Source organism: Carex rostrata, chromosome 23, assembly GCF_964058835.1.
Source record: "Carex rostrata chromosome 23, lpCarRost1.2, whole genome shotgun sequence".
In the NCBI taxonomy this organism is placed as follows: Eukaryota; Viridiplantae; Streptophyta; class Magnoliopsida; order Poales; family Cyperaceae; genus Carex; species Carex rostrata.
The window spans coordinates 7,443,100-7,504,047 of NC_135940.1; the positions used below are offsets into that span (position 1 = coordinate 7,443,100).

General features: G+C 37.4%; 3 protein-coding genes and 2 long non-coding RNA genes across 6 annotated transcripts; 3 read left to right on the plus strand and 2 right to left on the minus strand.

The window, feature by feature from the left end:
• Positions 1–656: 656 nt before the first annotated feature.
• On the minus strand, positions 657–1,255 carry LOC144574491 (uncharacterized). Its single transcript, XR_013518237.1, has 3 exons — positions 1,024–1,255; positions 848–935; positions 657–758 (listed from the first exon to the last, which is right to left on the minus strand). It is a non-coding gene; the product is annotated as an uncharacterized LOC144574491 (long non-coding RNA).
• A 10,653-nt stretch (positions 1,256–11,908) lies between these two features.
• On the plus strand, positions 11,909–20,733 carry LOC144574595 (DDT domain superfamily). 2 transcript variants are annotated; one of them, XM_078324588.1, is made up of 12 exons: positions 11,909–12,414; positions 12,753–12,863; positions 15,054–15,140; positions 15,422–15,459; positions 15,554–15,635; positions 15,953–16,059; positions 16,921–17,110; positions 17,790–17,882; positions 17,964–18,108; positions 18,438–18,480; positions 18,567–18,767; positions 19,480–20,733. In XM_078324588.1, the coding sequence occupies exons 1-12, from the start codon at positions 12,001–12,003 to the stop codon at positions 20,297–20,299; spliced, it is 2,331 nt and encodes a 776-aa protein (XP_078180714.1). In that variant the 5' UTR covers positions 11,909–12,000; the 3' UTR covers positions 20,300–20,733. The 2 variants fall into 2 exon arrangements, with proteins under 2 accessions (XP_078180714.1, XP_078180715.1); XM_078324589.1 differs by lacking the exons at positions 11,909–12,414; positions 12,753–12,863 and adding an exon at positions 14,379–14,397.
• Positions 20,734–22,014: 1,281 nt separating this feature from the next.
• Positions 22,015–27,777, minus strand: LOC144574510 (DEAD-box ATP-dependent RNA helicase 27-like). Its single transcript, XM_078324470.1, has 13 exons — positions 27,317–27,777; positions 26,956–27,141; positions 26,352–26,537; positions 25,900–25,983; positions 25,487–25,528; positions 25,291–25,380; positions 24,332–24,486; positions 23,558–23,702; positions 23,320–23,358; positions 23,118–23,222; positions 22,842–22,910; positions 22,633–22,758; positions 22,015–22,373 (listed from the first exon to the last, which is right to left on the minus strand). Exons 1-13 carry the CDS (start codon positions 27,656–27,658, stop codon positions 22,200–22,202), a joined length of 1,743 nt encoding a protein of 580 aa, XP_078180596.1. The 5' UTR covers positions 27,659–27,777; the 3' UTR covers positions 22,015–22,199.
• Positions 27,778–47,066: 19,289 nt separating this feature from the next.
• On the plus strand, positions 47,067–49,904 carry LOC144575063 (HIPL1 protein-like). Its single transcript, XM_078325186.1, has 3 exons — positions 47,067–47,255; positions 48,038–48,635; positions 49,023–49,904. Exons 1-2 carry the CDS (start codon positions 47,084–47,086, stop codon positions 48,307–48,309), a joined length of 444 nt encoding a protein of 147 aa, XP_078181312.1. The 5' UTR covers positions 47,067–47,083; the 3' UTR covers positions 48,310–48,635; positions 49,023–49,904.
• A 6,179-nt stretch (positions 49,905–56,083) lies between these two features.
• LOC144574951 (uncharacterized) lies at positions 56,084–60,222 on the plus strand. Its single transcript, XR_013518319.1, has 2 exons — positions 56,084–56,575; positions 58,488–60,222. It is a non-coding gene; the product is annotated as an uncharacterized LOC144574951 (long non-coding RNA).
• Positions 60,223–60,948: the final 726 nt, after the last annotated feature.

Below are 60,948 nucleotides of genomic sequence, written 5' to 3' on the forward strand. Positions count from 1 at the left end.
CTGTTTCGTGTCGAAACGGATCGGTATTTTCTCTCTTTCTCGGTTTCTCTCCCAAATAGTGTTTCGGTTGAGAAAAGAAAGTTATACGTACTTGACGTATAATCTTGCGGGTTGTTGTGGAATATATTTACGGGATCGATGAATAGTGTTTTACCGAATTTAGCGGTATGTCAGTTTTGCATATTGATGAAACTAGGGCTGTAAACGAGCTGGCTCGGGCCGAGCTGGGCCTTGGCTCAGCTCATTAATTCTGGCCCGAGCCTGGACCGAGCGAGCTGGACCTAGAGGTCCCGAGCCAAAAGTCTTGGCTCAGCTTGTGACGAGCCAGCCCGAGCTAGCTCGCGAGCTGACGAGCTGGCTCACTGGGCTTTATTGGGCTCCTTTGCTGCTTTATTGGGCTGCTTTGCTATTATACAAAGGCTATTTCTAATGATTTATACGTGTACCCAATACATCATATGTACTCTCTAAATTAAATCAGCTTTAAAACAGCCTTAAAAGCAATGTAATAACAAAATAAAGAAAAAATATATTGAAATGAGCATAAATTCATAGAAAATAACATAAATTTATATGAATCCACATCAAATAACATAAATTCACACAACTAATTAATTTAGAAGATAGAACAAAAAGGCAACATGCCAACATCCAAGCCAAAATACCACAAAATTAAATTACTAATCAAGTAGTCAACAACCAAGCCAAGAAGAACACCAACAGCCATGCAAGTATCAGCCCCGCACATTTAAAACTTGCTGAAAATACACAAACAATTAATTAACATAGGAATAAGAGACATTTTTGTATAATTTCATACAAGCATAATTGAAAGTATTCAACTCACTCGTAAATTGTAAGGATTGAGATCAATTAATACTAAGATTTGACATTGGAAACTGAATTTCCAAACTCTCCTCCACACTTGCAGCTTGCTGAAATTTAAAAATTCAATATGTTATACATTAAATATATTAATACAAGCTAAAACATCAACTTAAATTAAAAGAATGAAGAACTCACTTGAAAAGTTTGCAATTCGGCCTTTGTGCCTGCTCTAATCCAATCACCCCCACAAACTAACATCTCAACTGTATCCTTCGTAAGAGAACTTCTATAATCATCTAAAACACGACCACCAGCACTAAAGGCCGACTCGGATGCGACCGTTGAGATTGGAATGGTAAGAGTATCTCTTGCTAGTTTGCTTAAAATGGGGTATCTCCCTGCATGTACCTGCCACCATTTCAATATATCGAAGTGTGTATGAAGCCTATGCTGAAAAACATCATCTTTTAGATAGTTTTCCAGATCTGAAGTAGATTGGCTTTCATTCCATGTGGATTGTACAAAACGCCACATATCAGTATCCTCATTACCACTGGCAACACTACTTGATGCAGCTGAAGCACCAGCAGTAGGAATCAGTATCACACCTAGCTAAAACATATGTTAACAAATGACAAAGAAAGTAAAAAGATAAAATATATGTTGACAAATGACAAAAACAGTCCCTAGCACGAGCTAGAGAGACAAAAACAACAACAATCAAGGAAAAATCTCATAGAGACAGTCAAGGCATCTAAGCCGGGAAATGCAACAACCCGCGCAAGGATGCGAAATTAATCTACACACATCCTACTTATCAATCACAAAATCAGCAAATAGAAAAGAGAAGGATTGCTCATAACTAACCGAGAACAGAAAAGAGGCGGAATAGAGGCCGGTACCAAGGAAGCACCTCGCTTCACGCCATTAACTAGCAAGTTGGGAGACAACAGCTTATGCCCTAATAAAGTTGGATAAAAAAAAAAGTTAGACATTACATAGAAGGCTTACAAATTTCATTAATCCCCGTTTGACATTAAGCAAACAATTTGTGCAAATGATAAATTATATTCTAAGATAATTATTATCAAACAAAATACAAATTAAGTGTAATAAAGCCTGATTCCTTCTTCACAAGCCAAGTGTAATAGATGCATGAATCAATGTTACCATTCTCAGTTTTATATAAAATATGAGACATCTTTGTATAAATTTTCATGAAATTCAACAAATATGACTCAAATTAATCAACAATTCTGAAATCTATGTAAGAACAGACGGGTAATCCTAAAAACTAGTTCTAACAAAGCACAAAAATTGCTTCCTGGAATTAACTATCAGAAGATATTTTGTAAGCTGACAACAGAGGGAGCCGTACCAGAGAATTAGAAAAAAGAAAAAAAATAGAAAAAAGAGAAAAAGATGGTTACCAAATAGGTAGAGACAGAATCAACAAAGGTGCTAAATTTCATGATGGTTACCAGAAATCGAATATCTGTGCAAAAATTAACAAAGATGGTTAGAAAATTAGAAAAAAACACAGAATCAACAAAGGTGCAAAACAGATCTGTTATATGCTGTTACTTGTTAAATTCAGGGTCTCTTGTCGTCTGGAACTGGGAGGTCGGAGGTCAGAGCTGGCTCAGAACTGGGAGGTCGGACGTCGGAGGTCAGAACTGGGAGGTCAGAGGTCGGAGGCTCAGAGCCTCGGAGGTCAGAACTGGGAGATCGGAGGCCAGAAGCGAACAACGAAGTCACGGAGGTCGGAGGTCAGAGCGGCGAAGTCACGAAGCGAGCCTAGAGGAGAGGAGGTCGGGAAGTTGGGAGCCAGATGTGCGCCGCTAGAGGAGAGAAAAGAGGAGTTTGAACTGCTAAACCTAAATCTAAATGGGTCGTATCTGTAATGGGCTGAGAAAATGAGAGTTGAATAGCCTACAGTGTATAGCTCGTTTAGAGCAGAGCTGGCTCGGTCTGAGCTGGGCCTTGGCTCAGCTTGTTTATTTTGGTTCGAGCCTGAGCCGAGCTGGCTCGTTAACAGCTCGGTCCACTATCGAGCGAGCTGTTAACGAGCGAGCTAGAGACGAGTCACGAGCGAGCGGCGAGCCACGAGCTTTTTTGACAGCCCTAGATGAAACTGAGCAACCGAAAATTCGTGTTTACGGGTTTTCGTCTTTTTCCCGTGAATAGTGTTTTTGCAAAATTCCGCGGTTTACGGTATTTCTGGCAGAAGAAATAAACCGCTCTCCGATTAGTCCTGGTGGATAACCGATAGAGGTATCACACGTGTGATACTCCGAGTCGATTCCTTCCCTGGTGAGGCTCTACTCGCTCGGTCTGCATTCCAACTGTGATTTGGAAACAAGGTATAAATATGTTATATTAATCTATTTAATTTGTAAGTAGATTAAAGTTTTAGAAATCAATCATGGAGTAGATCTGTAAAAGGATTAAATTGGGTTTTGATGCCAAAGGAATACTGAAGGTGGACCGCCTTGGAAAGTTTCCTGACATACCCCGTTTAATCCTGAGCTTAAGTTGGCTGTAGAAATTTTTGTTCTACGGTCATTCCGCACCTTAAGCCTAAAAGGGGTTTTGGTTAGCACCGCGAAACCCCAACAGTATGGTGTCTCTATTTCTTTTGCTTGAAGATAAAGTGGCAATCCACTTTTATATGCTTTGTTCTCTCATAAAACACGGGATTTGAAGCTATATGTCGTTCGGAATTGTTGTCGCAATACATTTTCATTGGACCTTAAGTTTTAAATCCCATGTCTAATAAATGTTGTTTGATCCATGTTAGTTCGCTTACGGTTGATGCCATGGCACGATATTCGACTTTGGCGCTTGATCGTGCTACAACATTTTATTTCTTACTTTTCCATGTGACTAGATTTTCGCCTACAAATGTGCAAAAACCGGTTGTTGATTTTCTATCGAAGCTTCCGGCTCAATCTGCATCGGAATAGCCACATATATCATTAGAATTATTATTTTTCATCCAAATATCTTTGCTGGGATTATTTTTTAAAAATCTCAAAATTCTATTTACGGCTTCTAAATGTGGTGTTTTCGGTGAGTGCATGAATGTACTAATTTGGCTTACGGAAAAAGTAATATCTGGATGTGTAACCGTTAGATATTAATTTTTCTACAAGTCTTTAGAATTTATTTATGCCTTGTAAAAGTTCACCTTCTTCACTATTTAATTTGCATTTGTTGTCAATTGGGATAGAGGCCGGTTTACATCCTAACTTACTGGTATCTTTTAACAAATAAAGTGTATATTTTATTTGAGAAATAAAAAGCCCTTTATCCGAAGTGACTACCTCTATTCCTAAAAATATTTAAGATATCCTAAATCTTTTATGTCAAAATTTTCTTTTATTTGTTTCTTAATTTTTTGAATTTGCTCGAAATTATTTCCGATAATTACATATATTAAAATGAGAGTTGTATTGATACCGTCACATTTAGTAAATAAAGAATGATCGGAATTACTAATTTTAAATTTTTTAATAAATTAAATAAGAGCTAAGTTTGTCATACCATCCCCGTAGAGATTGCTTCAATCCATAAATTGATATAAGCCTACAAGCCAAGTTAAAATTGGTTTCCAATTTATGACCGGTGGTAATGTCATATGCACCTCTTCTTCAAGTGTTTCTTGAAGAAAGACATTTTTGATATCCATTTGATAGAGGTTCCAACCATTGTTTACAGTAATAGAAAATAAAATTCTTACGGTTTTCATTTTTGCAACCGGTGCAAAGGTTTCATTATAGTCTATGCCATAGGTTTGGGTAAATCTTTTAGCTACAAGTCTTGTTTTATATCTTTCTATGGTACCATTACTATTATATTTGGTTTTATACACTCATTTACAACCAATCGATTTTTTATTTTTTGGTAGGGAAACAATTTTTCAAGTTTCATTTTGTTCTAAGGCTTTTAATTCCCCGTTCATAGTCTTACACTAAATTGGACTTCTAATTGCTTCTTGGTAATTTTTTGGTTCTAATTCTTTTTCAATACTAGTAATAAATGTATGGTATTTAGGGGTGCAAACGGGTCGGATATTACCCGTCCGAATCTGGATCCGTATCCGAATTTTTGTGGATTCGGATATGCGAATACGGATAGTTGCAGATTCAGATATGGATACAGATATTTTTTATGCATATTCGGATATGGATACGGGTTGAGTTTTGGAATCGGATATGGATACGGGTTGAGTTTCGGAATCGGATATGGATACGGATACGAATAATTATCCGTATCCGCATAAATTACTTTTTCGGATATCTGCATAATATACTCCTGTGTTAGTGTGTTGGATAATAGTTTTACATGTTTTGATTCTGACAACTAAGTTTAAAATAATACTTTTTATACATTGAATCTGAGTCATCTGACATATAATATAAACCAATTTCACTTAAAGACAAAATGTTTGGCATATTATATATGCATAATTCTGACAACTGAATTTATTGTTAGGATAAATTATTTAAAAGTTTGGATCATTCAAAATATAGACTAACCTTAGTTTCTTTGAACAACTCAATCCTAGCTTTGACATTTTAAATTGTTTATTTCATAAATTTGATTAATCTTGTTTTAAAGATGCTGATAGTGATTAATGTGTTAAGACTTGAGAGAATATCTTTAGAGATTATCTTTTGTGTTGGTATTTTTAATTAAAGGCATAGTTATGTTGGTGAATTTTAGTTAATAAGATATATATTTTGTAATGGCGTAACAAGTTAATTAGATATATATTTTGAATTAGAAATCCAAATTATATCTGTATCTGTATTTGCATCCAAAAATATCCGATCCATATCTGTATCCATTTAATATCTGATCCCTATTAGTATCCAATTACTATCCGATCCCTATTCGTATCTGAAAAAAAATACGGCTACGGATATGGGTTGAGCACTATCCGATCCGTATCCGATCCGTTTGCACCTCTAATGGTATTTGGTTGAGATGTTGTCATATGAAACAAAATCATCTATGTATTTGGTTCTAATTCTTTTTTTGGGTATTGTACCGAATAGGTCACATAATCTCTAAGTCTAGTTGATGGTTGTCGTTCCCTAGATGATCTTCTTATAACCGTTAAATTTTCTTCTATTTTATTTTCATTTATGTCGCTATTAGTTTCATTTTCTTGATTATTAATTTCAACTTGATGGTTATTTCTAGAAATAAAATTCAAATCATCTAAGTAAGACAAAACTATGTTGTCATTTTCATTATTTGAATATGTTTGATGAAATTTTTTTTCTCTCTAAAATATGATTCATTTTCAGAAAATGAAATGTTTCTAAAAAGGTACATTTTTTTATTAATTGGATCATAGCATTTATAACATTTTTTATAAATGAGTATCCTAAGAAAATAGTTTTTTGTGATACAAAATCAAATTTATCATTTTTTTGATATGTACGAAACTTGTGCAACCAAATACTCTCATATGTTCATGAGTGATTTTTTGTTGATAAATAATTTCTAATGGACTTTTGTTTTTTAAAATAAGTAATCTATTTATTAAATGAGTGGCACAAAGTACTACATCCGACCAAAAAAATTTAGAAACATTATTTTGAAATAGTATAGATCGTGTCATCTCTAATAAATGTCTATTTTTCATTTCCGATACACAATTTGTTCGGAAGTATTTATACAAGTTGTTTGGTGTATAATATATTTTTCTCTAAATAGACTTGAAAATTTTCTATTTATAAATTTGGTTCCATTATCCGATCTAAAGGTTTTTCATTTTGCATTAAATTTTGTTTCTATAAGTCATAAAAATTCATAAAAACAATCAAACATTTATTTAAGTAAAAATAACCCTTTTCAAAAATCATCATTAAATAAAACAAAATATTTGAATCCATTATATGAATCAATTGGAGCCGGTCCCCATATATCAGAATGTACTAAATGAAAGACAACTTTACTTTTGCTAGTAAAAAGAGAAAAATGAAGGTTTGTTTGTTTTGCTAACTTGTAAATTTCACAATTAGTACATTTCAAAATTTTAAAATCTAAGATACTATTTAAAATCTTGTCGAAAGGATGCCCAAGTCTCTTATGCCAAAGGTCAGAGTTAACAGCTTTTGCGGAAGTACAAAAATTTATTTTGGAGTTTAAAAGATAGCATCCATTTTTAAGAAATCCTTCACCAATCTTGATGCCGGTTTTTCGGTCTTGAAATACAATTTTATTGCATTGCAATTTAATTCTTGTGTTAATTTATTTACAGAAATTAAGTTTACAGGAAATGTTTCTAAATATAAAATATTTTTAATTTGTTTATTGCATAAGTTAATTTCTCCTATACCATTTAATTTTGCTTTCATACCATTTGCAACTGATGCATATTGATTACCATTGGTCAGTTTAAGGTTTGACAATAATTGTTTGTTACCAAACACATGGTCTGTTGTATCACTATCTATAATAATTTGATTGAAAAAAAAATCTTTTGAGTTAGAAGCAATACCACATAAACTCTTATTTTGAATTTGGTTAACAAGCATTCCGAGAATTTGTTGGAGAAGATGTCGTGGCACCGGAATTGAATTGTTTGTGGCATGGATTTGTTTAGCAAACATTTCAAGAATTTGTTGGAAAAGATGTTGTGGCATCGGGTTTGAATTGTTTGTGGCACATGAGTGAGAAGCAAATGCATCTCTCCTAGTCCGATCCAATTCATCTCTCCCTTTTTTCTCTACTACTTTTCACCCTTTCGGCCCGAGATTAGGATACAAGAACCAATATCGATCTTGGGTGTGACCTTTTTTTTTTTTTTTTTTTTTTTTGCAATTTGTGCATCTATTGGGATAACTTTGGTAATTTGGATCTAAATTTATATTGTTGATTGAACTTTGTATCATGGCTGTTCAATTTTTTTTTTTTAATTATATAGGTACGTAATTATATAGGTATGTAATTAAAAGCTTACAGAAGTAAAGTCATGACAAATGAGCAAAGATCCAAAGCTTACAGAAGTACGTAATTTATTTTTTTGAAATTATATAGGTATGTAATTAAACGAGCAAAGATCAAGGGATGACAAATGCAAAAAACGATTAATTGCTAGAAAGATCTGTTTTTTCTTTAAGAAATATTTTTTGAAAGAAAGATTTTTCAAGAATATTGTAAAAACAAATACTAGAATATTGTTATCGGTTTTCTAGTATAAGCAGAGAGATGACTATTTTGACTCTTTAGCTCTTGTCCTTCTTTCTCTTGATCACTTGTTTAGTTATTAGCTCTTTGGATCGTAACTCTACTTTCTTGATACTGATTGAGTTCTTGGCTCTTTGGCTCTTGACTCTTTTTTCTTTTCTTCGCTAGTACCGACTAGTTTTGCTAGTTTAGATGATACTTGTATAGAATTTCAAATATACAGCTCTGATACCATGTTATTTTTTATAAGACGAGAGGGAAGAATAAGAAAACTTATTATTGCAATCTTATTTTGAACTTTATATGTATCTTTATTTATAGAAGAAATTTAAAAACTAGTCGTTATACTATTAATTACAACTACCAACTACTAACCATTAACCACTATCTCCTAGTCTATTAATTACAAGACACTACTCTCTAAATTAGCTGTTACAATTCAAAAATTATAACTAGCCGTTATTTTTAACAGTCTCCTTTCTTTTTCATTCCATGGCTGCTAACGGTGTTTAAGGATCTCTTTCGAATCCAACGGAGCATTTTTTGAATACTCCTTTCAAGTACCAGTGAAATCTTTACTTATCTCACCTGAGAAAAACGACACCGTCAAGACCAACTACAAATTACTTTAATTGATGATTTGTAGTTCTCTGTTTGATGATAATAACTTTCTTCTTATTGTAACTATTTATTTTAATTGATGATAATACCATCTCTGTTTCAAATCAAAGTATCAGAGACTACAAATTAAAATGTACATCAATCGCAATTGAATTGATTACTTGTGCATAGTGTTAAATTAATGTAACGCGTGTGAGAAACTTTGTGCACACTACAAGCTAAAGTTTCAATTTCAACAATCTTGCTTGAGATTAAGCAGACTATGTAATTGGTTTTATTTTTTGAATGTGGCGTATTGACAAAAGAGAAATGATATTTTAATATTATGTGACATATTTTATTGGGCCTATGATTAGTAATGGTTTAAATTGCATCTTGTAAGTTTTCATGAGCTTCAAGTTCTGTTATCCAAATTCCACCTCAGCTTTCAAAATTTCCAAAAAATATAAACAAATTAGAACTGTCTGAGGCTGTTAGTTTCCTTTTGTTTAGTTATTCATAATTTTTTTAACATGTCTTCATAAACACTACTTGTATGCATCAGTAGTTATTGACTATATTAAGTTTCTGACAACACATTTATGCCTTTTAGGTTGTTCTAATTAAATACTACAATGCTCTATTAAGTTTTGCAATTAAGTACATATGTCATGGGCTTATTTCTATATTAATCTTATTTTTCTAAAGAAAAAATAATGGAGAGACAGAGAGAGGACTTCTCTCTCTCTGTTTTTTTTTTTCTATATTAATCTTCATGTCTAAGATAAATGCCACAGTAGCTTTAGATGAAAAAAGAAATAACGGAATGATCAAATTTGGATAATTATTAAAGTTCATTGTCTAAAAAATGAATAAATATAATATAGAGTGGCTAAAACGAATTAGAGGTAAATTCAGTGACCTCCGACAAAACTATTCCGAAGTAAACAAATATTTTCATAAATAAGGGTCATTAAAAAGAACGGTTTATTAATCTTGGAAATCAAGAAAAGAAAGGATTGAACACAATTTGAAGGATTTTAATTTGGAACGGTCAAAATCTTCGGTGAAATTGTGCGCAAAAGCAAGGTTTTTGGCAAGACATTCGGTGAAAATGTCAATCGTATCCTTTTTTTTTTTTCAAGTGATGTAAATATTAAATTTAGCTCCGACGAAGTAAATCTTATGTTGCTTTCATTGTTAGAAAGATATGTGTCAATTTTGTTTTATTTGTTAATCTCATTCATTTAAAAAAAAAGTAAAACCCTAATTTGTAGGGTTTTAATGGCAATTGAAATAAATAAAGTAAAATATAGCGATAATTATTTTATGTATATAAAATAAATGAATTCTTTTGGTGCAATTTTACGTTTTAATTATTAAAATTTAATTTAAAAATCAATTACATTGATTCATTGAGTTATATTTTTATCAGAAGTAAGCCACTCCTAGCTCCACTGTTCTCGCCAGCAAGTCATCTCTTCATTTTCATTCCATGGTTCCATCGCAACTTTTGCACCTCCTCGTTGTCCTTTACACTCTTCAGAAGAAGAGAGAGTCAGCGACGATAGCCCTAGCCGCTAGCTCTCTCGTCCCCTGACACCTTAGTCGAGAGTTTCAGGAAGAGGTCGCAACAATATCCCTAGCCGTCATCTCTTCCGTCTCCTAGCGCCTCCAACCATCCTATCAACACCCCCTACACAAAATCCTTGATTGGGAAGGGAGGCCGAGGCCGCGCTGGCCTCTTCCACCTGCAAACCTAGTGGAAAAAAGAAAAAGAAGAAAAAGATGCTCTCTTTCCTCCAGTCACTGGCCAGTCGATGTTGAAGGTCGTCGATGTCTACTACTGATGGAGAGGGTTTTTTTTTGTTATTTTAGTTGTTAAATGTTGAGATTTAGATGTTAGGGGATGTTCGGATGTTGATATTGATGAATTCGAGTGGATGACGTTCTGGATGTAGAATGATGAATGTAATTTATATTTAATTAATAAAAATTATACTTGGGAGTCACTACCAGGTTTTAAAAAAATCATTTATCTTTATAAACAAGGTTCTAAATAGCGTTTATCGCGTCATAGCGGGAAGCCTATAAAAAAAACTATAGCGAATAGCATCACTATAGCGAAAGCTATGCTACATAGCGTTTTCTTATTTTTATAAAAATTATATCATATATTTGTAGTTTTGTACTAAATATCAACATTATCTAAGTTTCATAGAACAATAAATAATATCAAATTGATTAAAAAATTATAATATTCATATTGAACCAATAAAAAGTCCAAATTGCGACTCAAAATATCCATAGTAATACTAATATCATAAACTATCATTCTTTTTATATTCAAAATATATTCAGCATCATGACATAATATATTTTTTTTCTATTTAAATTTCAAAATAACTTAGACATCATGGCATAATTAACTATCTTAATATATTCAAAATATTCAAACTACTGTATAGTAAGTATCATTTTGTTACTTCAAGAAATATCTTAATATATTCAATCTAAGGCTTTATTTAAAACTCATATAAATTGGAAAGAAAAAAAAAAGCTCATGTTGCATAACGCGTTGTAGCTTCCTTATTTTGATTTCGTTTGATGGATCTCTCATTAAATATTTAATAGTTTAATATAAAGCTTAGTACGTCAATTGCAAAAAAAAAAAAATTACGGTTAAAATCCAATTTGAGCCTTTATTTAAAGTTCATATAAATTGAAAAAAAAAAAAGCAAATGTTGAATAGCGGATGCTATTTGCGCTACATGCTATAGTGGACCGCTATTACCGCTATAGCGTCCGTAGCTCAAATAGCATGTTATTATGTCATAACTTAGCGTTCAGGGTCCAAAAACGCTATAGCGCGTTATTTAGAACACTCTTTATAAATGAAAGGAAGAATCTTAACTCGTACAAAATGAACTTAATACTAGCTCAAGCATTTAATGGTACAAAAGGTGTAATCTTCCTTGGAGCTGGTCTTCGTCATGAGTTTGTTCCCATGTTTCTGTTCTCGTACTTACTTTATATGCAGCAAGTCGCGATAATCGAGTCCGGATCCTCTGAAGTAACGCAAAATATTCAGTCTAGATCCAAACCGTCCAATCAGAATCCGGACCAATCCGACCCGAGATGGATTGGAAGGATCCCTTTAATATTAATGCTAAAGCAGATCGAACGGTCCAGACATAAACTCAAATTTGAGTTAAAACTTATTATCGGTTCAAACACGATAGTAAACCAGTAGGAACTAGGAAGCAGTACGAAATCAGAACAGTATGCCACGCACCTCATCTTCCTCATTCACGTAAAATCCCCATATTGCCCTTTTCTCTCTTTCCCCTTTCTGTTCCCATTTCCATGGCTTCTCTCGTCTCTTCCCCCTCTCCAAACCCTCTTCTCTCCTCTTCTCAGCCCGATCTCCCCTCCATGCCTTCTCCCTCTCCACGATCTCCTTCTCCTTCTTCCCCACCCGATCCCCCTTCTAAACCTAACCCTAGTCCCTCCCCAGTTCCAAGTACAGAACCCTCCCCCTCCCCAGCTGGGCGAAGACAAAGGTTACCGCGCGCTTGCACAAGTCGATCCCGGATACGTGACGCGGAACCGCCGCCACCTCCGCCGCCGGAGCGTCGTCGGAGAGAGAAGACAGAGGAGGCGGGGAGTTCGGTTCGGGTGGTTACCCCACTTGTTCCCGATCCGGTTCCCGCTGACGACTTGCCGCTGTTTAAGCTGAGGTCCATGTGGCAACTCGCCTCTGTGCTGAACTTCCTACATGTAAGAACTTAGAAAAAGAAAAAGGATGGTTAAATTAGTTGCGTTTCTTTCACAAGGAGGAAGCCCTAGGAGATGGGAAGTTGTGGGGAAACCCTAATTTGGTTACTGTTCAAAATGTACTATTTGGTTAGCAATATTTGGGGAGGACAAAGGAGATGAATGAGAAATGTGAAGAACTTTTGTGTTAATCTCCTCTCTAAACAATCACTGGATGCTTGCTTTGTTCTGCATTCCTCTCTTCTTCCCAATTTTCTCTTTTTCTTTTTTCGTGCTTCATTTCATATGCCTAGTTTAGTTTTTACTGGAATTGAGATGGTAAAATGGAAGTTTGATTATAGGTTTTCCGGTCGCTACTGAACATAGCAGCTGAATTCACGGCAGAGGAACTAGAGTCATCATTGATATCTCCTAATAACATACTTGATGATATTCATATGCCGTTACTTAAGGTTAGTGCTTTCTTATTATGACGGTTTCAAGCTGTGGCCATTTCAGCTCATCAGCTTTTATTTTCAGATTATGTACGTGCGTATGAGAGTACGTTTGGATGGGAGCTAGAATAGCTAGAATAGTGAAATTTGAGAATAGTAAATGAGAATAGAGAAAAAATAGTGATTTTTAGAATAGTGTGAAAATGGTGCTATTTGGATTAATAGAAATGTTGTTTGGATGCACATTGCTATTCCGAATAGCCCCTATTCTAGAACAGCTTCTATTCTTGACACATCCAAACATCTTCGTACTTAGTGCAAAATCTATCTTTCTTTCTACTTCTCTCTGAGGTCAAATAGTTATTCTGCAGTAGCTTAGCCCTTGTTAGAGCTTATATTGGACTTTAGAATGTCACGAGTTAACATACTTTAAACAGCTTATTTTTGGGAGATAGTTATACATGCCACAGACTGGGAGACTAGCTTGTAAGATTATGCAAAATGATAGATTGAGCATTTTAATTTTTTTAGACCTGATATTATGGTCCTAACGCTAGCATAGCGGCCTATATGCTAAGGGGTCATATTTTATCTTTTCATGTCCGAACGGTAGATCCAAGCGGTTTAATAAAATGTAGGGTTAATTTTCTTTTTACCCTCAAAAAGTTCTTCATTTTTCTATTTACCCTTGTACTCACTATTATATCTCATATATCCCTTGACTCTTTTTATCCTTTTCTATTTACCCATGAGTTAATTATCCACAGTTAGTATTGTCAGAATCTACATTTTCCCATTATACCCTTACTCTTAGAGTTTTCTGCCATCTTATGGAAAGTGTGAATCACCCGTAACATACTCATGAGTAAATCAGATACTACAATGGTTAGCTAACTATAAGAAATGCTCATTTCTTTTCTGCTGAATTCAAGAGATATGGAGATCAATCGTCAGCCTAAAAGGCCTTTAGTGAGTAAGAAATGTTTTGGTATCATTTTTGGTGTTATCTTGTGGGTGTTTTTGGTTAAAAAGAAATTAAATGTGTTTTAATAAAAGACACCAATATATGTTGGCGCTTTTTGGATGCTATTATAATCTCACTAGTAAATTTAATTGCGACAATTACATTTATTCAAGTTTTTATACCAACGTATCAACTGCTGCACTTAAGACTTTGTCCCACAACTTTGACTATTTTTTTTTAAATTGCCTTACTGAATCAACTAATTAAGGCTAGATGTTAAAGTATCACTCATACTTTTTGGAATGTCTAAGGTAGCAGAAAGAGGTTGATATCATGTGTCACCCGAAGTTAAATGGAGTAATAATTGAAACAATGGACAAGAATAGTGGAGACCATGTTTTTTGATGCTATCAATTAAGTTTAATTTTCTCAATACATATTGCGGTGGTTTTGAGTGGGATAACGGACAAAGATGCTGGGTGATATTAATTGGGAAATAGTTGATCGCAATTGTTCTCGCCTTGTTGGTTGATTGGAGAAAAGAGCGAAGTCGCAAAAGCGAAGGTTGAATAGGATAGAGAGAATAGGGTAAATTTGTCAATTACTATTCTAAGCCAAAGATAAATCGTCATTTCACTAGAGTTACCTTAACAATAACAAGTTAAAGTGGCAAATAAGATAGAGTTAGAACAGTCGAAAGGTAAATAAAAAAATTAAAGTCTCGAGGGAGAAATAAGAAAACTAAGATGCGTTGAAGGGCGTATGGAAAATTAACCCTAAAATCTACATATTACAATCTTGTAGAATACCAAAATTTATCATTTTTTCGGATTTTTTTTACTGTTGTTTTATTATTTTAGGGTATCTTTTAGAAATCATAGAAAATAGTAAAAAAATAATTCTAAAAATGGAAAATTTTGGTATTCTATATGATTTTGTTATGAAGATTTAGAGAGCCGCTTGGATCGACCGTTTGAACATGAAATAATAAACTTTGAACTGTTATTATATGCTAATGTTATTACATTAGCATAAACTCTTTAGACCTTATCATTGTTCTTTCTTTCTTTCCTTTTTCATGTTTAGTTAAAATTTTGGTTCTTGGAGGATACAGAAGATGAAACTTTGTCTGGGCAAAGAAAATGCAAAATAGAAAGAACACTTCATCTTAATCACATATTAGTCAATCTGATAATACGTGATGTTATATATCTGACATTTGCAAATTTGTTTTGTATGGACAGTCAATCCCTCCTGTAACACGCATGGCCATGGGACGTGGAACTTGGGTTACAGTGTTGTGCCGAAAACTGAGAGACTGGTGGCATTGGGTACGTGTACCAAATTATTGTACCAGATTTAGTTCTTTTACAAAATATATATTTTTTTATGTTTGCACCAGATGATTCTTGAACTGAATAATCTTTTTCTCTCACCTTTCTTTTGAGTTTTATCATATATTATATGAATTGGTTTAGTAGTAATTATGTTTTCTATGTTACTGTCCTGAATACCCCTAAACATATAAGTTGTACAGTACAAGTTGGTCTAGTACTGGTGTGATAATTCGCTTCATAAATCATGCAAAAACTCACTCAGTTCCATACATCAGGTCGGAGAAGGTGAAGTGCCGATTGTTGCAGATCACGGGTAAATATTTAAATATAGTGTGTCTTTTCAGATCAAATAGGATTCTCTTATATTTTGATGTAATCCCAATCTTGAGTGTATGTGTTTTTCTTAGTGCGGAGATTGAGGCGTATAAAATACTTGATCCAGCCACTCGTCTGGTGGTTTTGAAGGCAATATGTGATATTCGAGTTGAGGTTTGTTTATATATTGTCAACAATTTTTTTATTTCATAGATTTGGGATTTTACAGTTTATTGGTTGCCTATTATGTTGTTTTCATGTCAGTGATGAGTACCGGAGTTTGATATAGTATTACAGTAATCACTATCTGGAAGTTTCTGATGCTGCTTAAACTTAAGACAAATAAACCATTAAAATCCACAAAAGTAATCATCAGATTTGAGAATGAGGTATAAATTATTAACTGGTATTGTACTATCCTGTGCTAACCGAGTAACCAAGCAGGCAGATCTATTAGCTTATATGGTTATTATGAAATGTGTTGTTTTCAGCAAGAAGATATTCGGAATTACATTGACCATTCATTAAAACGTGGCGCCCATCTGTCGTTATTTCGTAAAGAACGGGTTGGTGGTGACTCCTATGGAATCTCCTATTGGTAGGTACCAAATAATTTTTAAGAATAGTAACTATTCACACCAAATATGTTATCATGCCTAATCTCAAGTATAATTATACTTTTGACTGGTGAGTTTTCCGTAGCTTAAATGGTCACCTGCGGTTAAATGTGCTTGCAGGTTGTACTCAATGAACTCTGTTGGTTGTTTGTCTATAAATTGTTCTTTTTCTCACGCTTTTATTGACCAACCATGTCCGTCCATATCTACAATTATGATCGTGTGTGTGTGGGGGGGGGGGGGGGGGGGGGGGATTCTGATGTCAATCCGTACTTTTAATTTAGTTTATAAATTCTAATAAATTTGAGGGTTCATATGCCCATCTCTTATATCTGATTTCAAAGTCCAAATAGGCGATCTGAACTGATCAAATTTTATATTTTTTGGGAATTTTTTTATATAGGTTCAAAATCATTGTTGAGTGGTCCAGAAACTTTGATTTTGTACCTATGAATTTTAAAAAATATAAAATTTGGTCTCCAAGAACATTTTAATATGGAGATCATGTTTAGAGGTTCGGGTCAGCTGTTTGGACTTTGAAAATGAAGATAAAATGTGTGAGGCATGAAAAACATGAGGCATTTGAACCTTCAATAAATTTTCATCTTCGTCATCTGGTACTGAACCACTCCTGAATTAAAATGTACCACTTGTATGTGCTTATAGGCACTAGACTGGGTATTGGCTATAACATTCCTATAAACTGTGCTTATGGAAACTATATTGTTGTTATTATTATTTTTATTAAGGTATTACTAAAATACATCTGGTGCTATAATCCATGTTGTTACGTGTTTATATTTAAATTATGAGATCTGTAATTTTGAATTTCAATACTACAGGTACGAGGATGATCCTATGCTTGGTCATAGGCTGTACCGTGAAATAAGGAAAGTTGAGACACCAACAGTTGAGGCTAAGAAGCCCGATACAAAGAAAAGGAAAGGACGACCTCCCCCTCCACCGCCTCCTATTGTTACTTACCAATGGGAAACAGTTGCAACCAATTTGGATGAATTTCAAGAAGTTTCGGTACGTTATTTGTGCCTTTGTGTATACTTATTATTTAGCATGAGAATTATCATCTAGTAAGTAGCTGTACTCAGGGACGGAGGTAGTAAGAAGTAATGCTAGTAAGTAGCTGTACTCAGGGACGGAGGTAGTAAGAAGTAATGGGGGTCAATTGACCCCCATTATTATTTTCAAAATTTTTGTACTTGCATACGATTTTCTATACAGTTTAGAGCAAAATACTACCGGTACTATAAATTGACCCCCATTCGCAGCATGAAAATTTTATATGAATGACCACATTCACGACTGACCCCCATAGTCAAAAAGTCTGGCTCTGCCCCTGGCTGTACTGGTTGTGACTACAATGTTTCCTTTGATATGATGTTTTCAATTAGATGTTCACGGCCAATAAATGCTCAGTGAGTACCTTCATGTCCACATCTCATATTGAAAAGTGATAGTAAAATAAATGAATGTTAGTTTTGTTTATGAGGTGATTTTGTCGATGCTTAAATGACCATAGCATTTTTTTTAATATTCACATTGCGTAAATGACTGTGTGTTATTTTGGAATTTATACATTAGTTAATAACCTAAATCACATTTTATTCAATTATTTTAGTTTAATTGGTCCGCAAAAGTAGTATTGCATGTTATTTAGCAAAATATAAAAAGAACCTATTATCTTATTTTGCAGGATAAGCTTTTTGCAAGCAAGAATCGGACGGAAGTCTCACTTGCTAAGAAATTGAAGATTGATTTTCTTCCCGAGATAGAAAAAACTCACAAAGTAAATCATCTATCATTATCCAGCAAAGGAGTGAATAAAATACCTACCATGCACTAATCTAATCATATATATTTTGTGTAGATGAATATTGCACTAATGCAAAAGAAAGAGAAACTGTTAAAGAAGCAACAAAGGGAAGCACTTCTTCTCAACAGCTATTTGACAGCTGATGGTGTTACATCTGGTCGTTCCCTTCGCCATAGGAAAAGTGTTACCTACACTTTTGGTAAGAGTTTCAGGTTTCAAAAAAAAAAAAAAAGGTGTTACCTACATTTTTTGGTTATTTTTGTGAGGTTTTCGTAACTTTTTTCAGATCTGCACATTGTCTTTTTGAACAGCCAAGTCTTGTTTGAAAAGTAATTATTTGGAAAACAGATTCTTTTTGAACTTGGTGTAATTTAACAGACAAATGAGGTGATAAAACTAAGATCACATTGTTACCCCAATATCAGTTATGACTTATGAGCCTCGTTATATTTATTTTGTCTATATAGTTGTGCTATGTCCAATTTCTTTACTAAACTAATAGTAATTTTTTTGTGTAATCATTTGCAGATGACTATGACCGGTCAATCAACGAGGCAATAAAACTTACAAAGTATGCACATCATGCTCAAACCACAAATTTATAATTAAGAATAGACTAACTTATACTCGCACTCTACAAATTGTGTATGATTTTAGGAGAAGTCAGGAGTCACCTGAGCCTGCTGTTGGTAGCAGCACTAGGAGAGTAATGCCAAGACACGAGGCTTCTGCCAATGGTAAATCCAACGGACCATCATCTCCGCCTGACGACTTTCATGATCCTGCATCTCCTAAGTCTGAGGATAATTATGCAGAAACGGATCATGAAGGTGACCCAGATGAGTCTCTGGACAGAAGGTCAGTTGCCATTGTGCCTCATACGAGATTGTACCATAATTGCACATACTAGTATAACCTTTATAGTAAATGTAAAAAACTTTAATACCAATTAACCTTGGTGACTCTTTTTCTCATTGTTGTCTGGCTAGAATTTGAATGTTTGAGCCCCTCATTTCGAAAAAAATCAAGCCAGCTGACCAGAAAGAAATGAATGTTCAAATACCTCCATTTTTAGAACTACAATAACTTAAAAATTTTGAAAACTTAAATAGCAAAATAAAACCGTTAGATATGATCTTGTATCATTTTCTCTATGCACACGTAAAAGATCATGAAATTTGAATTTTGTTTTGATTAGTATCAAGAACTTGCAAAAATACATTGATGTGGATAATTTTTGGATGTTGATTTTGAACTCATTAATTCATATAAAACCAAAATCGAAAAGTGATTATTTCTAATATGCATGTAGAGGAAAAAAGATATCATCTAACTGTTTTATTTTGACATATAAATTTTATAATTTTTATTATTAGAAAATTTAAAAATAGAAGCATGATGGAGGCACAAAAAAATGAAGGCATTTGAGCCCTCAAAGAAAAAGTAGTGAAAAGAGAAAATGATCAAGTAAAAAACTTTGTTGGATTTATGTACAGTACAACCCTGTAATGGACCTGACTAGTCCTGTTCAACCATACAATTTTTTTTATGTTGTTATTTCTAATCTCAGCAACCGGCGAAGAAAAAGACCTAGAAGATATTCCGAGGACTTTGTGGACGCGGTTTCCTATGATGTTGATGCGACCTTTGAAAGTGATGATGACATTGTTGGCGAGGCTGTCTATGACGATGAGTACCTCAAGACACGCAAGAGCAAGTCCGCCTCAAGTGGCTCTGAAGGAGATGAAGAGTACAAACTTGACGATGAAGAAGATGATGAAAATCCCGAAGAAGACGAATCCGGTGATGAAGAAGAGGATTACTCCATTGGTTCAAGTGAAGAAGAATTGGAGATGAGCCGCCGGTCAAGGCGGCACAAGAAAGAATCTGCGAGGTCAAAGCGGGGTGGGAGGAAACTGAGGTCGGTTGGTGAGATTGACACAGGCCTCAGGAGGAGCAAGCGGTCTACCCGGCCAAAGATTAATTATAGGAAGTATGAGGTGTCTGAGTCGGACACGGATTCCGATGCGGATGCTGATGGGGCATATTCGGAGAATGATCAGGAGGTTTCGACATCAAGCCAGGATCGGAATGAAGAAGCCGGTGAAGAGATGGAAGAGGATGTTGATTATGATAATAATTATAATAATGGTGGCGAGCATAGTAATTATGATAGTAACGGTGGCAATGAAGTGACTAATAAAGAATATACAGAGATGGTAGCGCAAGAAGAGCAGAAGCAAGAGTCATTGGACAAGGAGAGGAGTCCAAACGAAGAGAAGGATAGCTTGCCTAGAAGGTTTCTAGACTTGAATGATCCTGCACCTGACATGGGTTTTGATGACGGGCCCGACATGCCAGTGAAAGATGAGGATATGGATGATAGCTAAATGAGAGTGATATTATTGGATATGAAATTATGAATCTTTGGAAGCAAAATAATTGATAATGGTCAGAAACATAGCTACTGCTGTCGGAAGGTAGAGAACTTTCGAGTCCCTTCGTTTTAGTACCGAAGGATTGGATTTATAGCACTTAGTAGCTAATGTTGCGAAGTTTTGTATTCATTATGTATCACTATGCATATCAGGTGTAGAATGTACAAGTAATGCTGGTTATTGTTTGCAACTAGATCTGCGGTTTTTAGTTACTGCCTCTTTTAATTAGGCGTGACAACCCTAGTGTAGCTCTTAGTGTATTTTATTATGTCGGAGAAAAATATCGCCCTGGAACTAGCATGGTTCTTATCTTATTTGAACACAGTGTAGCTTGAATGGGTTTGAGCAACTAATTTTTATAATGTTGATGCTGAAAGGTAATATCAGATACGTGTATCTCGGTTTATTATTTGGTTTTTTTTATCTGCTTAGGTAAATTGTTGGTTCAAATCAAGCATACCAAGTTTTAATTAGAAGGTAGCAACAATTGCATGAAAAGCAGATTAATTTGAGAACATAATCATGTTTCTTCGCTTTTCATCTCCTGTACAAGAAATTTTCTTTAAAGTTTAACTCCTTGGGATCCAAACTTCACAATTTACATTACTCGTAAAAAATTATGATTCCAATTACTTCCATACATCATATCATTAACGAGTGATAACTCCGAGTTATCTTGATGGTGATTCCAATTATCTTGCATGTTGAATACATAATACGGTTAAATACAATAAAGCTATCCGAGTAACAAATTGCTGATTATTAATTTTATTTTATTTTGCAGCAATCCGATTTAAATTTATTCCAACACGTTCTCCATCATAAAAAAAAGATACCAATGTTTGCTAGATTTTGATTATAAATAAAGAAGTACGTCTGTGTGGCCTAATCGTTCAGTTCAAATTTTCTTAAGGGCATGTTAAGTTTTATGGATTTGTGCGGGATATGAGTTTTGGATACAAAAATTCACAAATTAATTTATGGGAATTCATACTCTTGAATATGTGCGAGAATGATCATGAGAATGTGTTAAAATTAATGTTATTGATTATTAGTTAATTAGATGAATTCAATATTCAGAAACATGTGCTCAATTTAGGGCCTAGTCTATTCCCATACTCTACAATTGGGAATTATTATTATTGAAACATTCAGCCATTGAAACATTATTGTCAAATATGTAACACTAACAATAATTAAGAATAACAAGTACATGTTTCAATGGTTGAATATTGATGATCAATCATCTACTCCCAAGAGAATTCGCAGTTGTACACAGAATACACAAAATACGACGTACAGAAGTAATTGTTGGTGTTAACTTTTGTTGAAATAACAGCACCGAAGACAGTATACTGAGATGGCGAAGTAAAATTCAGTGACTTGCTGCAAAGAAACCAGTAACGACATGATTAATTTCCTTCATTAATCTATTAATCTGTACATTGTAGGCTGACGGACTGCAAACTATCTAGTGTTCTAGATCCAAGACCCAACTTTATAGAAATGAAAATATAAACCAGACACGAGGTTTTATTTCATAACTTAAATGTGTCAACTCCAGAAATGGTTCACTTCACTAAAACGGGATTTCAAAACTATGCCACTGCTAGAAAAGGGCTGGTTTAATTCTAACCAAGTTTGACTGTTTGAGAGACCAATGCTTAGATTGTAAAACTAAATACCAAATAAATTGCAAAAACATCTGACCATAAATCGTTCAAAGATTTACATCGTATAACAATGCATCTACTGAGCAAAACATTAAATTTCCTAAACATCCCATTACAAAACTGGTATCCTCAACGTCAAAATTTAGTATTAAAAACATAAATGAGGTCATAACCCTGTTCTAAATTCTAGAAAGCTGCCTGTTATCCTTGTTTTTCCCATAAGGATTTCTGCGATTAATTCCATGCCGGTTGCCTTCTATCTGACGCATCTTCTTCCTCACCTTTGAGGTGTTGCTTTCCAAGTCTAAATTTACCTTTGGGGGGGTGCTAAAGCAAAATGACGAAGCAATATCCTGACAAAAGCATGTCAAATGATCAACAATGGTTCGTTATTTTCTAAAGACTGCAAATCTAAATGCTCAGTACAACCTGTACCAAGTGGGACACTAGTACCAGTATGTTTAGCATCTAAACTAACAGTAGCATCTAATTAGTAAATGTTAATTTCCAGTCACCTGTTTAATTGCTGTTTTGGTGATTGAAATACAATTTATATCTCTAATCTCATTGCCAAGAATAAAAATAATAACAGGTGTGCAGTCAGTATCATACCTTAAGGTTGAGGCTATGCACATCGAAGATATTTTTCATGGAATGTGAATTGTACGCGAGAATGTAGGACCTATAGGCATCTTTTGCAGATTGGTTTAAATAGTAGTTTTCTCCCACTATCTTTTCCTGCATTGCTCATCTTTCATTAAATCTAAAATTCAATAATTTGCAAGTCTAACTGAACAAGGGTTAATATAGAAAGAACTTACCAGGTGGGATTGCAAATTTTGCACCTTTTTCTCATTGAACTCGTATTCTTTCAAAGGAACCTTTGCTTCCTGCCAAAACATTAGAATAACAATCAATGAGTTAGTTAGCACAAGTCACAATACCAAAATGAAATAGCATTTGATGGAGGCATAATGCTCCATATATCAACAATCACTGAACTCAGCAATTAAAAGAATGACACCTGCTTTTATCAATTCATTACACAAATCCTTGAATTATAGCAATTACTGAAAACAAATGAGTAGATACCATACCTTCAGATAGGCAAGAAAGCTTATCTCCTCTGGTAAGAGAAACAAAAGAGCATGCCCTTTTGCACCTTCGCCACGAGCAGTTCTCCCGACCCTATGAATATACTCCTGAATGCACAATTCGATATTATTAGTATATCCCTACAAACAGTAGTAGAAGCAAATTTAATAAAAAATAATAAGCTGAAATAGATGAGCTAACAACCTTCGGCTCGTCTGGTGGATCGTATTGCACAATCCAATCCTAAAAATAAGAAAATAATTTTGAGAAGTTCAGTACTTGATTCCAGAAAAAGTTTAATTGCAAGCAAAATTAATTTAAGATCCTTACAGAGTGATTTGATTAGTTTATAAAATATTTATGGTGCATATGCATGGTTTCAATTCACAACAATGTTCTATATTAGAAGGGAAATATAAAAAAACAAGTCCGGTTAACTAACCACAGCAGGTATGTCAAGCCCACGTGCAGCAACATCAGTACATAATAAAATACCCTTTCCGGCCTTGCAAAATTCAAAGAAGGTGGATGTACGCTTCTGTTGCTTTTGCTTTCCATGAATGTCCATGCAGTCTACCTGAATGTACCTGGTACCAATCAAACATTATAATATTACAACACAAATTGGTGATAACCAAAATAATGCATGGTCAACATTTTTCATTTTTTTTTCTTACAATCTAAAGGTAAGAGATGAGAGAGCATAAAACATTGAAATAGAGTGACAGGGGGTTCTCCATCAGAGAAATTTTTTATGTTTCATGTATTCATATGGCACATTGCCAATATTTATTTTGTTAATTTCAGTAATGGTAAATGCAATACTTTCCCCCATAATTGCACTTGCATGTTCATATTCAGATTCTAGCCTGTAGTCTTCAGGTCATGAGCCTGATAAATTTAGGAGATCATGAGCCTGATAAAATTTAGTTATCTCATTTAATGTTTCTATTTGAAAAAAAAAAAAAAATCTACTCCCACTAAGTTCTAATACTTTGACACTTTTTGTTATTAATGAGAACAGCAACAGATAACAACTTGAACAAAAATTGCATCTCAGAGTGCCGAGTGGTAGTTGCCTGAGTTGCAAACAGAAAAGAACATGTAACCATTTTATAAAAGGAAATACTATTCATTACCACCCCTATGTTCCAATAATTTAACACCATCACATAAACCACATTGGATAAGATAACAAGTAAAAAAAAGATCTTACGTCAAAAGCTCCGAGTGGAATTTGACCGAATTGCAGGAAGAGAAGAAAACCATAATCTTCTTGTTGACATTTCTTTTTAGAAAAGCGTACAAAACTAGAAACCTCTTGCTGCTAGGGATAATGCAATAGCCCTGCTCCAATCCTTCTACAGTCATCTGCAAACAGTGTTGGGATAAACTCAACAATACTGCACTGCTTTGAGCCAGTATGCAAAAGATAGAAGAGAGAATAATACTTCTGAATAGACACAACACTTTATTTTCTCTCTTATAATTACATTGAGTTCTAAAGTATTTAAAACACAACAACATACCTAAATTAAACACCCACAACTTTTCTAAAATAAGCACAGACAACACAATATGCTGAAAAACAACTAACCACTATGCCAACTATTCCTAAAATAACTATGCTTAAAATAACCAATGCAGTTTTCATACGTCTCAAAACTGCTTCTAAATCAACTCAACTTATGCAGAGATCTAAAAAAAAAATTTATCTAATTTTTAACATACAGTAGCTGGTACCCCCATTGCTAGGTGTGTTCATTGGATCCGGTTTATTTGGTTTTCAACCAAACTGACAAATTTAGGATTAAATGATTTGTTTTTTCCGTTTAAATGGATCGATTCAGTTGAATTTTTGAATTACAAAGGTTTTCTATATTTGGTTCAGTTTAGATTTTCCAAAACCGAAAGTCCGAAGCGACAACTCTATATGGTTCAAATCCATGCTTTATATATAATGTATGCAATATCAACAACTTATATTTTGGTTTGGATATTTTCGAACACTTATCTATTTTCTATGGAATTGAACAATGTAATATCAACAACTTATATATATAATTCATATCTATTTTTATGATTATTAAATGTATTTGTGTATGTATTGAGTTTTGACCTTTTAAAATTAAATCTCTCTTATTTGTATATATGTATTTCATATCTATTTCTGACCTTCGTTCTGGAATCATCAACTCCTATATAAACCGGCTTTTCCCCGCCATCTTCTTTTTTATTAAAGGATAATCTTGCAAAATCTTCAACCTGAATAAAAATAAATAAGTAAAACTGGGTCATGTTCAAATTACAAATAATTACCACATAACAACAGTAGCAATAACAATGTTAACATCAAAGATTATGTGCAAACCTCTTTTGTTTGTGTAGCAGAGAATAGCACCGTTTGTCTTTTCTGCATGCGAACAAAAAACATGAGATTTGAAACATGATTATTGGTGATCATAAATGAAGTATGTGGCATGCCCTTGTAAAACGGCAACGTCTTATATTAATTCAAGTGCAACAACTATCTAGCAAGAATCATACAACTGCAAATATAACATATCCACTCCATTTTCAGCATACAGTAGAAGTTTGGTATTTATGTATTAATAGAACGAAGAGCACTTTTGTTGTCAGTTTTATGAGGACACAAAAGGTATTTTGCATCTATCAAGTAACAGATGTCATAAATTTTCAACAATTAGAGAATACTAACTGCACTTTTTATGAATCCAGATTAAACAGTTAAAAGGGATAGTATAGAGAGAACAATATATCGACCTGGGGAAGGCGCTTAAATATTTGTTTCATGTCTTCCTCAAAATTAGCCTCCAATATTCTATCAGCTTCGTCAATTATAAGGCACTGCCAAGCATAAAACATATCATGCATCAATAAACATGTAAACTTTTTTTGTCAAACAAATCATCACAGGCACAAGAATATATACCTTAAAAATTAACAAAAACCAAAGGAGAGAAACCCATAACAAAATCAATATTTGAAGTATTAAATTTTGTAGTTAGAAGCACAAACACAAGATAGACCGCTAGTAAGTCATACAATACTGTTCTTACTGAATATAAATTTGAAGTCTTAATACGTTCTAAATTGGTGTAACATATCCAATAGCTAAATACAGAGAGTGAAAGGTAAAAGTTGTGCTCCACTTCCCCGCCCATTCCCCAAAAAAATTTAACAATAAAAACAACTAACCAAGGTTGTACACTTACCTTTAGGTTTTTATAGATAAAGCCCTTTGTGGTTTGAAGATGGTCCAAGAGCCGGCCTGGAGTGGCAACCAACAAATTTACTCCCTTAGCCAGAATCTCAGCTTCGGTTCTTCGCCCGCTACCTCCCATAACCAAACCGAGTGTTTGTGAGTGGTACTTTAAAACCTCCTTTGCCACCGCATGGGTCTACAAGATAAAAACAAAATTTTAAATGTCGAGGAACTGTCATATTTTAAAATCGCATGAAGCCCAAGGAAAGTATTGGCCAAAATAAAAAGAGTGAAGTCACACTAAAGCATACCTCAAATTCCTAAATGAACACACCAGTACTGTTGTCATTGACTTATTGCTATGTTCTCTATACTTACTATAATGTAAAATTACTAAGATTTGAATTAAGCTATTTTGTAGGATAATTTTTCCATTACTACAGTCTAACTCAATAAGTATTTCTTCTCAAAATAACTTTTCTGCTAAAATATAATCACAAGAACACTCCAAACATAAGATTATTTAGACAAGTGCAATATAAAACTCATTCGACTTGTGAAGGGCATTACAGAATTGAACTAAAGGTGGAAATTTTTGATAAATAGATAGACACCTGGATAGCAAGTTCTCGGGTTGGGCACACTATGATAACACCTGCTCCATTTCTTGGACTGAAGCGACTAGCATGCAAAAGCTCAATAGCTGGTACCAGAAAAGCCAGAGTCTTTCCAGAACCAGTTTGTGCTGCACCCATCACATCTTTTCCTTCCAACAGAGGCGGAATTGATCTTGCTTGAATCTGTAAAGTTAAAACAAAACCATCATTAATTCGGTCAAATCGCATTTCTAGATAGTTCGTGGACATAATGTTTTTAAGGCATAATATCAGATGCTTGCAACTTCCATTACTAACAAAACTACAATAGTATGTTCTACAATAGAAAACAACATTTTTCCATCTCAATAGATAGTACCTGAGTCATGTTAACAAATTTCATTTCTTCAATGGCTTTCATGGTCGCTTCAGAGATCGGTAAATCAGCAAAAGGTTTTTCAGTCATAATGCCAGAGCCCTTATTCCCCTTTTTCTTCTTAATCGACTTCTCTTCTCCTCCGCTCTCTCCTTCAGTTCTCTGTTTCTTCGCCACTGGTGTTTCCTCTCGTTCTTCTTCATCTCCAGTTACGTTCCTTTCTTCCCCCTCATGAGCGACAATCTCACTCTCTTCACCACCAGGAGACCTGGTGGTGGCGTGCTTCTGCTTCCTTTTCTTCAACTTTTTGTCTTTGTTCTTCGCTACGGTGGTCGCCGGAGACATGACGGCGCAACAGAGAGTGGAGACGGGGGCGGCTGTTTTTTTTATTTCTCTCTTAAACCCTAGAGGAGGATTTTATTTTTTTCTTGTAATAGTTCGGATTTGTCCACTGGTTTTTGTTGGTTTGGGGAGATTGAAGAAAGGGTTTCCAAATTTTAATCGTTGCACGAATCTTAGGGTGAATGTGTGTGTGCAGCGGACGGCGGTTCATGATGCCTGGGACTGGGACCCAACTGGTTAGGAGTCCGTATCCGTCCAGGTACCTGAGGTGCAATTAAAAAAAATTAACGGTCCAGATTAATTCTATTCAGATCAAAATCAATTCGGTAGCTATTGTGACTCTAGGAGATTGCTTTAAGATTTGTGCCAAGCTAAAAGAACGGCTCTGATTTTCAGCTTGCACCTCAGGTACCTGGGGTGATTCGGATTCACTGGTTAGGATTAGGACAGCTATTTTGAGAACAACAGTTAGATTATTTTCTAGACAAAAAAAGTTATTGGAGAGAATTTTTCTCACTCATATTTAATTTGTTCTTCTATAGGTTATTATAATTATAGTAAAAACTTAATAAAAAAATTTAAATCAAATATTTATAAAAAAAATATCAAATGTTGTTGAAAGAATGAAAAAAATAAAAATATAACTCGACTTGGTTTTATATATATATATATATATATATATATTTTTTTTTTTATGGTGATACTATTATTTTGAGAGCTAAATGCACAGCTCGAAAAAAGATTATATATTTTTATATCAAATTAAGTAGTCATTACATGCACATTCTTAAAATTTATATTTTGATTAAATGAGAGAAAAATACAAATTAAAATTTCTATGTTGATGTCAAAAAGTAAAATACTTTATTTGGTATATCATACTTCACCTTCTTCTTTTTTAAAACGATGATCGTGAAAATATCAATAAATGTATTCATATTAAAAGTTATCAATAAAATTTATTATGCAATGCTAGACTTTGACATCTAAATTTCATAGATAAAGTCATATTTTTTACTATTTGTAGCAATATTCATTCAAATCATTATTTTTTAAAGTTACTTATTATTTTTTGTTCAATTCATTCAATTTATGCAAGAATAACTTTTATTCAATTCAACTCTCGAAATAACAATGTCAACAAAAAAATAACGAAAGGCAATAATAAGTAGTCATTTTTGCATTCCCCTTCAGTAACATTTAATATATAGTTTGTTTATTGATACAAACTTTTATTAAGTTTGTAGTATAATTAAATTCTATAAAAGAATAAACTGAGTATAAATAGAGAAATTTCTCTCCGCCTAATTGTTGCTTTCAATATTGCACTGGACATTAACATCCTCTCCATTACTTGAAAAGAGAATCTTTTATAATTAGTGAATCCAGACCGTTCTTTTTAACTTACACAAATCTCAAACCGACTGAGATTTGATCTCAAACGGTAAAGTGAGGAGAATTGTCTACAGGTACGATACCTGAGAGAAGCTGGATCCGAATTCAATGAGAGTCATTTATAATTTTATCATAATAAAACTAGCGTCTGATACACTCATACACCATAACATCGGTAGATATTATAAAATTAATTCTTCATAATTTTCCACGAAGCAAAACTATAAATAACATATCACTAAATATATATATATATAGCATACTAAAATATCATTCTGCTATTATAATTTACAATGCAATAAAGTACTTAAAATAAAACTAATCAAAACAAAGTATTACCAACATAGTCCAAAAATAAAGGTGCCATACTGTCATATATCATATATAAAATATGAGTACAATATGAGTACAATTGAAGTGTAACTCCAAAATATATCAAATTAATTTAGACAAATTCAAACTGTTCAATTAACATGTTAAATTAGCTTCAAACGATGAATTTAAACAGTTGAAATCAATTTACCACACGAGTGATGCGTTGACACATAAAATTTATAAATTTTTTAATTCATTTAGTATAAAGTCAAGCGGTAAAAAAATAATAAATTTTTTTTATTAAAATTAACATATAAACCTTCTTCTAATTTTGTCAAGTTTTAGGTTTGAAAATTCTTGAGATGTGATCGCATGTAGACATACGGTAGCGGATGGAAAAGAGGGTCAGGCTACCCCCTCAATCTTTATAAATTGAAAATTATAATTTTGTTTATTAAATTTTGTATTTTTTATATGTATCAATAATTTTCAATCCTCTTTATAAAATAAAATTACATTATATTCAATTTTTAAGCCCCTTAACTTCAATTTTTAGTGATGTTCCTGACTCCTGAGTGATCGTATTTTTTTTCTTCTCTTAATTAGCACCACATTAACATTAGTTTTTTTCAATCACAGCTATTCACTGTTCTAAATGTACAATCTATATAATATTTTTACTAATCCAATTAGCATCATTTACAGTTTTACACACTAATATAGAAATCACTATTTTATCTCTATTCCCATGTATAGTAATCTCAATTTCTCTATTTTTGCACTAATTCTTGCATGATCTAAATATAAATTAAAATTACTCTTTGATCTAGTGACAAAAACAAAAACAATATGTGAGAAATCACATGTTCGAAATTTGAATAGAAGATTCCTTGTAGATATTAAACTAATTGGATAGTTTGACCTCCAACTATACTTAGAAAAAAAAGTAGCTTTCATATTTTAGATCCCTACATTAGAGTATGAACAAAAACAATATATATATATATATATATATATATATATATATATATAGAGAGAGAGAGAGAGAGAGAGTGGCTAATATCAAAACGTTTGCACCACGCCTCCCGTGCAACCAAGTTATTTTCCGATTTTTAAAGTCTAAATGATCGATTCGAACCGTTAGATGTGTTCTCCATATTAGCCACTCTCTCTCTCTCTCTCTCTATATATATATATATATATATATATATACTAGTATCATATCCGTGCGTTGCAACAGGACATACTATAAGAGAAAAATATATATATGAAAAAAAACATTCAATAAAATTATTAATTATTCAAAAATTGAGGAACATGATCTTTGAATAGAATTATATGATTCTGTATTTTTAATTACTTTGAATCATGATCTCTTATAACAATTTGATGATGTGATGATCCTGTATTTTAAGTACCAATGATTTGAATTAATAACTTTCTAATTTTAAATTAATTTATACAAAATAGAATATATGATACAGCTGATTAGATATAATACTCATGTCGTAAGCAAACTGAATGAAGAAATCTGAAATTACAAATACAAATTTTAAGTACCAATGATTTCATATTTTTGGTGACCTTTCCAATTTTGTTTTCTTTCCCTTCTTTCTGTCCCACTGATTTGTGCTTCTAAGATTTTCAATTGATTTTCATTGTGATCTGTATAGACTTGTATAGAAACAAAATTGATAATATTTCTAGAATTCTTACATCAATAGCTATATAAACATAGAAGAAAAATAAGGAATAAAAGAAATAAGGAAACATAATTATATCGCTAAATTGGAAAGTGAGAAATAAGGAATAAATGAAATAAGGAAACATATTATATCGCTCAATTTCATAATTTATTTAATTTTAATTGTGATGCATCGTGTGACAGTACATGTGGCAAGTATGTTTTTAATTTAATTTAGATTTCTACACATTATTCAGATGCATTTAATCAAAATAAGACATATTATGTAATTGGAGGGCTAAGATTAAATCTGAAATTTCATTTTTCAATCGTAGCCGTTGGCAGATCGGACACTCTACGTGCTTAATAATGGAATGGAGATATATATAGAGGGAGAGAGAGAGAGAGTAAAGCTAGGGTGTTCATCGGATCGACTTCAAACGTCAAATCTAAACCGTTGAAATCTATGTGCTTCACGAGTGATGGCATGCAAAATTTTGAAAGTTGTGAGTTTATTTGCTACTCGGTCAAGCGGTCAAAGAAATATATAATAAAAATTCACTATATAAAACAACTTATAAATTAACTTAATAAAATATTTATTTCTTTAACCGCTTGACCGTATAGCAAATGAACTCGAAACTTTCAATATTTTGCATGCACATGCATCACTCATGAAGCACATGTATTTCAACGGTTTGGATTCGGCATTTGAAGTCGATCCGATGAACTTTTGGAGTTGTGCTCACCAAACTCTCTTGATGAGCACATCACACCCTAGCTTTACTCTCTCTCTCTCTCTATATATATATATATATATATCATGCAATTAATTACCACAAACGCTAGTAGGTACATATATTATATATATACGGAATAGGATCTTAGGAAAAAAATAAATAAATAATGAACCACTCGAAAATAAATAACGGGACAAGGTGTTGTACTGCTTAATTTGAATTAAGTTAATTAATATAGCCAAGAATATCTAACCAGAGTACTGTTTTGTATTTTTTATTTCTATTACAGAGAACAATAATATAAGCCAACATATCAAATAGTGACTAATAAAAATTAATCCTACATTTGGAGATATTTTTTTCCTTGTGTTTATTTGTTTATATCTTATTGGCAAACTAGTCATGACTAATGAGGGCTATTTTTTTTAAAGTAAAACAGCCTGTCTTTACAAAATACCAGATCGAATATTTTGATTCCCTTCATCTACATTGGTATTTGTTACACCCCAAAGGGGTATATAGAACAAAGTTTCAATACACCAAAAGATGTACAGTTTAAACCTTGACCTAACTATGATTCAGACTGCAAGTGCACAGTCCTATCTTGGTAGTAAAGTCAGGTATCGATCCACAGGGACGGGACTCAATTACTAAACTTGGCTTAGACTCGAATTGGTTAAGTACTAGAAGTGAGAAAGGGGTGTTTTGAGTATTTAATGTTCCTAACAATTCAATCAATCAATTCTAAGTAAAGAAAGCGATATAAACTTGGTTTTGGTTTATGGTAAGAGGCGCTTCATGGATTTCGGATTTCATTTCTGTTTTGCCTCAGTCTGTCCGACCTAAGAGGTCCGACCTTAGGTCCGACCTTGGTTGGTCCGACATTAGGTCCGGCCTTTGTGGTCCGAGTCGGACAATGAGGTCGGACCAGACTGAGTTAATGTACCAGATTGCTGGTACCAGGTACAAATCTTGTGTGTAGGGTTCATCTGACCATACCTAATGTTCCTAAACCTCAACTATCGTATATTGGTTCGTTAACTTGGTATAGAACTGCAGTTTTTACCCTCTAAGGTCTCTAATCCTCAACTTTCGTGTTTTGGTTCAATTCACCTTAGTTGCTTGTTGGAATTCTAAAGGTATCCTCTAATCCATCGATTAGAGGAGATGTTCACCTGTCGGTTACAGATCGGGTTCACCTTTCGGTTCACTACTCCTACCTCAATTGCTTGGTTTGGTTCAAGAAAAGGTAATGGTTACATAACCTTGGTAGATGTGATCAAGCATCCATAGGCACACCATATACAATCAAGAAAGACAGATCAAGCAAGTAAAATCAGTTCAATCACAAGCAAACAAACACAATCAAGATTCAATACAAGGATTCAACAATTCAATACAATACAAAACAAGAAAATAGATCCTAATCCATGAAACTAGGTCAACTACTCATCCATAGATCTAGAGATCAAAGAAAGTAAAGAGAGAGGGAAAGCCATGGCAGAATGGAGATGGAGGAGGAGAGAATTCGCAATCCGTCGATCTCTTTGAGCTCCCTTCCTTCTTCTCCAAGTCTTCTCCAAGATTCCTTCAATTGCTCCTTCTCTTGCTCCTCTCAGATCTCAATTTTTACTGGAAATGGTCGTTTTTTTCTCTCCTTGGAAAGAGCGAATCCCGCCTATTTATAGGGTTTGAATCGTCCTGACAGCTGTCAGCTGAAATAGAGCTGTTCTGCGAAGGCTGGTCCGACCCGGACATAACTCTGGTCCGACTCGGACCAAGAGGGTCGGACAGAGGCGGTCGGATCAGGGGTCGGACCATGGAGGTCGGACAAGAGAGGTCGGATCAGGGGTCGGACCATGGAGGTCGGACCGAAAGGTTGAAGCGCTTGTTTCCACCTTAATCTTGCTCGTATCCTGCAAAACAAGAACAAACTCACAGCAGTACCAAATCTTGGCATATTTCAATGAAACACAGCTGATTAAACAGTTTAAAGCAATTGTCTGGTATGAAATCAGGACCGAAATGTAGATATATTTGCGGGATATCAAACTCCCCCAAGCTGAACCTTTGCTTGTCCTCAAGCAAAAGATTCAAACTTAGGTAGATGGCTGGACTAAATGACCTAATATGCAGATACAATCCTAAATGTGAATATTTACGTGAGTTTGCTAAAATCGAGAACTTTTAAAATCATTTTTGTCAATAACTTGGACATCCCTTAAATAAATTCTAATTCACCCCACGAATTGGCCAATCGAATGTCATATTTTGAGATGCTTTAAGGGTTGTAAAGACTAGTCATTTGAAATGATCAATTCTTTCATTCTACTAAGCCTATGCCCTCATTTGTGGTGATTTTATTTCATTTTCCCTCCCCCAAGCTTGGAACAAGCTTAGGATAGAAAGTTGCGAACTTTGTGTGTTGGTACATGCAAAATTTTCTTTATTTGGGAGACGAGCTCAAAGGCGCCCAATTGGACTTATTGCCAGTACCCTTATTTTCTCCATCTTTTCATTTTCTTTTTTTTTCTTTTTCTCTTTTTTTTTTTTTTTTTTTTTTTTTTCTTTTTTTTTTCTTTTTCTTTTTGCACGTACCATGAATACACACATCCATTGGTATTCATTCATACCAATGGATACTCCAATCCTTCTATATTTAAAAATCCCATTTCCTTATTTAAAAGGCACAGTTCAGTTCTAAATGATTTTCCTTGATACAAGTCTAATGTTTCATCTTTTCAATCGCTTTAAAACATCTCATCCTAAGCAATTCTTTGGTCAACTATGGGGTTAGTTCAAATCATTCAGGGTTATCCTAATTAAAACAGAAATTTTTCTAAAAATTCTCAATTCTAGCAATCCAAGCAAATTTTCACCTAAAAATGCAACTGAAAAACTAAAAATGCAACTAGAAAGTGCAACTAAAAAGTAAACATGATCTAATATGATAAAGCGAAAGTCTTCCCCCCCAAGCTTAGTCTGAGCATTGTCCTCAATGCTTCAAGACTGAAAGATAGAAAGATGTAAAACTCGGGGATAGGAAAGCAAACCTGATCAGTAGTCATACTCGTCATCTGGTGGTGGCATGCCTGGCCAGTAGCCATACTCCTCATAGTAACGCCAGTCCCTCAGCTGGTCCTCTACAGACTCGAGGCGAGATCCCTGCGCGCGCAGCTCAACCTGAATATCGACGAGTGTGTCGCTCTGCGCAGTCTGTATATCTCGGATGTCACTGAAAGCGGCACGCTGCTCAATCCTCATGTCTGAAATGAGGCGGTACAAGTCGTGGATGGTGGGATCAGGTGGATATGAGGGTGCGGCAGTAGAGGTAGAGGCACCGGCAGCAAAGGAGGAGAAACCTCCTACAAAAGTGGAAGGGCCGGTGGCGAAGGTGGAAGGGCCAGCAAAGGTGGATGGGCCAGCGAAAAGAGTGGATGGACTGGCAAAGGTGGGTGGATGTGGAAAAGCACAGGTGGATGTGCCAGCAGCGAAGGTGGAAGGGTGAGGAGAAACGTGTGACCGCAGAGGAGAGCGCGGGTGGGTCGGCAGAGGAGACTGAAGAGGATCAGCTGGACCCTCATCGCGCTGAGGAGACTGGTGTACATCCGCCATCGCCACATCAGTATGTAGAGGAGAAGGGGGTAAGGGACGAGCAGCTCGAGATGGTCTGCGGAAGAACCAGGTGCTGCTGTCATCGAAATCGAGGGAGACAGGGAAAGGCATGCGATAACTGGTCTTAGTATCTGGCATGACCCAGGCATAGTAGGGTCCAGTAGGTCCTTGCTCGATCTGGATGAACTTGTAGCTGCGGAAATTCTCGAGGGTGAAATGTCCCGGACCTTTGCATAGCTTATCTCTGGCGATCTGAAGTCCCAATTTCTCCGCAATCAGGGTGACATATGCAGAGATAGTGATGGACCCACCTCCCTTCGTGGCGCTCTGCAAATGAATCCAGTGCTTGATCATGAGGAGCATTAGGTCGGGCCGCTCTAGCTCGTCGGCAGGACGGAGCATGTGATCCAGCAACTGCAGATCGTCGACATTAGCACGGGCTAAAGTCTCGCCACGTGCAAAGAATGTGCCGCCAATAATCCTCAGGATGCAGCGGAGAACAGGATGGGAGACGTTGAGGCTCTTGTACTGCCTATTGATCACAGATCCTGCCCTCATACCAGAGATCAACTGCCAGAAATGGTCTCTATCAAGGTCCCCAGAGAAGGAGAGAGAGTCGGTGGTGGGGTCCGCCTGGAAACCAAACCACTCACGCATGGTGGAGAGCCATACACGGTGAGTCTCGCTGCAGAGACGGAACTTGATGTAAGGGATGTCCCGTCTGTTGTACTTGAGCTCGAGAGAGGAGAGGAACTCGAGGGTGCTCAACTCGTATCCTTTCTGAGCGATGGCCCAGAAAGCGGGGGTAAACCCGATCCGACCGGTAAGACGAAGGAACTCCTCCTCAAGTCCCAGAGACTGCAGCGCCGTGAAGTCTACAATCCTAGTATTGACAATCTCCTTCTGGCGCAGAACATCAAAGCGCTCGAACTGACGACGTGAAGTGATGGGGAAGTACTCAGCGATGTACTCATCAGCCATAGCAGTAGTGTCAGAGGAGACGTCGTCGGTGCCAAAGGAGCTGGAATGAGAGCCCGAGCCAGAATGAGCAGGCTGAGCGGGCTGGGCAGGCTGAGAAGAAGCAGACCCTGAAGAACGAGAAGAAGTGGCAGAAGGAAGGTAGTCGGACGCAGAGGCGGTACGCTGACGGGACTGAGAGCCGACTGTGGCGCGAGATGGAGAGTGGTCAGCGTCGGCGTCAGATGGAATGCTAGCGGTCTCACCGTCGCCAGAACCAGAGGGCGAAGGCGTATGTGTGCATTGCGCGGCCTCTTCTTGTGCTCGTTGCGCGGCCTCCGCGAATTGAGCACGAATGCGTTCCTGCCGCTGCAGTTGAGCGTGCTTGGCGCGGCGTTCGTTCAATGGGTCAGACATGGTTAGGGTTTGACCAGACTTTGGTTTGACCAGACTTTGGTTTGACCTGTGGTCTGACCTAATGTGGTCCGACCTACTGTGGTCCGAGTCGGACAAGGGAGGGTGGGACAGGGGGTCGGACTGGTTGAGGTCAGACAGGGGGTCGGACTGGTTGAGGTCAGACAGGATTTTGGTCCGAGTCGGACTGGTAGAGGTCGGACCAGATCTAGGGTTTGCAGTTCCTTGGTACCAGAATCAATGGAAAACCAGTTAAACCGAAAAATCTAAACTACAACCTAAATCTAAACCTAAAATCTAACGAAATGATGAAGAAAAGGAGAAGAAAACCTACCTCGGTCCTGCGGCGATCCCCTTTGTGCTGTGCTCTGGTGCGTGAAAGAGAAGGGAAACAGCGGAGAGGGCGGAGAAAGAAACAGAGGCGGCGGCGCTGTGCTTCGCTGGTTCGGCTGGTCGGACGAGAGAGAGGGCTTGGTTGGGTCGGACTGAGTGTGAGAGGGAGAGAATGAAGGGACGGACGGGTGTTAAATAGGGAGTCCGAATTAAATGCCCGAGCGGACGCGTCTGTTCGTCTGCACAAGTCTGGTCCGACTCGGACATAAGTGTGGTCCGACTCGGACCAGAAAATGTCGGACCAGAGGTTGGACCAGAAGGAGTCGGACCTCAAGAGGTCGGACCAGAAGGGGTCGGACCTCAAGGGGTTGGACCAGCTTTGATTAAATTAGTTCTTCTCTCTTTTGATCGTCTCAAATCGTCAAAATGCAAATGCAAATGCACACCTATCTAAAATGCAAAAACGAGTAAAATGGCTTGGGTTGCCTCCCAAGAAGCGCTCGTTTTAGGTCTCGAGCTCGACCGTCTCTTTTTTCAATTTGCAGGTGGGGCAGGATCAGAAAGATCCAATTCCATGCGCTCGTCTTGAGGATGGTCAGCAATGTAATGCTTGAGACGCTGACCATTGACCTTGAATGTTTGCCCTTCCTTGTTCTCAATTTCAATCATGCCGAATGGGTACACCTTCTTCACACGGAATGGGCCAGACCATCTTGACTTCAGCTTCCCAGGAAAGAGCCTCAATCGAGAATTGAACAAAAGAACAAGGTTCCCTTGATTGAATTCACGAGGCATGATGCGCTTGTCATGGATTTGCTTGGTCCTTTCCTTGTAGATTCTCGCGTTTTCATAGGCGTGCAGGCGCATTTCCTCCAACTCATGCAAGTCAAGGATGCGCTTCTCTGCAGCTGCAAGTAGGTCCATGTTGATTGCACGCGTGGCCCAGTACGCTTTGTGTTCGATCTCCACAGGTAGATGACATGGCTTGCCGTACACCAGCTGGAAAGGGCTCATCCCAATCGGCGTTTTGAAGGCGGTACGGTAAGCCCAGAGTGCATCACTCAGCTTAAGCGACCAATCCTTTCTCGTCCTAGCCACAGTCTTTTCCAGAATTGACTTGATCTCCCTGTTGGAAATCTCAGCTTGACCGTTGGCTTGAGGATGGTAGGAAGTGGTTACTTTGTGAATTACCCCATGACGGCTGAGAAGATTGTCGAACTGGCGGTTGATGAAGTGCTTGCCTCCGTCACTGATGACGGCTCGTGGCACTCCAAAGCGAGGAAAGATGATGTCTGTGAACAGCCGCTTAACTGCATTGGAGTCTGCCTTCTTACACGCCACTGCCTCAACCCACTTGGAGACATAGTCAACCGCAACCAGGATGAACTCATTCCCACATGAGGGTGGAAACGGTCCCATGAAGTCGATACCCCAGACATCAAAGATGTCAACCTCTAGGACAGAGTGAAGGGGCATCTCGTTGCACTTGGTGATGTTCCCGGTTCGTTGACACTTGTCACAAGCTGAGACAAAGGTCTTTGCATCCTTGAAAAGAGAGGGCCAAAAGAAGCCAGATTGCAAGACCTTTGAGGCAGTCTTGGAGAAAGAAGCGTGTCCTCCATAGGCTGATGAGTGGCAGTGCTCGAGAATGGAGCGCACTTCGTCGTATGGCACACAACGCCTGTAAATGCCATCGATGCCTGTCTTGAAGAGATAAGGGTCATCCCGGAAGTAGAACTTGGCATCAGATCGAAGCTTCTTCCTCTGCTGGTACGTCATGGTGGGAGGTAGCACTCCTGAAGCGAGGAAGTTCGCAATGTCTGCATACCAAGGCACTGAATTGGTGTTGACGCGGCTCGTGTTGATATCCTCCATTGCAGAAACTGAGTGGAATTGATCGTCGAGAAATGAGTCGTTGATTGGCAAGTTGGCAGAGCCCTCATCTTCCCAGCGAAGCCGGGATAGATGGTCAGCCACAGTGTTGTCGACTCCCTTTTTGTCCCTAATCTCAATGTCAAATTCCTGTAGTAGAAGAATCCATCTGATCAAGCGAGGCTTGGCGTCCTGTTTGCTCACCAAGTATCTGAGTGCGGCGTGGTCTGTGTAGATCACTATCTTGGAACCAACCAAGTAGGATCTGAACTTGTCAAGAGCGAACACGACTGCGAGAAGCTCTTTCTCAGTTGTCGTGTAGTTCATCTGGGCCGGATCTAGCACCTTGCTAGCGTAGTAGATAGCACAGGGCTTGTTGTCTTTCCTCTGCCCGAGAACCGCTCCTACAGCATAGTCGCTTGCGTCGCACATCAGCTCGAATGGTAGCGACCAGTCAGGTGGCTGCAAGATGGGCGCTGAGATGAGGGCCTCTTTCAATTTGCAGAATGACTCAACGCAATCTTCTGAGAAAACAAAATCAGAATCCTTGACGAGCAGATTGGTGAGTGGTTTTGCGATCTTGGAGAAGTCCTTGATGAATCGGCGGTAGAAGCCAGCATGACCAAGGAAACTGCGGATTCCTTTGACATTCGTTGGGATCTCGAGCTTCTCAATCACCTCAATCTTTGCCTTGTCAACCTCAATGCCTTTTGAGGTCACGACATGTCCAAGAACAACTCCCTCTTGAACCATGAAGTGACACTTTTCCCAGTTCAGGATCAGGTTGACTTCCTCACACCTTTTCAAGATCTTGCACAGGTTCGCCAAACATGACTCGAAGCAAACACCATAGACAGAGAAGTCGTCCATGAAGATCTCAACTTCATTCTCGATGAAATCAGAAAAGATGGCCATCATGGCTCTCTGGAAGGTTGCTGGTGCGTTGCAAAGACCGAAAGGCATCCTACGGTATGCGTAGGTGCCATATGGACAGGTGAAGGTGGTCTTTTCTTGGTCATGTGGGTGGATGGGAATTTGGAAGAAGCCAGAATACCCATCGAGATAGCAGAAGTAGGAGTGATTGGCCAGCCGTTCAAGGAGTTGGTCGACAAATGGCAGTGGGAAGTGATCCTTGCGTGTGGCCGAGTTGAGCTTTCTGTAGTCGATACACATGCGGTATCCAGACACCACACGTGTTTGGACTAGCTCATTCTTTTCATTCTTCACCACTGTCGTGCCTCCCTTCTTTGGCACCACGTGGACGGGACTCACCCACTCACTGTCAGAGATAGGATAGATGATGCCCGCATCAAGGAGTTTCAGAATCTCCTTTTTGACTACCTCTTTCAGATTGGGGTTGAGTCGTCGCTGGTGCTCAACAGACGGCTTGTGATCATCCTCGAGAAGGATCCTGTGTGAGCAGATTGATGGGTCGATTCCTTTCAAGTCCTTGATCGAATACCCGATTGCGCCTTTGTGAAATCTCAGTTTCTCCAGAAGTTTGGCGGTCTGATCGGGGTCGAGGCTGGCATTGATGATCACAGGACACGACTTTTTCGGATCGAGGAACTCGTATCTGAGGTTGGTCGGAAGAGGCTTGAGTTCAGGGGTTGGATGCGGTGTCAGGTCGTCTACACCAGTCGTGTCATCATCGTTTGACTTGTGTTGGAGATCCTGAAAATCGTTCGTGGTTGCATCTGCCGCACAAATCGACTCGAGCTCGCTTGTTTCGTCTCCCAGCTGAGGCAGGAGATCAGAATGGTGTTGAAGCGAGTTGTCGAATTGTTCAAGGAAGAAGTCCTCAGCCAGACCCAACAAGTCTTCTTCGATCTCGTCTATCCTGTAGCAAGTCTCGGAAGATGATGGGTACTTCATTGCGCGGTCGATCTGGAATTTAACCTTCTCCCCACCAAAGCTCAAGGTCAGAGTACCTTGTCGAACATCGATTATGGCACCTGCGGTTCTGAGGAAAGGTCGTCCCAGAATGATGGGGACTTCCTTGTCCTCTTCCATTTCCATCACCACAAAGTCGACAGGCACAAAGTACTTGCCGACTTGAACTGGCAGATCTTCCACTATGCCGAGTGGTAGTCGTACCGAGGAGTCAGCCAGCTGCAGTGACATCCGCGTGGGCTTGAGTTCACCTACTCCGATCCGGTCATAGATGGTGCGTGGCATGAGACTCACGCTTGCTCCCAAGTCACACAGAGCTTTCTTGATCGTGGCTTTCCCAATGGTGCAAGGAATGGAGAACTTTCCAGGATCATCCAGTTTGGGTGGCAGCTCGCTCTTCAGGATTGCACTGCACTGCTCTGTCAACTTGACCGTCTCGTGCCCCCCCAAGCTTCGTTTGTTGGATAGAATATCCTTCAAGAACTTGGCGTAGGTAGGCATTTGAGTCAGAGCGTCGGTGAAGGGGATGGTGATGTGCAGTTGCTTGATCACGTTAGCGAAACTGGCGAATTGTTCGTTCAGCTTGGTCTCCGCTAATCTCTGAGGGAAAGGGACAGGTGGACGATATGGGGATGGTTTCTCGGTCCATTTCTTCTTCCCTCGTGTTTGTTCGTCAGATGGATGTGGTACGGCCTCAGATTGAGTTTGACTTGAGTTGGTCCCACCTTGTGGTCCGACCTTGGTTGTCCGACTCGGACTGCTTTCCTCATGGTGGTCCGACTCGGACTGTCTTGCAGGGGTCGGACAAGAGAGGGTCGGACCGACAAGGGTCGGACCACAAGGGGTCGGACCGGAAGAGGTCGGGCCACAAGGGGTCGGACCAAGGGTAGGACAGGACATGGAGGTCGTACCAGGGTTCGTTTGATCTGGCATGGGTGGTTCTTCGTATTGGGTCCCACTCCGCAGAGTAATTGCCTTGGCCTCTCCTTTTGGGTTGGGTTCTGGTTGACTGGGCAGTCTACCAGGTTGAGTTTGGCTCGAGGAGGCATGGCCACCCATTTGATCCATCATCAGCTTGTTTTGGGCCATCAGTTGAGCTTGCATCTGCTGCATGGCCTGCATTTGATCGAACACCATCTGGTTCATCTTCCCTTGCTCATGCATGAAATTACTGAAAGTAGGATCAACACGCGGCTCGGGAGGACCGGATTGGGGTGCTCGATTGTTCTGATTTGGAAAAGAGGCGTTCTGGTAGAAGTTTCTGTTGTTGTTTCCACCGGGTGGGTTCCTGTTGAAGGAATTGTTGTTGCGAGGAGGAGGATTGTTCCAGTTGTTGTTAGAAGAAGGGTTGTTGAAGAAGGCGTTCTGCTAAGAGTTGTTGAAAGGAGGTCTTGGAGCGTTGTTGAACGGCGTCTGGTTGTTCTGATTCCACCTCCAATTTTGTTGTTCAACTGGATCTTTGGAGTAAGATCGGTTGAAAGGAGGTTTGGGAAAGAAAGACGGTTCGTTGTTGAGAGAGTTCACTTGCTCCACTTCTTCTTCTTCAGCTTGCACCAAGGGACACTGCTCGTACGCGTGTCGCTCGTCTCCACACATGACGCAGACCTCGGGCTGCTGCTCGACCGCCTTCACGCTCAGCTTGTCCATCGCTCTCTGCATAACATCCATCTTGGCGGTCAGAGCTGTGATGGGGTCGACGTCGTACTTGCCACCGCCTCCTCCCTTCGATCGTGTGTTGTCGCGTCCAGACCATTGTTGGTTCTGCGCCATCCCGTCAATCAAGTTCATAGCCTCGAGAGGCTCCCTTGACATCAAAGCGCCTCCAGCGACGGCGTCGACGTAAGCTCGCGTGCTCTCAGTCAAGCCGTCGTAAAATGTTTGGATTAACAACCAGTCTGGTATGCCGTGGTGAGGACACGAATACTGCAACTCCCTAAACCTTTCCCAAGACTCGTTCAACGGTTCATCAAAACTCTGTCTAAAACTGGTTAAGTCATTTCGTACCTTGGCAGTTCTTTTATGAGGGAAAAATCTGGTCAAAAACAGTTTGGACAATTCCCTCCAGGTCAAGATAGAATCCCTCGGTAATGACCCTAACCATTTTTTAGCCTTATCCCTAAGAGTGAAAGGAAATAAAGCGAGTTTTGTGTAATCAGCGTTCTCACCGTTGGTCTTGATGGTGGTGATGCACTCGAGGAAGGTTTGGAGGTGAGCGTGCGGGTCCTCATGATCCATGCCATGGAACGTGCTCTGCTGCACCATGTTGACAACTCCAGGATTGAAATTCGGTTGTTGCCCTGGTATCCGTGGCAGTCTGATTGCCCCTCGTACATCGCCAGCTCTCGGGACATTGTACTCACGCAGAGTCCTTGGCAGAAAGACGTCCGTGTCCTCGTCTGTCAGATTTGCCTCCTCGTCTCTAGCATTCCTGTCTTCCCTTTCCCTGGCTTCCCTCTCTCGAATTTGTCGCTCCAGGTCATTCTCCTCTGGAATCTCCATCTTGTCAGGACTTGATTGCTCAACTCTGGTTGTTGTCCGACCTTGATTGGTCCGACCTTGATTGGTCCGAGTCGGACCAGAAGGGGTCGGATCTGTTGACTTGGTCCGAGTCGGATCGGTTGTCTGTGTCCGGGTCGGACCAGGAGGGTCGGACAAGGAGGTTGAGTCAGAAGGTGGTTGTGCAGGAGGAGTTGAATCTGGAGGGGTTTCGTCAAAGAGAGGTCCTTTGCTCCTCAGGTGGTACTTCAACTTGTATTTACCTGCAGGAGGAGGTTCAAAAGCCAGTTTTTAGAATTTTGGAAAAAGAAGAAAAATAAAGGATACAATTTTAAAATCTAGATTAACTAAGTCAAGTAAAAACCTAGAAAGTAATTGATTGCCGTCCCCGGCAACGGCGCCAAAAACTTGTTACACCCCAAAGGGGTATATAGAACAAAGTTTCAATACACCAAAAGATGTACAGTTTAAACCTTGACCTAACTATGATTCAGACTGCAAGTGCACAGTCCTATCTTGGTAGTAAAGTCAGGTATCGATCCACAGGGACGGGACTCAATTACTAAACTTGGCTTAGACTCGAATTGGTTAAGTACTAGAAGTGAGAAAGGGGTGTTTTGAGTATTTAATGTTCCTAACAATTCAATCAATCAATTCTAAGTAAAGAAAGCGATATAAACTTGGTTTTGGTTTATGGTAAGAGGCGCTTCATGGATTTCAGATTTCATTTCTGTTTTGCCTCAGTCTGTCCGACCTAAGAGGTCCGACCTTAGGTCCGACCTTGGTTGGTCCGACATTAGGTCCGGCCTTTGTGGTCCGAGTCGGACAATGAGGTCGGACCAGACTGAGTTAATGTACCAGATTGCTGGTACCAGGTACAAATCTTGTGTGTAGGGTTCATCTGACCATACCTAATGTTCCTAAACCTCAACTATCGTATATTGGTTCGTTAACTTGGTATAGAACTGCAGTTTTTACCCTCTAAGGTCTCTAATCCTCAACTTTCGTGTTTTGGTTCAATTCACCTTAGTTGCTTGTTGGAATTCTAAAGGTATCCTCTAATCCATCGATTAGAGGAGATGTTCACCTGTCGGTTACAGATCGGGTTCACCTTTCGGTTCACTACTCCTACCTCAATTGCTTGGTTTGGTTCAAGAAAAGGTAATGGTTACATAACCTTGGTAGATGTGATCAAGCATCCATAGGCACACCATATACAATCAAGAAAGACAGATCAAGCAAGTAAAATCAGTTCAATCACAAGCAAACAAACACAATCAAGATTCAATACAAGGATTCAACAATTCAATACAATACAAAACAAGAAAATAGATCCTAATCCATGAAACTAGGTCAACTACTCATCCATAGATCTAGAGATCAAAGAAAGTAAAGAGAGAGGGAAAGCCATGGCAGAATGGAGATGGAGGAGGAGAGAATTCGCAATCCGTCGATCTCTTTGAGCTCCCTTCCTTCTTCTCCAAGTCTTCTCCAAGATTCCTTCAATTGCTCCTTCTCTTGCTCCTCTCAGATCTCAATTTTTACTGGAAATGGTCGTTTTTTTTCTCTCCTTGGAAAGAGCGAATCCCGCCTATTTATAGGGTTTGAATCGTCCTGACAGCTGTCAGCTGAAATAGAGCTGTTCTGCGAAGGCTGGTCCGACCCGGACATAACTCTGGTCCGACTCGGACCAAGAGGGTCGGACAGAGGCGGTCGGATCAGGGGTCGGACCATGGAGGTCGGACAAGAGAGGTCGGATCAGGGGTCGGACCATGGAGGTCGGACCGAAAGGTTGAAGCGCTTGTTTCCACCTTAATCTTGCTCGTATCCTGCAAAACAAGAACAAACTCACAGCAGTACCAAATCTTGGCATATTTCAATGAAACACAGCTGATTAAACAGTTTAAAGCAATTGTCTGGTATGAAATCAGGACCGAAATGTAGATATATTTGCGGGATATCAGTATTTTCATTATAAATTTAAATCAAAGGTGGCAATTTTAATTGCAATTTCAGAGATGTATAATAATTTCATAAACGTAAATATTTTTTAAATAAAATTGCATTCAAAATCCACGTTGGCAAATTATTAATCCATATTCGCTCATCCATCTCAAAAACTAACTTTTTGGAACGCTAAAAGCATTCAAAATTAATTGCATGAACAAAGTGCTTTTGAAGTAAAGTTTAAATTAATTTCAGTTATTTCCCCCACAAGGCCACAAGGACCCGGGTAATTTGAAAATGTTAAAAGTTTTTATGGTCACAAAATTGCTTATCATTTGAATTATCTTTGTACATATACATGCATATCTCTGTATTCAAATGAAATGAAGGTATATGCTTGACTCAAAAGGAATATAAAAATATACACCTACATTTTTTTATACAAGTGGTACAGTGGCGTTAACATCTGAACTGCAATTAATCAATTATGTACTACAATAATGTAATTAATTAATTATGAAATGTATTTATGTACTGGACATACAACAAGGAAAAAAAGAACGACTAGAAAAAAAAGCTGTATAAGTTTGTAAACACACACATGATTCATATATTCATCAAATTATAGCTTAACAGTTCTTGCTGAAATTTAACCCTAGATCTTTAAAATAGAGGGCTATATTATTATTATTCTTGTATTAATGTTATGCGTTCTTTAACTGCATCCAAAACTATATTTTACATTAATATACAATATTTATATCTAAATTCACAAGTCTTTATATTTATCATCAGAAGTGTTTATTATTACTTTTCTGAATGATTATACGGAATTTGAAATAAAAGACTTTGCCGGATTAGTAGATATACAATTTTTAGAATTTTAATTTAAATTAAAAAAAAACACTTTTAATTAGAGTACTAACTTTTATCTTTAAGTAAACACACTTTTAGAGTTTTTTAATGCAATTGTCTATGTTTATTTTTTTTTCTTTTGCATCTGTAATTGCATTTGTTTATCTTCAGACTTGTCAATTAACATCTCATTTTATTGTAAGCAATTTCATTATATAATTATTTTTAATATGTTTGTTTAGTATCAACACTAAAAAGTGTATACTCAGGGATGAATGCTCTTGTCTTCTGATCTTCTCCATTTGCCAATACAAACTGGGTCCGGATTCTCGGATTCGGATTGTCAGATCAGAATCTGAATTAATCTGAGCCACACTAGAATTCACAGGATCTCTTTAATATTCTTGCCGATTATGATGAGACATTCCAGATTCAAATTTACACTCTGAGTTACTTTTTTTTTTTTTGAAAACCGGACAGTAGCTATACACACTCTGAGTTACTTTAGAGAATCCGAATTCATGCAAAAATAGCGCGGGACCTGTGTTTAAAAATGTTAAATTTTGAGATTGTAAAATCTGTTATATGAGGCTATGTTAAATTTTGAGATTGATTATTTCTGTTTAGACCCGGACCAATCCGGAATACACGGCCCGCTGTAATATTTGTGTGGATTTTGATCAACGGTTTGGATCTTCACAAACATATTCTGTTACCTTAGGTGATATAAAATTCATAATTGAATTGGTAGTCAGTAATGTCCATCAAGATATCAGTTGGTACATCAATGCCAGAGAGAGAGGTCTGTCATGAGTAAAAAAAAAATGTAAAATTACTAATTTGTCCTTGATTCAAATCATTAAATGTTAGGCAAAAACTGCAAAACCTACTGAAATTCTAAGGATATTCACCATGGGGCTCCCCTACACGACTCGGCACGCGGGGCAAATATACTTTGGGCCTGATGGAAATCTGTATTTCATGATGGGAGATGGTGGCAATACCGGTGATCCCTGGAACTTTGCACAGACCAAGAAATCAGTGCTCAGGAAAACAATGAGAATCAATGTCGACGTCATGCCGAGTATGAACCCAACTGATATTGATTTAAATTACAGCAGCTTTTTTTCATATTGTATCATTCTCTTATGTGGAGGTCACCTATATATCCATGTATGATGATTAAGAAACTCAATATTCCCCAAAGAGTGCCACATTAGTAGAAGGTTGTTTGGAAGAGGTGAAATAGTGGATTTCTGTGGAATTGTGACGGAATAGTGGTCGAACAAGAATTAAATGAGTGAAAATTAATGTCAAAATTGAAAAGTAGAATTGAGTTGGAATTTTCACAGTCAAATTCCTACTTTTTACAAGTTGGTCCCTCTATTCCGTCAAGAGCAGTGAAATAGAGAATTAGAAAAAGAGATAAAATTAGCTCATTTATTGATACTCTTTCACTATTCACTTTTTTACCTTCAACCAAACACGACCTGAATAGTGCAGAATAGAAGCCTATTCCAACTTTCTCTTATTCGCTATTCTATTACTTTGCCAAACAGCCCTAGGTGTCATGTCGATTATTATGTAGCATGTACTGCTACATGCTGGAATAATTTCAATTTTCCTCTTATCCTAATGCCTTAATTACAGCATCAAAATGGAAGTGCAGTGTTGTTCTATACCTAAGAAGTAAGAAGATATACATAAGGTGCACAGAATCCCAGTGAAAAAAAACTGAAATGGGTGAGAGGAAAATTGAAATTTGAACTAGTACCAATTGGTACCTCTGTGAAATTTAGGTGCAATATCTTTTATAATTGTGGAGGTGATTTATTTTGCTGATTTAGGCTCTTTTACATATTTCAGCTCAAGATGAGGCAGAGAAGCTTACTTTATGGGGCAATTACACTATTCCAAAGGATAACCCTTACTATACTGACAACACATTCAGGCCTGAGATTTATTCATATGGTCATAGAAATCCATGGCGCTGTAGCTTCGATTCTGAAAGGCCGACTTACTTATTTTGCGGTGACACCAGTGAGGTGATTAATTTATCCTATTTATATCTCAATAATGTATATCTGGTACACCATTGGAAAGTAAACAGCATCATCTGTAATTTGAAGTCGTGTTAGTAACAATTGATACTTTAAAACTGTATTAATTGAGATTTTCTTTTAATAATGATCCTTTTATTTATCTTTTGGTAATAAAATAGATCACATACCAAAGAATTAATCTCATAGAAAAGGGAGGAAACTATGGGTGGAGGCTCTATGAGGGATTTAATCTCTATATGCCTCCATGGGCTCCGGGGCCTAATATTTCAGTCAACTCGGTCGATGTCATTTTTCCGGTGTTGGGCTACAATCGCTCAGAAGTAAACAACAACTTGGGATCTGCTGCAATTGTTTCTGGTTATGTCTACCGTGAAAAATACCGATCCATGCTTGTATGGAAGGTACAAATAATCATTTCAGTTTTCTAATCAGTTTTTATATTTGAGAATTTCAGTGTTTTTACCACATTGAAAGTGGTTTTCTGCAATTTTGCTTCCTTACCAAATTAGCTATGATTGTGCCTTAACAAACACATTTGCAACTAACACTCGTATTTTTTTTTACCGTGCAAAGATCACTTGAAGATCCATAAATCAAACAACCATACATCCTTAAGCACAAATCATACCTCAAATTGACTAGATTTAGCCCAATTTTAACACTGTTTTTGCAATGAAAGCCAAATCAATCTAAACTAAATCTTGGAAGCTTCTAGTATCAAACTGAAACAAGTTCAACAGAATATTTCACATGCAATAACTACTCTCCCTGCTTGCAATATATTTCAGGTTCATCTACGCAGACCTATACGGTAATGACATGTGGGCCGCAGCAGAGACCCCGCTAAGCAGTGGGAATTTCAGCAACGACAGAATCACCTTCACTTGCTCAAAAACATCCCCGATTCCTTGTGATTACACCGGCAATAGCACGCTCCTGTCACTTGGCTATATATTCTCGTTTTCTCAGGATAACAACAAAGATCTATTCTACATAACCACCAAAGGAGTGTACCGGGTTGTCAGGCCAAGTTTGTGCAGTTACACGTGTCCTTTAGAGAAAGAAAGCCCACCATTGGAGACAGCAAGTGGGCCGCCTCCTCCAGCGCCATCTAAGCAACAAACCTCATTGGGTTTTAAGTTGGACATCCCGGTTTTTTTTGTGTTTGCTAGCTTGTTTATCCTTCTTGGGTTCAGATTTTAGATTTTTTCGGTTTTACGTACTCCTGCCTCAAAGGATTTTCCTTCTTCTTTTATTTTTTTTTGGGACTTTTTGCTAGCCTGTCTTTGTTTGGTCTTATCATTTTTTTTTTCTCTTTTCTTTGTTCTTGTTGGTTCTGTTATGAATTCTCTGTGCCACTTTGCACTAAACTCAGTCAAAGTATGCGCTCCTTACACAGCTGTCAATTCACTACCCGGGGCGATTTTGCATCAGCTATATATTTTTTTTTTTGATAAAATTTGCATCAGCTGTATTAAACACAAATTACAAACAAGTAACACTGCTCCTAGTTACTCTTTGTTTTGTTTCATGGAGACAGGTGCTGTCGAATTTTGAAGCAAGAGAGGATATTATACAGTTGGTCATCATGGAAGTTAGAGAACGAACTCAGAAACTGGTTAAAACAGTTTAATTTTCTAATTTGTAAATTTTCTTTACTTATCTTTTAAAATATTATTTTGAAATTTTGTAACCGACTCTGTTGGTATAATTATTAATGAATTAAGGACTTGACTCTCATCTTGTTTCAAAATCATTTTCATATTCAGCATTCAGAATCTCATAATAAACAATTAATTTGGATCCACTTGACTTCCCATTTTTCAGAGATTTCCAAAATATGTTCTATTTGGTCCATTTGGTATTGTTTTAATGCAGGGAAGAATGGTGGGCCCCTCTGGTATTATTTTCAAGACTGTAGAGCAATTTATGCATTCCAGGGTTTGAAATAGCTAGCTGTAGCTGCTCAACAGCTGCGCTGCTTTCGACACTATAACTAGCTATGGCTGTTTTTTAAATCTTTTATGCAATGACACGATAATTGCTGTTTAGAATCTTGCATTCAACAGATATTTGATGCTCTGAGATATGTCATGTATTTGTTGCGTTACTTTGTGGAGCTAATGTCTTATAATCACATGTGAGATTTTCCAGAATTATGACTTGTTCAGTCACTAAGAGAATAAATGGAAATACTACTAAATTATTATTACGCAATGATGGACAGAGGAACTCAACTTGTCTGTATGCATGACACCTTTTAAAAAAAAATGCAATAATAAACATAGTTTATTTTTTTTTCTTTTTTTTAGAAGAAAACAAACTAAGATATTAATTGGCATCATCCATGTAAAGTCCACTTGTTGACTAATTTGTTAATTCGAAATTTGAGTTTATAAAATTTCAACATGACGGCTACCTGCCAGTGGCTCAGCCAACAAGTTGGCAAATAGAATTTTATTTATAGATTTTTTTTTTTTGTATAATTTATTGAATGGATATATATCACATAAGAGCTGACCAATAAGCCAATATTTGACTTCTATTCTATCCAGCTAAACTAAGCTTCTATGAAAGCAACATTTCATGACCAATTATTGCAAATAATTTTTAGTTAATTGAAAGAGTATCTTTCAAAAAAGGAAACAGACAAAAACAAATGTCACACGATCAAATGACAACATTTCAAGATAGTATAATTTGTTAAGGCGTTATCTTCTTGCAAATTTAAAATGTAGTATCTATATATATATATGTCGAAAGTAATTTAAAAATTTAAACTGTCTATCTCACGCTAAAAAAAATGGATGCATTGTGATCATGCAAAAACCTCCGGTATATGCCGGTTAATAGACCGCTCATTAAACTATCACGGAATATGTTATTTTTTGTGTATATAATTACAAATTTAAAATTCAATATGTACGTCGAAAGTAATTTTAAATTTTAAATTCTCTGTCTCACGATAAAAAAAAGGGATGCATTGTGATAATGCAAAAACAGACGATAGGTGTTATATTCTGAAATTCTAAAACATAATTAAATTACTAAATCGATCATTTGGCTTAAATAAAATTTTTAATTAACTTAACGATCGTTCAAAAATTTTCTGACTAACTAAAACTAATCTAAAATTTCGAGATATAAATAATGTATGAAATTATGCGGCCATTTTTATTAATATTCTTAAAAAAATAGAAAATTTTAAAAATGCCCCTCTCTCTAATTTTTTTTCATACATGCCCTGACCGCCTGGGCCTGGGGCGGCCCAAAACAGCTAGTGAGGCGCCCCAGGGCCCGGCGGCCCATACCTTAAGTGAGGCGCCACCCCCTGGGGCGCCCCACTAGTCCTGTGATTTAAACGCATTTTCTGCCTCTGTCACTTCCCGATCTCAGACCTTCTCTGGAGGCGATAACTGGGAAAAATAGGTATGTTTTTTTAATTATAATAATTAGTAATTATAATTATAATAATTAGTAATTATAATTATAATAATTAGTAATTACTGTTCCAAATTTACTGTTGCACTTACTGTAGCGTACTGTACATTACTGTTGACATTTACTGTAGCGTACTGTACATTTACTGTTGACCTGTACTGTATCGTACTGTACATTATTGTTGGTATTTACTGCAGCGTACTGTACAATTACTGTAGCAATTGCTGTACACCTACTGTAGAAAAATTGTAATTTTTTTTAATTTTGTTTATTTATTTTTCAATTAGTCATTTATTAATGTACCCATTATTATGTCATGTAATACTTGTAAATTTTTTTTTTAAAATGTAGTTTGTTAAAGAAGAGATGTTAGTTGCACTGTATGTCAGCGGCAAGCTAGAAAGGGATGAAGATGGCGTGCATTACACGAAAGAAGTCGCATTTGGCTTCGAGATTAATGAAAATACCACATTTGAGGAACTGAAGCAGCTAATATACGAAAAGACATCTGTAAACCCCAACAGGTATGAAATAGAGTTGGCTACACGGATTGACAACTCACGTGGGGGGGGGGGGTAGACCTTACTTTGTTAAGTTTCCAATAACAGATGCCAATTTGTGGAGAGTTGTGTATACTCAATTTGTAGCTTGTGGGGTCCCGGTAATGGACATATATTCGAAGAGGGTTCCCCGCACGAGGGCTGGACCTTCAAGTTCGGCTGGGGCTGGACCTTCAGGTTATGACAACCAGGGGTACCATCAGCACTCCCCTTATGACCACCAGGAGTACCACCAGCAATCCCCTTATGACAACCAGGGGTACCACCAGGAGTATCACAGCCCCGGTAATGACAACCAGGGGTACCACAACTCCCCAGAAAATACTGAAGAGTTACCACTACCACCCAGACAGACACCCATAATCCCTAGATTTCCAACTATGCCAGAGTCAGGACCGGTACCCGTTAATCGAAATGATGTTGATGTTGATGTTGATGCTATTGATGCCGTACCAGAAAGAGAAATGGAAACGGGGGATGAATACCAAGGGGTTTGGGAAGATGATGACTTATCAGATGGTGATGCAAATGTAGCAGGGTTGTCCAGGGCAGAAAAATTCCCGATTAGAGGTCGGGGGAATAAGCATCCGGTTGCCACATTCAACGACACCACAGCTTTCGAAGAGGCAGACATTAGTTTCTTTGGTCCTCGTGTTGTATACAACAAAGAACTTGCCGCAGGGCAAGTTTATACCAGCGTAGACGAGCTTGTAAAGAAAATATATGAGACTCATGTTCACGGCAACTGGGAATGTATAATACACAAAAGGGACCGAACAAGGTTAGTTGTGCTTTGTTCAACTCACCCGCACTGCGAGTTCCGCCTTTTTGCAACCCCTGCGGGTTCAGGGGAAGCATGGATGATTAAGAAGTGCGAACCACCTCATACATGCAAGTCTGCGTCCACAAGGACAGACCATTCAAATCTGACAGCATCACTAATTGCCGATGCAATTGAGGAGGACATTAAGTTGGATCCATCGATGAGCATCAAGGCGGTGGCTATGACCGTCAGACACAAATACAAATATGTAATCCCAAAATACAACAGGCTGTGGAGAGGTCGTGAACTTGCGATTTGCAGGATATTTGGTAGTTGGAAGGACTCATATGGCTATCTGGCACCATTGCTCCAGGCCATGGCAAGTACAAATGTCGGCACCGTATATGAGCGATGGCATGGCCCTTTTTTTGATAAAGACGGTGTACTAATAGAGGGAGCTAAACAATTCAAGGGCATAGCATGGGCTTTTGGTCCTTGTATCCAGGCTGTGCCATACATCAGACCTGTTATCAGCATTGATGCATGCTTCATGTCTGGCTGTTACGAGGGGAGACTACTCATAGCATGCGCATATGATGCTGAGAACCAGCTGTTGCCTTTGGCGTTTGCAATTGTTCGTAAAGAGGACGGCGAGAACTGGGGATTCTTTATGCAGTTTTTAAGAAGACGGGTGATTGGGGAAGGGAAGTTTTTCTGTGTGATATCAGACCAGCACAAAGGAATAAAATATGTTTTTGATCGTGAAGATTACGGTTGGTCAACACGTACTGGCCAGTGTGTGCACAGGTTGTGTATGCAACACGTTGCGGAGAACCTTTCCAAGGCAACCGGAGGCGACACGTGGGTTACTGATACATTTAGATGGAATTGCAGAAAGAAAAAGCCGAGAAGGGTGGTAGAGATGACTAGCAGTTTTGCAAGGGTACATGCATTTCAATTGTTTACATATATTATTGTACTTTAAGAAAACAATTTTTTTTTACTACAATTGTTTACTTACATTATTCTATTTCCTTATTTTCTATGTAGTACATGCCAAAGGCAAATCTCTACTTAATGAAGGTGGGGAAAAATAATCCCCGAGATGTCAACGAAGATCCAGCATACGAGAAAATATATCAATCCCGGGATGGAGGTTGGCGTTGGGGAATTATGACCACCAACGGATCCGAGTCGCTGAATGCAGTATTCAAGCAGAGCCGGATGTTGCCTGTGGTTGCAGTTGTAGAGGACACATTCTACAAGTTAAATGCCTGGTTTCAGGAACGGCGTGCTAAGGCCGCAGAATTAATAAGGATGAACCAGTCATTTTCAACAAGGGTGGAGGAGAAACTAAGACGACACAGAGACAAAGGTGCAACCATGACCGTGATCCCGATGGGTAACGATGGAACAGAATTCGAAGTGCAAAATCCAAATGAGTACGTTCCTACCACCCGTAAACCAGACGGCACTATGGCGTTTGTCAAGAGGGCTTGCAAGTACGTGGTTAAATTCGGAGATGCCAGGGCGGTAACCTGTACATGCCAAGGACCCCAGCTAAGTCACATACCCTGCAGTCACGTGATGGCGGTATGCCGAGTGAGGAACTACTGTGAGGATCACTATGTTGCTGACATGTACCGTACCGATTACCTTGCTTCCACTTGGGGTGGATCTTTCCATTCTTATCCTGATCAGCATGAGTGGCCTACATATGTCGGAGATAGAATATTACCTTCAGAATGATGGATAAGAAAGGGAAGGAGGAGACACAAGCGTATTGTAATGACCATGGACGAGATGGGTGGTAGGCGACCGTCGGGAAATCGGGCTCGCCGTTCTGTTTCCGACAGGCGCAGGGCAGGTACGTAGAATTGTACAAAATTTATTTATGCTTTAATTATATTACTAACTGAATTGCATTGTTACATTTAGATGCAATAAACGAACACAACGAAAGAGAAAATGCCAGAGTTGTCGCTGAAGCAACCGGTAGAACACAACCCCCTCCTCCTGTAAGCCAATCATCTAGTAGCCAAGCCTCTACAAGTAATGCCGCACCTGCCACTGGTACCAGAAGAACTAGTCGTTTGTTAGGTTTATTCAGACGTGGTGGCAGATAAACTTGCTATTTTGCTTATGCGAATTGATTTATTTGGTATATGTGTATGTGTATGTGTATGTGTATGTGTGTATGTATATGTATGTGTATGTGTATGTGTATGTGTATGTGTATGTGTATGTGTGAGTTTTTTTGTATGTGTATGTGTATATATGTATGTGTATATGTGTATGTGTATGTGTATGTGCATGTGTGTATGTGTATGTGTGTATATTATACATATAGTTCACCAAAGAAATAAAAATAAAAATTAAAGTTATAAAAATTTACGACATCACTTCGTAAATATATCAAATATTATATTTTTTGGCATACACATACACATATACATAATATTTTATTTTTTGACATACACATATACATAAACCCAACACTTTTTTCAACAAAATTATTCAAATCAAAATACTAAGATTTCTCAAAAAAAAAAAAAAAAAAACCAAATTACTAATGGGGCGCCCCAGGGGGTGGCGCCTCACTTGGGGTATGGGCCGCCGGGCCCTGGGGCGCCTCACTTGGTGTTTTGGGCCGCCCCTGGTCCAGGCGGTCAGGGCATATTTAAAAAAAAATGAGGAACAGGGTTATTTTTAAAATTTTCTTTTTTTTCAAGGATATTAATAAAAATGGCCGGAAATTATGCATATTAAAATTTAGAGATTTAAAAATAAAATAAAATATAGAACCTATAATAATTTTATAATCGTCCGAGAGATTCTTAAATCGAAATATCTAAAACTATGATTTAGTTTATAAATTACCATGAATGATGTGCGAAGGACTAGTACAAAAATTTCTGTTGAACGCAGTCCCGGTAATGGTTCAATTCAAAGCCATTTTCTTCTTAATTGGATGGTTGAATCTATTCTGAAATTTCTGAACCGTTCAAATACCAGTAGCACGGATCTTAAAGCAGACCCCTCCTTAATATCTCTTTTCCTTTCCTCTCGGTGTGAGCCCGTGAAACCCCCCCTCTGCTTTCTTCCTACGCAGACCCCCTCCCCTCCTTTCTTCTTACGCCAAACCCAACCCCCCTCTTTGCTCCGCCCCTCCTCCCCTCCTCCTCGCCGGCGAGCCCACCAGACCCTGCCCCACTCTCTCCTCTCTCTTCTCGGTCCGTGAAACCCCACCAGCACTGCTCCCTCCCTGTCTCTCTTTTCTGCCTCTATCCTCTCTCGCTGACCCGCGACCCCACCGGGAAAAACCCTCCCTCTCTTCTACCTCTGACCCGTGGACCCTCTCTCTCGACTTGATTCTCTCCTTTCGCCTTTTGCCACTGATTTTGCGAGATTTCGAAGAAACCCTAGAAATATGGAGTGGTGGTGGTGCATGCAATTTCGGTCCTGCTGGTGCCTTCTTGTGATTGCCTTGTTGTTGGCTGGTGCTCGAGTGAGACGGCCGTGAGACGTGGCGAAATCCTCGGAACCGGCCATTTTCCCTCGACATTCTCTCTCTCGGGTAAGTATGAAACAACCCTTTTTCTGAGTCTCGAGGATTGATTGTGCCTCGTTGATTTTAATTGATGTCGTAGTATAATCGTAGGAAGTGATTTATTAATTATCGAGTGCGTGTTGTTGATTTTCCCGACTCGATCAAATTGATGATAGTTATGTGATATTGTCGATTAATGCAATGTTTTTGACTTTATGAAGTTAGTGTTGTTGTGCTTAAATCAAACCGACCTTGCAAATTTATATACCCTCTGCCAAGGCTTGACTGATTTGATAGGTGGAAACTCGCGTTAAATTAAGATTTGCTAAATGAAATTTTGAATGGTTTCAATCAATTTAAATGACCTCTTATCTCAATCGGTTCAGATGATATCTTATACCTCGGTTGGAATTTTGGGAAAGAAAAGAGTACTGGTGCACTCTTTTAGGACATATTGATAATTCTTGATTAGCTGAAGGGAGTAGTTATTAATACTTGTGAATATGAAAATTTCCCTTGTCCGAGGGACTTGAATGTAAACATTTAGAATTTTAAAACCGACGGACTAAATATATTTTACTCTCCTTTAGAATGGAATTATTTTAAAACAAATTTGATTTAAAATTATGCTTAATTTTCATGCTCAATAGGGGATTTAAAATGAACTTTAAAGTGGAGTTGAGACCTTAATTGATAGTTAACTAATGTGGTTTGGGCTTACACCCAATAATAACAAGAAATTCAATTAAAGCTGGATTTGGACTTCCAAGTGCACTTCCAGATGAAAATTTTAAGTCCAAGTAGAAATTATGTATGACTTATATATGACTTAGTTAGTTGAGTTGCTAACTTAATGGTAATTAATAGGAAATATCATTAGATAAACAGTGTTGGCAATTTCTTTACTGATTAATTCGCAAAATAAAACTAGTTAGATTAAATGTGTTTATAAATTAAATTAGTAGAAAATGTCATGGATAAACTAGTATGTGAATAACATATGTAATATCGAACACTAAATTTATAGTAATTTAAATAAATGCAATTAGTATATCTAACTTGTTATAATTATAATATAACCTTTTTCTATACACTTTGCATATGCTAAACTAGTACCTAATATAGTGATATGTGAAAGGTATATTCCACCGACATACAAGTACAACTCTAATGTATGGTTTAATTAATGTTGGTATAAATAACACTTTTATTAAATTGGTCAAATGACACATCATAGATTATTACGAACCATACTCTTTAAGCCTACGTTCGGATAAGTAAAATGTTAAACAAATTGAAATGAAAACTGAGGTTCAGCTCAAATTAATAAATCTGAATTGGGTCTCTGTTTTAGTCTCAGACTTAGGAAGCTTGATTAAAATATTAAGGAACTAACTAAATAATTCATAAAACATATCATTAACTAGAATTGATAAGTTTAATAATTAAAATGTAGATGATACAATACTTATGGTATGATATAATTAACATGTTGGTCGCATCTAAAGTTGTTAGGACAATTAATTAACCAAGGTATTTCTATTTTTATAAGTAGTAAATATATAATTTTTAATTAAGTAATATGTATTTTTATCGTATAATTATTATAATGGAAATTATTATTATAATAAGTAAATTTCAAATCCAAGTCAAAACAGTCAGATTTTATTATGTCCGTTTCAATTAATTATTTATAACCTAAAATCAAAGTAAATTAAAGGTGCATATTAATTTACCATAATGAATAATGTGGATATCTAAAAATGACAATTTAAATATTTCAAATTATAAAACCTGACTAAACCGGTTAAGTCGGACTGACTGAACCGGAAATTTTTATAAACCGAAATAATCGAGAATTTGACTTGCACATTAACTGGGACGAGGGGTAGAATAAAATTAGCATAGATGTTAATTAGTTTAAATTACGTGATCACAGATTAGTCAACTCCATACGAGTCCGACCCGTGGATCGATCCGACTGACCCGCAATTCGGAGCATACGCGGAGCACGCTGATTTTTAGCGACAGAGACTCTAGCCCCCTCAGGTGTGGGATATCTGAATTATTCTTTTCGTGGGCGTACTCTTACCAGTCGTTCCATCTGACCTGACATTCGCACTTTATTTTTAAGTAGATGCATTAAACTTTAGAGCATGTTTATTCTTTTTGCACTGTAGGTAGAATTGCATAAACCCCGAAAAACTCGAATTTATTGTATTTTAAGAGTAGAGTAATTAAATAATATTATATGTATATCTTATTATAATATTAGATTATTAGCTGTCTTCTTCTCGTAGAAGACTATATTATTATTTTACGTGCATATGCATGCATTGGTGAGAGCTGAGCAGGGCCGAGTGACTTCGTTCCGTCTTGTGTCACTTGGCATAGGACGGCCCGATAGCCACTGAGCTGAGCGTCACTTGATTCTCGGATGGCCTTAGGATTTATATTATATGTACTAGTTGGAACTATATATATTTTCCGTTCATTTTACATTTTTACGTGCACCGGTTCGAGTCCGGATGTACGAACGATTCCCCACCTACATTAGGAGCTACATGCCTAGGACGGGTTACCCCATCGGTGGTTCGAGGCCCCGATGGCATTGTTTCAGGGCTGCGCAGCTGGACTGGCAGCCTTGATATTACGCTACACGGTTCGAGGCCGTGGCGTTGTGTTGCACGGTTCGAGGCCGTGGCACTTTAGTGCACCAGTTCGAGGCTGGCACTACTTTTTGATATTACGCTACACGGTTCGAGGCCGTGGCGTTGTGTTGCACGGTTCGAGGCCGTGGCACTTTAGTGCACCAGTTCGAGGCTGGCACTACTTTTGATTGACTTATTTTTACGACCTGCATTGTATGATTTCTCCTATTGGATATGTTTGGGTGATGAATCGTTAGGCGAGATGACACATTGGATTTGATATAACTATTGGCTAGTGTGCTATTATCTTGTGGAGCAATGCTCGATGTCACTAGGCAACGTGTATCATTGCACTCTGATCACAGTCCTTGGATTATATTGTTTGGATCTTTTTGATCCTATTGGCACGGCACGGGGTGATTACTTTATCCATATTATTATTATTATTATTGTATTTGGGCACACAGTGCAAGGAGTACTGGATTCCGACTTGATTTATATCCGATATTACACCTTGATTTTATTTTGGGTTTATTTCGTATGTTGGCATAATAGAATAATCGCATCATGGCATCATTCAAAAGTAATGTAAATTCTATTAGCTATTAATATAGGTTCACACATGTGCATATTTTTAATTGTATTCATTTTATAAGTAAAAGTGCTTTGACCGTAGGGGATCCCTGAGAGGATAATTCTGGGTCACATACTGGGCGATTCGTCGCTCACCCACAAGTTGTTTCGTGGGTTTTAGGTACAGGTTCTGGCGGTCCGCAGCAGGAGATGTCAGGAGATGTCCCCGAGGGCCATACCACTTGACCTAGTTGGGGTTAGGCTTTTGATTAGGTTTACAAGTCCCGTATTTCCTGTGTTATATATACGGGCTCGATAGATCATGTATCCCCTTCTATAGATGGTGTTATTTGGATCCGAGATGGATCGAATTATATGTTATGTATGTGTATGTTTATTTATTTGCTATGTGACTGATGCTTAACATTTATATTATTTTGCTTCCGCTGCTGTTTGATTTATTATTTATGATTAGCCTTGCGTGCTTAATGGTTAATTAAGCACGAGGCGAGGTTGATCACACCTTAATCCAGAATTCCTGGTTTGGGGTGTGACAATAGGTATCCGTTAATCGCAAGCAGTATTGCTCAGTTGTAAAAAAATATGTGAGGCAGCTGGAATTCGAAATGAAATAACACAAAAATATGAAACAAACATAGTTTTTGTTTCAACAAACAAAATGAAAATATGACAACTGAATAGTTTTCATTCAAGTCGGATTTGAATTTTGGAATTCGATCAAAAAAAAAAAACTGTGAGTTTTTGCTGTATGAATGAAACAAAACCAGAATTTTCATCGGAAACAAAAATAATACTGTCAAAAATCAAAATCTTCTGACATCTCTCTCTCTCTCTCTCTCTCTCTCTCTCTCTCATGGATGGATGCGCTAAAATTAAGAAGTCAAAATCACTGATATACAGACTACAGAGTCAGAACCCACACATTTTCAATGGGAGATCGATCTGACGTAGCTTATGTACATATATTCTTAATTAATTATCTGCCTCCTCTCATCCAGTTTCTACGTATAATTAACGTATTGGATTATGTATGCATGAATCATGATCGTGTATCAGGTGCTTTCTTCGAACACAATTACACATTTTCTCATAGAGAAACAAAATTAACTAATCATGAGTTTTGGACTTCTAATATAAGTCGGACTTTGGCGTCCA

What these genes read in the sequence shown, in the direction of transcription:
- LOC144574595 (XM_078324588.1), top strand. Translation starts at nt 12,001, where the DNA reads ATGGCTTCTCTCGTCTCTTCCCCCTCTCCAAACCCTCTTCTCTCCTCT. An exon ending in CCGATTGTTGCAGATCACGG is followed by an intron (nt 15,460 to 15,553) that starts GTAAATATTTAA and finishes TGTTTTTCTTAG; the next exon opens with TGCGGAGATTGAGGCGTATA. An exon ending in TCCTATGGAATCTCCTATTG is followed by an intron (nt 16,060 to 16,920) that starts GTAGGTACCAAA and finishes TCAATACTACAG; the next exon opens with GTACGAGGATGATCCTATGC.
- LOC144574510 (XM_078324470.1), bottom strand. Translation starts at nt 27,658, where the DNA reads ATGTCTCCGGCGACCACCGTAGCGAAGAACAAAGACAAAAAGTTGAAG. An exon ending in CCCGAGAACTTGCTATCCAG is followed by an intron (nt 26,538 to 26,955) that starts GTGTCTATCTAT and finishes TTTATCTTGTAG; the next exon opens with ACCCATGCGGTGGCAAAGGA. An exon ending in GCTTTCTTGCCTATCTGAAG is followed by an intron (nt 22,911 to 23,117) that starts GTATGGTATCTA and finishes ATGTTTTGGCAG; the next exon opens with GAAGCAAAGGTTCCTTTGAA.
- LOC144575063 (XM_078325186.1), top strand. Translation starts at nt 47,084, where the DNA reads ATGGGGCTCCCCTACACGACTCGGCACGCGGGGCAAATATACTTTGGG. An exon ending in CAATGTCGACGTCATGCCGA is followed by an intron (nt 47,256 to 48,037) that starts GTATGAACCCAA and finishes TACATATTTCAG; the next exon opens with CTCAAGATGAGGCAGAGAAG.